Source organism: Salvelinus alpinus, chromosome 19 (genome assembly GCF_045679555.1).
Source record: "Salvelinus alpinus chromosome 19, SLU_Salpinus.1, whole genome shotgun sequence".
Taxonomy (NCBI): domain Eukaryota; kingdom Metazoa; phylum Chordata; class Actinopteri; order Salmoniformes; family Salmonidae; genus Salvelinus; species Salvelinus alpinus.
The window spans coordinates 36,727,613-36,788,560 of record NC_092104.1 but is presented as its reverse complement, the minus strand read 5'-3'; the positions used below and the strand labels follow the sequence as shown (position 1 = coordinate 36,788,560).

Here is a 60,948-nt window from a genome sequence, read left to right as displayed (position 1 = left end):
CATTACTGACCTATGGTAATCCATTACTGTGGTAAAAACTACACTGAGAACAAAGTGGAGATTCAGTCTATACGCACTACAGCATTACATGTATCACAGTAACAACAAGGCAAATGATCTGTTTTCGCATGATGAACTAGGGTGGCACGGATTTCATCTGAGATTACTTGTCTTTGTTGTTGTCTTCGTCGTCCTCTTCCTCTCTGTTGTCTTGCAACATCAGCATTGTTAGGATCCATTGTTCCAAAGCACACGGACATGCCTCTAGGCCCTATTTATTGATCCTGCAATTCTAATTGATGTGTTACAAATTTTGAGGCTTAGTGTTTGCACCTGGAGAACGGTGTGATGTAGGTTGTGATGACTTGAGTTAACTATATTGAGAGCATGTGCTGGCTGAATGAATATATAATGCAATAAATGATTTATTTAGCCACGTTTGTGTAAGGTTTTGCAGAAAGAGTTTTGAATGTTGAAACATGCGTGGAAACAAGTGAATAGTGTTTACGGTTATGGGAAATGTGTGTGTGTTTTTGGGAATGACGTAAGGGTATGGGTTTGGGTTTTTGTGCTACAGGAACCAGTTTTTGTGTTTAAGCAATCGAGAAAAACTGTAAGCCCTCACTGTTGGAAAAAAGCAATTCAACAAATGCTTTTAATTGCTAATCACCCTGAATCGTACAGCATTCAGAATAAACGCATAAACAACTAAAGTGGAATCCTTAAACCTGATAACAATACTATTTCTCTGAGAAAAAGTTAAATAAGTTAAATAAGAGAACAACAAAACCCATTTGACTACAGCCAGGTGAAGACTGTCAATGCCAATTCTCTGCATGACTGCTTTTCTCAGAGCGTTGGCAAGCTTGTCTACACACTGACATATCATGAACACACTATGACTCTGTTCATATTGAGCAAGATGTTCCCAGTCACAACCAAGTCCAGTCATCTTCTTCAAACAACATCAACAAACCAAACACACAAACACAATAATGCAAACAACAAGAAAAGTAACCCTGGGTAGAGAAAGACGAGGAACTGAAGAAATAAAGAAACAGTTTCAATCATCCTCATCACCCCTTCAGCCCAATCTGGAGCCCTCTTCAGAGCAGCCTGCTTTACAACAGAGAAAGCTTGCTCCTTAGCTCTGGTCTAGGATCTACTTTCACTCGTCCAATCAAAAGCTCAACCACTATTATCTCAAACCAATGCTCGGGTGCTTTTCTTCATATGTCTTTAACCAGCTTCCTTCCTCCTACAGCGCTGGCTCACATACATCAGAGCCCAATTAGGCTCTGATTGCTGTGACATCACCACTCCCTGCTGTTACAACCAACAGAGGGTGAGAGAGTGCTGGGAAACTGTGTGTCTGTGTGTGTGCGAGCGTGTGTGTGTGCGTGCGTGATTGAGAGAGAGGTGTGTGGTGTATGTGTAGTCAGAGCTTGTATCTCATACTTGTGGATGTCTTTGTGCCAAGGGGAGGAGACAGGGGAGGGCTTGTGCTCAATTTGTCAGCTTACTGAAACGTTGTGCCAGAGCATTTTTCATCATGTAAATGCACTGAGGAGAGAGAGAGGGAGAGAAAGGAAAGGGGAGGTAAGGAGGGCAGCAGAAAAATACTGTGTCTTAGAGCTGTGAGGCAGAAGTGATGGACTCAGCACTCAGAAAGTGACATTCTTCTCCTACCGGGCTACAGAAAGCACACTGACCTCTCACTGTCTCCTGCGTTCTCACTGCCTGTGAGGAATCTCCACATTACATCTAAAAACAAATGTGGATTTACTCTATTTAGTAATTTCAAGTGGTTTTTTTCATATTTGCTCAATGCCTTCAGTACAAAGGACATCTTCCCGACAAGTGCAGCTCCTGGTTCTAGAATGAAGGTGTTTTAATAACAGGCTTCAAACCGCAGTCCACTTTTAAGTGAAAGGACGGATGCAGGTGACAAAAAACAAGTGATCGAGAGAGAGGACAGCCCCAAACAGCTTTCACACAGACCGGTGATGACTTTCTTCAAGGGGACACTTCAATCAGTGTTGCCAGGGATAACAAGCTAGAGTTGACAATTATCTGGTAAGGATTCAGTGGCCTTTGACTTTCACTGTGTCTTTCTCTGTATTGAATGTGTACATGCAGTAATCTAGCATGGCTTGCTCATACTTCTGTAAGTGTTGCTAGTGTTGCGCCTAAGTAGAGCCTCAAGATTAACTTTTCACTGATTGAATTAGCTCACTTGTCTAACCTGTTGATTATCAGTTGATAATTTAGTAACTTTGTTTGAAATTGACCACTGAGCTGCACAGTGTCAGACAGGCTTTGGCCACTCTGTGTTGAGTTAGCCAGAGATTCCTGCTGACCAGTTTGAAGCTTAGCACCTGGGTGCTATCTATATGGAGCTACAAGGAGAGGTCTGTTGTCCAGGGTTAATTCCCCTGTCTGGATTAACGAAGCAGCTGGATCTGATATAGACTCAGAAGATAGGGGTCAACACAAAGCAGAGAGACTAAAGTCGTGGGCTTTCCAGGGTAAGGGCTTGTTAACTACTGATAAACACACCGTTTATCATCACAGAGGATTCCAAAGGTGTACTCGAACAACAAAGATAGGCTGCTAGTGAATAGTGCCAATAGCAGGAGCCTGGGCTTTTTAATAGGAACATCTATTCATTCATGATTGTAAGCAGAGCCACAAAAAACCATGCCCTCTTTTTGTGATATGGTTCACACCAGCAGAAGTTGTTTGTTTGAGATGTTTGATTATTCATAAAAATAAAATATTTCACTTCACAAAATTCCAAATTCCAACCCAAGAATTTTCCACAGTTTAATTGTAGTCTAAATGAGTTTGCTGTCATTTGTACATTAATGGATATAGATAGATATATTTTATTAAAATGATCCATAGAGTACTGGGTACAGCCTTCCCCTGCGTCAGGATGTTCCCCCATGCTGAAGTGGACAGGGAAGAGGAGAGCTGTTCTGTTGAATCTCTGCTTTGTCTCTGCTGTCAGGGCTGTGCTTGGATAAGATGGCTTTGAGGGTGCATTTATAAATGTTTTGAAACGGTTCCTGAAACCCCCTGCCTGACACCATCAGAGGAAATATGACAGCCAAAACAACAAACCACACCACACAACAACACACAAGCCAGAAAGAGTCAAATAAAGCAACCCTACTAAATGTGGTAAATTATCATCAGAACTATTCTGTGCTGTGGAAAGCCATAACAATGGCGGCTTTCCATCAGCTTCAGACTCAACACAATCAGACAGAGCAGATAGTTTAGGCTGAGTCTGGGGATAAGTTGAATTATGTCTACAGTGTTATGTTATGGGCTAACCAGGATTACATGCATGAGGAAATAATGTGGTCACCTTAGATAAAGTAATAACCCAGATTACCATGTGCAAAGTTAACTTGATTCTGATCCAAAACATATTGCATGTCATACAACCAGCACTGTTATGGCTCACTATAATTGTTCCTAATTTGAGCATGTTCGGGTGCCTCATTTTGCACAGTGCTGCAGTGCTGTAGTTTGGGAGGTGTTGAATTTATATGTTGTGACTAGTAATAAACTGTGAAGATTGAAGTGCACTTGTATTAGTGGGGGTGGTAGTTGAGATAACAGAGCTTCTGATGTTTGTATGACTTGCTGTGGTGTGGTAGGGCAGGGGGCAGAGCTGACGTATAGGTACAGCAGAGTTGGGGCAGAGAGGAGGGGTCTCTTTCTTTCTCTGCGAATACCAGTGTGTCTGTCTGTAGTGTCTGTGGCAGCTCACTCTAATTAGGTGGCTAAGAATGTGAGGAATGCCACGCTCACTCTGAAATGAGAGGGGCTGGGGAGAGGGACATCAGCCGGGCCCGCCGGTCCGCTTTGCTCACCTACTAATTACTATGTGCTGAGCATGAACAAAAACCCTGGAGCATGCTGCTGCTCACAGCCACACTGAACCACACAAAGCACTACCTGTCACACTATTAGAAAAAGTCACTACCGACCTGTCAATTTGACAGACATGCTAACGAGCAAGACAGCCCTACTTAAGAACACTGTTTACCTCAAGGGCACTATCATCCATAAAGCTACTGTAGTTATTTGTCTACAGTATCACTGTCCTCTTCAACACCTATCCAGTGAGTGTTGACACAGAGATGTTCAGTGTCCTCTGAGGTGTCCTCTGAGGTGTCCTCTGTGGTGTCCTCTGTGCCCGACAGTATATGAAGCTACTCAACATCAGTAAATCATACACATTGCTAGTGGCCAAGCAGTCAATGGCTGCTCATTTAAACAGAAATGATGTCACAACAATAATAAGGGCAGTCAGTACGCTGTCTGTGTATAGGAATGAAGGAGGAGAGAGCATGTTGCCTCAGGGGTTAATAACAGGGTGATTTTCTTGGGCAGATGGGAATCTCTCTGGTTCCTGGGAGCCTGAGTCTGGCATGTGGTGTTATCTGAATACACACACACACAAGCTCAGACATTTTCCTCCAGCTTTGAGGTGGCTGGGAGACTCCTGGCTAACCGCATGGTATTATGGGGCTCCTCTGCAGTCATGAAGTGGCTGGCGCATAACTTCCCTCAAACAGACAGCTCATGTTTCAGAGAGGGAAGCCACAGCAGTATCACAGTAGTCCCAGGCCATTAACAGAGTGGAGACCGTGACTGTTTTATTAGACCTGATTGGTCATTATCAACTGTTGTTGTCCTCTGTTTCCCCCTGAGGAATTCATTTTATTTTCTGTTTTACATCCCACAAAGAGCTCAGCAGATGTTCTTAATAAGGACTTATAGCCTGTGTTTAGATAATGTAGCTAAATCCAACCTTTACCATCTTCTCTTTGTCAATCAGCACTTGCTGTGATGATGTCATATGGCTTGATTAGTGATGAACTCCATGAAAGAGAACCACATACTGTATCGGAGGAGTGTTTCACAGTAAAACAAAACCTAACCATGGCTTCTTTTGAACTTTTACTGGTAGGAAAAAATAGACTCTTATATTCATGAGAACAACATATATCGTTGATGTCTGATGAAAACCTCCGAAACCAAAAATTATATTAAGAACATACAATTATGAAACTTCAGAAGCTATTTTGAATAAATGTTCTTTGTCCTAGAGTCATGAAATGTTTAGAGTATATTGAGGAGAGTTACTGCTTTCAATAAATGTAACAAATGAAAAATTGCCAAATCGGACAGCGACGATATAGAGCTTGAAATGTGTTAGAACATGTACAGCTCAAACAGTTTAAAGTAAGTTAGTATATGTTTGTCTCTCCCACTCCATGTCTTTATCGCTTTCATACAGTATCTTCGACACTAATTTTCTTCATACCAGCCAGAGATCTCCACCGGTCTTGATCTTGGATAGTTGCTCTCCGTCTATTCAACCTAATGGGCTGGCCCCATGCCCAGAATAGCAAGGCAAAAACAAAAGTGTTCTCCCCTCTGATTCTGAAGGCTGTCTGGACATCTTGCACGTGATTCTCCTTTGGGTCAGACCTCTAGCAGTAACTACTGAGCAGGTAATGTAGTTACTCTAAACTAAATAGAGTCAACAGAATCAGGCCAGCAGCCATGCGCCTGCCCTGCACCAAGCCTCCCACTCTAGAGGTATGAGATCAGAAAGGCTTGTCCTGACTCTGGGGAGGTGTTGCACAGGGCTCCTCTGTAATCCAATCTGCAGCAGCTTTCAATTAAGGAACCCAAGGGGTGCAGGCCCTTGTTATCCTTACACTGCGGTCACATTCTCCTTTGCACTCAGTGGCATCCCCTCCGCTTCCAATAGCACCACAGCCCCTTCAACTGCTGCCCGGCTATTTTTCTAATAAAAAGGCTCTTTGAAATCTGGAACAAACAGTCAAAGTGTCTCTTTTTCATGAACTCCTGTGAAAATCTAAGCGTTGCATCTTAAAAGTTAGTTCTTGTGCACTAATCACACTACTTAAATGCAACCTCTGTCCAGAGATAAACTGTATCAGGTAAGATTGTAATTAGACAACATTCCCTCTACACTGTTTAACAGAGCAATGTAATTGTCCAGAGAAGGTTTAGCTAAGAGTTCAACATTCTTTCCAGGTTAAGTTTAGATTGAAATTCCAATATTCTAAATACATATAGGAAATAATATACTGTATAGACAAGGATGTGTGCTTTATCTTGTGAATGGGCCGTATTACCTGTCTCTTGGTAAACGGTTCAGGCCTGATGCAATCTGATCAATATCTTAAAACAGGCGCAGGAATAGCATCAGCTGCTCTGTGTCAAACTTTCCATACGAAGTGTGAAGCCACTCCTCTTAACAGTGGCAGTCACCCAAGAGAGCCAGAGTCAGGACAGCTAGCTAAACACACTCACCTGACATCAAGTGAGATAATGGCGCCGGAGGGGATGGCTGCCGTTGTACGGGCTCCTAACCAACTGTGCTATTTGTGTGTTTTTTCTGCATTGTTTGTAACTTATTTTGTACATAATGTTGCTGCTACTGTCTCTTATGACCGAAAAGAGCTTCTGGACATAAGAACAGCGATTACTCACCTCGAACTGAATGTAGATTTTTTCTTAATCCAATCCAGTGCTTCTCCGAGACCAGTCCCAAATCCCTGTCATTCATGTGAAGAAAAGACGGAAATACAGGGGGCGGAGATCGGGTTGCCTTGTGAGGATTCGTTGGCGAGTGGGTAACCCGCCTCTACCATCCGTTCTATTGGCCAACGTGCAATCACTGGAAAATAAACTGGATGAAATCCGCTCGACACTATCCTACCAACGGAACATTTTGCATAGGCAACTTACACACAGCTCTGACACACACACACTTATCCCACGAGACATGCCACCAGGGGTCTTTTCATAATCCCCAAATTCAGAACAAATTCAAGAAAACGTACAGTATTATATAGAGCCCTGATTGCATGGAACTTCCTTCCATCTCATATTGCTCAAATAAACAGCAAACCTGGTTTCAAAAAACAGATAAAGCAACACCTCGCGACACAACGCCTCTCCCCTATTTGACCTAGATAGTTTGTGTGTATGCATTGATATGTAAGCTATGTGTGCCTTTTTTTTAAATGTATGTAGTTCTGTGCTGTTCTTGTCTAATAATGTCCTGTATTATGATTAGATGATTAAATGCACTATTGTAAAGTGGTTGTTCCACTGGATATCATAAGGTGAATGCACCAATTTGTAAGTCGCTCTGGATAAGAGCGTCTGCTAAATGACTTAAATGTAATGTAAATGTAAATTATGTTATTCTGTATTATGTTTCATGTTTTGTGTGGACCCCAGGAAGAGTAGCTGCTGCTTTTGCAAGAGCTAATGGGGATCCTAATAAAATACAACATTTTTAAAACTGTAATATCTTATGTTTCATCGAGTCGTGGCTGAACGACGACACGGATAATATTCAGTTGGCTGGGTGTGCATCGGCAGGACAGAACAGCTACATCTGGAAAGACGAAGGGTGGGGGTGTGTATCTATTTGACAGTAACAGCTGGTGCGAGAGGTCTAATATTAGGAGGTCTCGAGGTATTGCTCGCCTGAGGTAGAGTACCTCATGATAAACTGTAGACCATAGTATCTACCAAGAGTGTTTTCATCTGTATTATTCGTAGCCGTCTATTTACTACCACAAACCGATGCTGGCACTAAGAACGCACTCAACGAGCTGTATGAGGCCATAAGAAAACATAAAAATGCTCATCCCGAAGCGGCGCTCCTAGTGGCCGGGGACATTAATGCAGGCAAACTTAAATCAGTTTTACCTCATTTCTACCAGCATGTCACATGTGCAACCAGAGAGAAAAAACTCTAGACCACCTTTACTCCACACACAGAGACACATATAAAACTCTCCCTCACCCTCCATTTGGCAAATCTGACCATAATTATATCCTCCCGATTCCTGCTTACAAGCAAAAACTAAAGCAGGAAGTACCACTGACTCGCTCAATACGGAAGTGGTCAGATGAAGCGAATGCTACGCTACAGGACTGTTTTGCTAGCACAGACCGGAATATGTTTCGGTATTCATCCGATGGCATTGAGGAGTATACCACCTCAGTCACCAGCTTCATCAAAAAGTGCATCGACGACGTCGTCCTTACAGTGACCGTGTGTACAGTACATATCCCAACGAGAAGTCAGGGATTACAGGCAACATCTGCATCGAGTTAAAGGCTAGAGCTGCCGCTTTCAAGGAGTGGGACACTAATCCGGATGATTATAAGAAATCCCGCTATGCCCTCAGACGTACCATCAAACAGGTAAATGGTCAATACAGGACTAAGATTGAATCCTACTACACCAGGTCTGATGCTCGTCTGATGTGGCAGGGTTTGCAAATTATAACCGACTACAAAGGGAAACCCAGCCATGAGCTGCCTAGTGATGCAAGCCTACCAGATGAGCTAAATGCCTTTTATGCTTGTTTCGAGGCAAGCAACACTGAAGCATGCATGAGAGCACCAGCTGTTCTGGACGATTGTGTGATCACCTCTCCGTAGTCGATGTGAGCAAGACCTTTAAACAGGTCAACATTCACAAGGCCACGAGCCAGAAGCGCAACACTAAGCTAAGGACCCTGGGACTAAACACCTCCCTCTGCAATTGGATCCTGGTCTTCCTGACTTCCAGCCCCAGGTGGTAAGGGTAGGCAACAACATCTGCCACACTGATTCTCAACATTGGGGGCCCCTCAGGGGTGCGTGCTTAGTCCCCTCCTGTACTCCCTGTTCACCCACAACTGAGTGGCCAAGCCCGACTTCAACACCATCACTAAGTTTGCTGACGACACAACAGTGGTAGGCCTGATCACCAACAACGATGAGACTGCCTATAGTGAGGAGGTCAGAGACCTGGCAGTGTGGTGCCAGGACAACAACCTCTCCCTCAACATGAGCAAGAAAAAGGAGATGATCATGGACTACAGGAAACGAAGGGCCGAACGTGCCCCCATCGACGGGCTGTAGTGGAGCAGGTCGAGAGCTTCAAGTTCCTTGGTGTCCACATCACCAACAAACTATCATGGTCCAAACACAACAAGAGAGTCGTGAAGAGAGCACGACAACTCCTTTTCCCCCTCAGGAGACTGAAAAGATTTGACATGGGTCCCCAGATCCTCAAAAAGTTATACAGCTGCACCATCGAGAGCATCCTGACCGTTTGCATCACCACCTGGTTTGGCAACTGCTCGGCATCCGACCGTAAGGCACTACAGAGGGTAGTGCGTACGGCCCTGTACATCACTGGGGCCAAGCTTCCTGCCATCCAGGACCTATATACTAGGCGTGTCAGAGGAAGGCCCCAAAAATTGTCAAAGACTCCAGTCACCCAAGTCATAGATTGTTCTCTCTGCTACCGCACGGCAAGCGGTACCATAGCGCTAAGTCTAGGTCCAAAAGGCTCCTTAACAGCTACCCCCAAGCCATAAGACTGATGAACAATTAATCAAATGGCCACCCGGACTATTTACATTGACCCCCCACTGCTGCTACACGCTGTTTATTATCTATGCATAGTCACTTTACCCCTACCTACTAGGGCTGGGCGATATGGCCAAAATTTCATATCCCGATACGGCACATGTGGAAGAATGCAAAGCTTCGTCCAATTGACAAAAAATATTGCCGTAAAGAGTGTGATTTGCGACACAACAAAATAAATAATATAAAACGATAGACGTTTTTCTATCGTCATATCGCCCAGCCCTACTAACTACAGTTGAAGACGGAAGTTTACATACACCTTAGCCAAATACATTTAAACTCAGTTTTCACAATTCTTTACATTTAATCCTGGTAAAAATTCCCTGTCTTAGGTCAGTTAGGATCACCACTTTATTTTAAGAAGGTGAAATGTCAGAACAATAGTAGAGAGAATGAATGATATATATATTATTTCAGCTTTTAATTCTTTCATCACATTCCCAGTGGGTCAGAAGTTTACATACACACAATTAGTATTTGGTAGCTTTGCCTTTAAATTGTTTAACTTGGGTCAAACGTTTCGGGTAGCCTTCCACAAGCACAATAAGTTGGGTGAATTTTGGCCGATTCCTCCTGACAGAGCTGGTGTAAGTGAGTCAGGTTTGAAGGCCTCCTTGCTCGCACACGCTTTTTCAGTACTGCCTACAAATTTTCTATAGGATTGAGGTCAGGACTTTGTGATGGCCACTCCAATACCTTGACTTTGTTGTCCTTAAGCCATTTTGCCACAACTTTGGAAGTATGGTTGGGGTCATTGTCCATTTGGAAGACCCATTTGCGACCAAGCTTCAACTTCCTGACTGATGTCTTGAGATGTTGCTTCAGTATATCCACATAATTCTTCTCCTCATGATGCCATCTATTTTGTGAAGTGCACCAGTCCCTCCTGCAGCAAAGCACCCCCACAACATGATGCTGCCACTCCCATGCTTCACGGTTGGGATGGTGTTCTTCGGCTTGCAAGCCTCCCACTTTTCCTCCAAACATAACGATGGTCATTATGGCCAAACAGTTCTATTTTTGTTTCATCAGACTAGAGGACATTTCTCCAAAAAGTACGATCTTTGTCCCCATGTGCAGTTGCAAACCGTAGTCTGGCTTGCTGAGCGGCCTTTCAGGTTATGTTGATATAGGACTCGTTTTAATGTGGATATAGATACTTTTGTACCTGTTTCATCCAGCATCTTCACAAGGTCCTTTGCTGTTGTTCTGGGATTTTTGCACCAAAGTACGTGTCACGCCCTGACCTTAGTTATGATCCGCAGTCCAGAGCCTCCGGCGATGATCCGCGGTCCGGATCTACAAAGGCGGAGGGATCAGTGTAAAGATTGGGGGCGGCATCCAGAACCAGAGCCGCCACCGAGGGTAGATGCCCATCCGGACCCTCCCCTATAAGTTCAGATTTGCGGTCGAGAGTCCGCACCTTTGGGGGGGGGGGGGTACTTTCACGCCCTGACCTTAGTTATCTATGTTTTCTTTATTATTTAGGTTAGGTCAGGGTGTGACGAGGGTGGGTATGCTTGTTTTTCTATTGTCTAGTTTTTTTTTGTATATCTATGGGTTTTGGTATGTCTAGGTATATGTAGGTCTATGGTGGCCTGAATTGGTTCCCAATCAGAGGCAGCTGTTTATCGATGTCTCTGATTGGGGATCATATTTAGGTTGCCATTTTCCCTTTTGGTTTTGTGGGTTCTTGTCTATGTGTAGTTGCCTGTTCAACACTCTTTGTATAGCTTCACGGTTCGTTTTGTTGTTTTGTTAGTTTTGTTCAGTGTTCATTCTTATAATAAAGAGAATGTACGCATAACACGCTGCGCCTTGGTCTCCTCCCTACGATGGCCGTGACAGTACGTTCATCTCTAGGAGATAGAATGCATCTTCTTCCTAAGCGGGATGACGGCCGCGTGGTCCCATGGTGTTTATACTTGCGTACTATTGTTTGTACAGATGAATGTGGTACCTTCAGGCGTTTGGAACCAGACTTGTGGAGGTCAACAACAAAAAAACGGAGGTTTTGGCTGTTTTCTTTTGATTTTCCCATGATGTCAAGCAAATTGACAAAAATTTACTGAAATGATGTCAATTAGCCTATCAGAAGCTTCTAAAGCCATGACATCATTTTCTGGAATTTTCCAAGCTGTTTAAAGGCACAGTCAACTTAGTATATGTAAACTTCTGACCCACTGGAATTGTGATACAGTATAGGTGGTCCAGAGTTCTTTTCCCTGTGTTTGCACATTTAACAATATTAAATAATAATTGTGCTGTCTGGTTTGCTTAATATAAGGAATTTTAAATAATTCATACTTTTACTTTTGATACTTAAGTATATTTTAGTAACTACATTTACTTTTATACTTACAGTAAGTATATTTAAAATCAAATACTTTTAGACTTTTACTCAAGTAATATTTTACTGGGTGACTTTCACTTTTACTTGAGTCATTTTCTATTAAGGTATCTTTACTTTTACTCAAGTATGAGAATTGAGTACTTTATATATACCTTATATAATACAAAGACACAGCATCCTTAATGGGAAAGGCCTCCTTTTATGGTGGCCTATATTTCTTTAGCCCTAACAACCCCCAGTCTGCCATGGATTCTGGGCTGGGATCTGGAATGAATAGGGGGTCCCAGGACAGAGCATGTCTGCTCCCTGAGCTGTGTGTCTGCCTGGCCCTCTCGTGTAATGGAGACTAGGAAGAAGCCATCCTAAGGGACAGGCTGCCTCTGGTACCAATCAGTGGTGCTGTGAAGCCTCCCATTGATGTCCTGTCCATGTAAGAGTAGACTCCAGCCCTATGGGTCTCCAAAAGGGGCCTTGGTGGACTGAACAGGCAGGCCAGGAAAAAGGTTTCATCATACCCAATCTAAGACAGCCAGAGCCAGCCATGCTCTCACAAACAGCCTAAACCATCAGCCTGGTGCCTTATTGGCACACCAGCTTGGCCCCTTAATGAAATCGAACCTGGCTCGCAGTTGAGATTTCCACTGTTTGATAATAGTGTGAGGTTTAGTGAAACCCACTCAATGATATCACAAGCATAGAATAGGTGATGCCAGATCTTGTTGGAATCAGCATGTCGTTTCTCTCAGCCTGTTCAGACAAGACCCATGGAAAACACCATTACCAGGGTGACAATACCTGACCAAACAAAACCCTTTCACTGGAGACACACTAAACCCAAGATGTGAATATGAGAATTAGTTGAAATAATACAAAGGGAACCGTTTAGGCTTTATAACACATTGATTTATAACATAATTAGAGATAATTTGAACAAGATAGCTGACCTGGTTGGTGTGTCACAGTATTTGTGTAATAATTCAGTATTTTATACCACAGCAATGACCTCCCTGTCTCTCATATCCCTCTGCCTCCTAAGCCTAAGGTGTGTGTGAGTGAGAGCCCTTCCCAGACTGATGGAGCTCCCTGCAGTGGTGCTGCTGTTCCTGGTGTATGGTCTGGTGTCTGGAGCCCAGCAGCCCCAGGGCCAGGGGAACCGCCAGGAGAGCAACCCCCAGGCCAGGAGCCAGGGCAGAGCCCCGTCCCAGGAGTTTGAGAGCAGTGAGGATGGCCTGGAGAGAGAGTTCCTGTATTCTGGGCGGAGGAGCAGACGGGCCCTCGCCGACTCCCAGCAACCTGACAGGTGTTCATACACCTTTATCGTTCCCCAGCAGAAGGTGACAGGGGCCATCTGTGTGAACCGCAAGGAGCCGGACGCAGTGCTGGAGAACCGCGTCAACAAGCAGGAGCTGGAGCTGCTGAACGGGGAGCTGCAGAAGCAGAAGAGGCAGATCGAGACGCTGCAGCAGCTAGTGGAGGTGGACGGAGGCATCGTCAACGAGGTCAAGCTGCTGAGGAAGGAGAGCAGGAACATGAACTCCAGGGTGACCCAGCTCTACATGCAGCTGCTACACGAGATCATCAGGAAGAGGGACAACGCCCTGGAGCTGTCCCAGATGGAGAACCGCATCCTCAACCAGACCTCGGAGATGCAGCAGCTCACTAACCGCTACAAGGACCTGGAGCACAAGTACCAGCACCTGGCCTCTCTGGCCAATAACCAGTCGGTCCTCATCGCCCTGCTGGAGGAGCAGTGCCAGGGTCGGCCGGTCAGCCCCCCTCGCCCAGTCCCTGTACCCCAGCCCAGGCCTCAACCCCCACCCCCACCCGCACCATCACCACCCATCAACAAGCCCTACCAACCTCCCACCGACCCACGCCTCACCAACCAGATAACCAACGAGATTCAGAGTGACCAGAAGTCTGTGCTGCCTGTCCTTCCTACCATGCCCAGTGGCACAGGCAGCCCTTCTACCACCAACAAACCCTCTGGTGAGTCGCTCTGTTTCATTGAGCAGCCTGCATGCTTATAGTCACCTATTGAAATGAATATTCCTTGATACAGATCTGGTCTGAAGTTACATTTACAGTGAGCTCGGGCACAGCGCTTTACCATTCAGTCACTTGAATTGTAAATAAGAATATAATATATTTCTAAACACTTCTACATTCATCTGGATGCTACTATGATTACGGACAATCCTGAATGAATCATGAATAATGATGAGTGAGACGCACAAATATTGATATTTGTTCGTCTGTAACTTTCTCACTCATCATTATTCACGATTCATTCAGGATTATCCGTAATCATAGTAGCATCCAGATGAATGTATAAGTGTTTAGAAATATATTATATTCTTATCTACAATAAAAGTGACTCCAAAATGCCAATACATTATTTACCATTCATTTCTATTGGGCACAAAATTATCTGAAACACAACCAAAACTAACAGCAAAGGCATCCAACACATTTGGAGAGTCACAAGCTTGATGTAGTCATTGCGTGCTAGGAAAACGGGACCAAATACTTAACTTTTTACTACTTAATACACATATAAGTGAATTACTTTTGGAGCTCACTGTATATGAGGAATCAAGCGGAAAAAGAGAAGCTGGCATGTTCTATGAACCCTCACCAGACTAATGTCAGACAGTCTGAAACAGAGGGTTGTGTGTGAGACTAGTTTGGTCTTTCTAAATCATTAATCACCAGACAACAGCAGCTATCTATTCTTTATCCATTCTTCTCACTATTGTCTATGGGAATAATAAGTCTCAAACATTCCCTGAGAAAAGGCCTCTAGGGGAGAACAGAGCTGATGTTGTTTAAAAGCCATTGCGACGCATATCATCTAATGGGCTTGATACTACAGTCAGCTGATGACAATCCACAAAGCATCTTAAAACACATATTTTGTATGCTCATGGATGGTTGGACTGGAGCCCTCTGGTATTGAGGCCACTGAAAGTGGAGCTGTCTGAAACCATCCTCATTGATTTGGTACATTTAGAAGCTTAAGTTACTGGATGATTACTTGGCAACTTAGTGAACTGTGTAGTTGACTGAATACAACAGAGATGTGGATGAGACTGACTGTCACGCTCGTTAACTGTCTGTGTGGCGAGTTAACTATGGTCTTAAGCTGATAATAGAAGTACAATAATCAGAGTGGTCTTCTAACAAAGCATGTCTAATAACTACAGTATATCATGTTCTTGTGATTTCTCCTCAAGTCTCATCCCTTTCACAAACCTTGCTGTATTTATTATCCTGCTCGTATTTAACTGTTAACAGTGAGGTGTTAGTTCGTATGCCTGTGCCAGTGACTATTGCTGTTGGATGGGAGGGCTGAGCCACAGACAGACATGTGTCTCAGCAGAAACAGACACCAGATGAGAGGAAGTCTAGAGACAGGCTCTGTGTGGTCTCAACTCACCATGGGCTACAAGCCCACTGCCGAGGGGGCAAAGCCAGCTTACACTGCATTTCATGGTCAATCTAACCCTGACCATGGTAAGAATAGTGTTTCAGTTATGAGGGGAAACCCCACCACAAGCTAGCAGCAGGAATTGGCCAGAGGATGTATGGGACTCTAGGGAGAGCTCTCAATCATCTCAAAGTGATTTGATTAGTATTTTCTTGTTAACAGATACTTCCACTAGATACCATGTCATTTGAATGTAGTAGGTCACATTGGCTTACGCTATACAGTATTTGACCATGGTAAGCTCTTTCCCTCGACACTGTGTCACAGTGTGCTTTCCTGACTGATGTGTAGACACTGTGCTCTGTACTCTGCTAAATAGTTCACAAAATAGCTACCCGGACAATCTGCCTTGACCCTTTTTGCACTAACTATTTTTGACTCTATGCTCACACACTGGACTATACACAGACTCACACATACTTACACTGACACTTCAACACATACTCACTCACTCACTCACTCACTCACTCACTCACTCACTCACTCACTCACTCACTCACACATAACACGTACACACAGGCACACATTTGGCCCACACACATACTTCTACACTTCCACACTCATCCCATACGCTGCTGCTACCTCTTTATTATCTATCCTGTTGCCTAGTCACTTTACCCCTGCCTAAATGTACATACACTACATGGCTACATTATGTACATACACTACATAAGTATGTGAACACCTGCTCGTCGAACATCTCATTCCAGAATCATGGGCATTAATATGGAATTGGTCCCCTCTTTGCTGCTATAACGGCCTCCACTCCTCTGGTTAGGCTTTCCACTAGATGTTGGAACATTGCTGCAGGGACTTGCTTCCATTCAGCCACGAGCATTAGTGAGGTCGGACACTGATGTTGGGCATTTAGGCCTGGCTCGAGCTCGGCATTCCAATTCATCACAAAGGTGTACGATGGGGTTAAGGTCAGGGCTCTGTGCAGGCCAGTCAAGTTCTTCCACACCGATCTCAACCAACATTTCTGTATGGACATCGCTTTGTGCATGGGGGCATTGTCATGCTGAAACAGGAAAGGGCCTTCCCCAAACTGTTGCCACAAAGTTGAAAGCACAGAATCATCTAGAATGTCATTGTATGCTGTAGCGTTAAGATTTCACTTTACTGGAACTAAGGTGCCTAGCCAGAACCATGAAAAACAGCATTTCCACTGCTCCAGAGTCCAAAAGTGGCGAGATTTACACCACTCCAGCCAACGCTTGGCATTGCACATGGTGATCTTAGACTTGTATGCGGCTGCTTGGCCATGGAAACCCATTTCATGCAGTTTGGAACTCGGTAATGAGTGTTGCAACCGAGGACACATTTTTTTACGCTCTAATAGCTTCAACACTCTGCAGTTCCGTTCTGTGAGCTTGCTTGTGTGGCCTATCACTTCGCGGCTGAGCCATTGTTGCTCCTAGACGTTTCCACTTCACAATAACAGCACTTACAGTTGACCGGGACAGCTCTAGCAGGGCAGAAATTTGACGAACTGACTTGTTGGAAAGGTGGCATCCAATAACGGTGTCACGTTGAAAGTCACCGAGCGCTTCAGTAAAGCCATTCTACTGCCTATGTTAACCTATGGAGATTGCATGGCTGTGTGCTCAATTTCTACACCTGTTAGCAATGGGTGTGGCTGAAATCTTATTTTATTTTTATTCTGCATTGTTGGGAAGGCCCTGTAAGTAAGCATTTCACTGTTAATCTATACCTGCTGTTTAGGAAGCATGTGACAATTAAACTCTTATTTTATTTGAAGGGAGGCAAGCAATTTCCTGTCAGGGCCAACTGCAACTCACACCCCAAAGTTTATACAAACTCACCACACAAAAAGAGAGTTCTGTACAATGCAGAAAAAGAGGGAGAGAGAGAGGTGTGGTGGAGGGAGAGAGAGAGAGAGATAGAGAGAGAGAGAGAGAGAGAGAGAGAGAGAGAGAGAGAGAGAGAGAGAGAGAGAGAGAGAGAGAGAGAGAGAGAGAGAGAGAGAGAGTGGTGGAGGGAGAGAGAGAGAGAGTGGTGGTGGAGGGAGAGAGAGGGAGAGAGAGAGGTGTGGTGGAGGGAGAGAGAGAGGTGTTGTAGAGGGAGAGAGAGAAAGGTGTGGTGGAGGGAGAGAGGGAGAGAGAGACAGAGAGAGGGTTGTGGTGGGGGGAAGAGAGAGAGTGAGAGGTGTGGTGGAGGGATAGAGGGAGAGAGAGACAGAGAGAGGGTTGTGGTGGAGGGATGAGAGAGAGAGAAAGAGAGAGAGAGAGAGAGAGAGAGGTATGGTGGAGGGAGAGAGAGAGAGATGTGGTAGAGGGAGAAAGAGAAAGGTGTGGTGGAGGGATAGAGAGAGAGAGAGAGAGAGAGAGAGAGAGAGAGAGAGAGAGAGAGAGAGAGAGAGAGAGAGAGAGAGAGAGAGAGAGAGAGAGAGAGAGAGAGAGAGAGAGAGAGAGAGAGAGAGAGAGAGAGAGAGAGAGAGAGAGAGAGAGAGAGAGAGAGAGAGAGAGAGAGAGCGTAAGGAAGGAAGGAAGGGGGAGGTTGAAAAGACAGAGGAAATGTGTGTTGTAATTTATTCCAGCCCCCCAGGCTTGTATCAATCAAACGTTCTGCCACAGTGGCAGGGTTTATCAGTAGTGCAGTGCTCTGGCTTATGTCTGAACAACATACATCTTTCTGGAGAGGAGGTGGCTGGCTAATGGATTACTTCTCACATGCCATTTTAGCAAAACCTATTTTATAGAAGTGACTATAGCCGTTTAGCCTATCAGTTTACAATGTGAACCTTTGTTCATATGTCTCTGTGTGACACTGTGCGACACTCTGCGAAACCTTGTGGTTGACAGTCCTGCTTGGAATTAGCTCCATGTTTTCCTCCTTTATATTCTGATACAGCCAGGCTGTCACTGTGGTCACTTTATGAAAGCCTGACATCTCCCTGTCTGGTCTTCCTCTCTCTCCATCACCCCTCTCTCACATACTGCCTTTTCCTCATATTGCTCTCTCCCTACCCTGGCTGGATGCAGACCAGCCACTTCTGCCTCTGTGGGGATACCTCTCTTCCTCCTGTTTCTGTACAAATGTCCATCGTGTTCTAAACAGGGTCATTTGGCGAATCACATCAGTGTAAACTCTTGAATAGGTTAATACTTTCACATCCAATTAAAAAAGTGGAGTCAGAAGCCCTATAGAAGACTGTTTCCATGTATGCGGACTAAAGATCTTTTGAGGGGGAGAGTAATGGCTAACAGGCAATACGCCAATTCCTGTTTTTACAGATATGAACCAGAACACCAAGACAAACGAATAAACCAAACACAAGCAGAATTTAACATAAACTTCATTCCTCGTTAAATCATATACTGCAGAGCAATATAAAACACATCCTGCTCAGTCTTTGTTTTCTGTCAGGGCATCCATCTTCGCATTTGGGTCTGTTATACACTGAGTATACAAAACATTAAGAACACCTGATTTTTCCATGACAGACTTACCAGGTGAATCCAGGTGAAAGCTATGATCCCTTATTGATGTCACTTGTTAAATCCACTTCAATCAGTGTAGATGAAGGGGAGGGAGAAGGGTAAAGAAGGATTCCCCCCTAGTTACACTCAACATCCTTTACCCAAACACCTTTATTTAATCACTCTCCCCCTCACCCTCCAACCCCTACCAGAAGATATGTGTACTTCTCTGAGTGAGAAATGGCGCTTGCATTTAGACAGCTGTACATTGTGTGGTTGTGAGTGGCATGTAGTGCCATGCTGTGTCCTGGTGAGAGGCTTCATTTCAAGGCCACACCACCCACGTAAACGCACAAGCATTTTGATGAAGGAGACCACTGTCTCAGCAGAGTTTCCATGGCTGATATCTGAGATTAGATTAAAACCCTATAGTTTTCATATATAACCTGATGGAATGTCTCCGATCTGCATAACAGCTCTCTGGGTCAGTATAGTACAGGATATGGTTTTACCTCCACCGGGGCAGGTCAAAAACACCCACTGACAATAACAACATGGGAAACATGCATACTAATGGATGAAATCAAGGAGAGGCACCTACAGCGACTACTGTCTATAGTTTGTTCCATTTTGCTCAGAGGTTTACTATGATAGTTGCTGCATCCTAAATGGGTTTAGGAAGACATCAAATATTAGATTTTTTAACTCTATTTCAATGAAAGAGAATTTTCTTAAAGCCCAATGCCCTTGATGTCATTCATCACCAAGGGATCTTTAGAGTCCCTGCTGATCCATCTGCTACTGTTGCATCATTCAGCAATCAGGTCTCCCTTTAGCCATATGCCAATGTTGCTCTTGGCTGCACTGCCTGCAGCCATTTCGCTTGTGAGAGCAGCAGCCAAAGTCAACGCTGGCCTTAAGCTGAGAGCTTTTCCTACTGAAAGATGGTAGTAGCAGCATTACAGATGTAGGATATTAATTTGAGCCACTTTGCTAGAGCAGGAAAATAATCCTTCAACAAATGGAAATGTTAATTATTATGTGGATTATAATTAATGGACATTTTTGTAGATATTGATACATTTTTCGTGGAAATCAACTCTGACATTTCAAAGTGGAAATTACAAACTTTAGAAGCCCTTTTAAAGCTCAAATACACTGAACGTTTTTCCAGTCCTGCAACAGGCTGATCAAATGAAGATCCTGCATCTGTAACAGTAGATCATGCTGTGGTCAATTAGGCTACATAGCCTCTGTCTCTAATACTGTGATAGTCACACAATAATACAGTTGTATTCATTATGAATATATGAAGACTAAAGAAGCGAGTGACTCATATTATAGAAAAATCTATCATTTGGCAACCTCCATTGACTCCACCATGGTTTCTGTCTCCTGTCCTGTCCCATACAGGGCCATGGAAGGACTGCCTGCAGGCCCTGGAGGATGGCCACACGGCTAGTGGCATGTACCTAGTGAAGCCAGAGAACGCCAACAGACTGATGCAGGTGTGGTGTGACCAGAGACATGACCCTGGTGGCTGGACTGTCATCCAGAGGAGGCTGGATGGATCAGTCAACTTCTTCAGGAACTGGGAGACTTACAAGGTAGGTAAACAACTCCACACTACGGCAAACTAATTTAGTAAAGAGGGAGGCAGGTTCAATGTGGACTTGTGTCTCTGTATGTCGTGGCTGAGTGAAACAGGTGACATGTCTGGTGTGTCTGACGTTATACAGATCTGTACTAATAATGAAATGTAATTATTGAGGTTTGAGGAGAATGGTCCCCTGCACTGCCTGCTCTGCTACCTACAGGGTTCTACACCTGTCAGTCACACCACTGGCCTATGACTCATAACACCCACCTACATGAGTTGGGTCTTTGTGAAATTAGTCCACAAAGGACACATACAGACTTAATGAGAAACGTGTAGACGAGAGGCTGCCATACTGGAAATAAATGCCACAATAAAAAAACAGCCCACTGTAAAATAATTCATGTTCCATAAAAATTATTTAGATTTACGTCATGGCAATGGTTTATGATGAGGAAAAAGACATTGATGAATTCAGGCATTTACACAACTTTACACAGGCATTTATGAGGACAGCATGAAATACTAAGGGATGACTATTGCCAGTGTTTTTCCTGAGCCAGTAAAAGGATCTAAAGCACTAGAAAAGGGTGAAGCAATTGAAGGGTGAACATCAGAGGGCAGACAATTTGCAAGGGTCTTGTTTAAATCTTTGCCAGAGAACTATCCAAGACCTTACAATACACCTTAAAACACATGGGAATTAAATGTGTACAATAGCCAGATCATCCCATGAAACAAAGCATCTACAATGTAATGTAAGCCATATTACATCCTAGGACTTAGGCTGGCGCAGAGCTGAGGCAGAACAGTCCAGACCAGTACACATCTTGTAACAAGCTCACAGATCTCCCACTCTTCTACACAGGCCATCAATACGTTTTTGATAAATGAAAGATAGTGAAGAACTAACCACTTAATACCGGGCTGGCTATGGTGTAGTTGGTTCATGGCCATTTGCTGTTACTTTTTCTGACAATAAACAACACTCTAAGACAGATTCACATGGAGCTTAATTGTCAGGGCGTTCTAGAGGGACTGTTCCTCTCAGTACTTCCAGGGCATTGAGTAGAGTAGAGCCTCTGTAGTTAAATACAAATAAAACCTATTTAAAAAAAGAGTAGAGCCTCTGAATTATCCCCCAGACCTCCAGATCAACTGCTTACAGCTGACGGGACTTGTGTAAAGCCCATCATGTTGACTGTGTTGTATGTATCTTTTCCCCTCATAGCAAGGCTTTGGAAACATAGATGGAGAGTATTGGCTGGGCCTGGAGAACATCTACTGGCTGACCAACCAGGGGAACTACAAGCTGCTGGTGACTCTGGAGGACTGGTCTGGTAGGAAGGTGTTTGCAGAGTACGCCAGCTTCAGGCTGGAACCTGAGGCAGACTTCTACAAACTCAGGGTGGGCCGCTACCATGGCAATGCCGGAGACTCCCTCACCTGGCACAATGGCAAACAGTTCACTACGTTGGACAGAGACCATGATGTGTATACAGGTAATGTCAAGATCATACAGTTGCATGCACTATCACTATAACAACAGAAATGTGAGATAAAAGCTTCAGTGTTCTGACAATTTGCCAAATTAACTGACATTTAACCTAGTGCATAGGCCGACAATAGATTTTGATTGAGATTCAACAATGATGTCTAACTAATATTTGCTTCAACCCAGGTAACTGTGCCCACTACCAGAAGGGAGGCTGGTGGTACAATGCATGTGCCCATTCTAACCTCAATGGAGTATGGTACAGAGGTGGACACTACCGCAGTCGCTACCAAGATGGAGTCTACTGGGCTGAATTCAGAGGAGGGGCCTACTCCCTGAAGAAAGTATCTATGATGATAAGACCGAACCCAAACACCTTTCATTAAGTATCCATGGCAAAACTATTTCCTTTCCACGAACTTAAATTCAAACAGCTCTTGAACTCTGATACAATGGAACCTCACACAACCAGATCAAGAGGACGATGACATAGAAAGTGCAATATCTAAGCCTTGGAAAAGCAATAAAGGAGAAGCATCATGCTGCTTCAAAGTCCCTTAGTAAACAAACAAAAAAAGTGTTTGACCAGATACAATGTATTTTCACAGTAAACAACAGCTTATAGGGAAAAGCATTCAAAATGTATGGCACTTACACAAATAATTGATGATTGGCTGAGAGAAATTGATAATAAAAAGATTGTGGGAACTGTTTTGTTAGACTTCAGTGCAGCTTTTGACATTATCGATCATAATCTGCTGCTGGAAAAACGTACACTACCGTTCAAAAGTTTGGGGTCACTTAGAAATGTCCTTGTTTTCCATGAAAACATACATGAAATGAGTTGCAAAATGAATAGCAAATATAGTCAAGACGTTGACAAGGTTATTAATAATGATTTTTAATTTAAATAATAATTGTGTCAAAGAATCCTCAATTTGCAGCAGTTACAGCCTTACAGACCTTTGGCATTCTATTTGTCAATTTGTTGAGGTAATCTGAAGAGATTTCACCCAATGCTTCCTGAAGCACCTCTCACAAGTTGGATTGGCTTGATGGGCACTTTTTACATACCATATGGTCAAGCTGCTCCCACAACAGCGCAATAGGGTTGAGATCTGTTGACAGTGCTGGCCACTCCATTATAGATAGAATACCAGCTGACCTCTTCTTCCCTAAATAGTTCTTGCATAGTTTGGAGCTGTGCTTTAGGTCATTGTCCTGTTGTAGGAGGAAATTGGCTCCAATTAAGCGCCGTCCACAGGGTATGGCGTTGCAAAATGGAGTGATAGCCTTCCCTCTTCAAGGTCCCTTTTACTCTGTACAAATCTCCCAATTTACCACCAAAGCACCCCCAGACCATCACATTGCCTCCACCATGCTTGACAGATGGCATCAAGCACTCCTCCAGCATCTATTCATTTTTTCTGTATCTCACGAATGTTCTTCCTTGTGATCCGAACACTTAGATTTGTCTGTCCATAACACTTTTTTCCAATCTCCCTCTGTCCAGTGTCTGTGTTCTTTTGCCCATCTAATTATTTTATTTTTATTGGCCAGTCTGCGATATGGCTTTTTCTTTGCAACTCTGCCTAGAAGGCCAGCATCCCGGAGTCGCCTCTTCACTGTTGACGTTGAGACTGGTATTTTGAGGGTACTATTTAATGAAGCTGCCAGTTGAGGACTTGTCTGTTTCTCAAACTAGACCCTCTAATGTACTTGTCTTCTTGCTCAGTTGTGCACCGGGGCCTCCCACTCCTCTTTCTATTCTGGTTAGGGCCAGTTTGCACTGTTCTGTGAAGGGAATAGTACACAGCGTTGTACGAGATCTTCAGTTTCTTGGAAATGTCTTGCATGAAATAGCCTTAATTTCTCAGAACAACAATAGACTGATGTCTTTCAGAAGAAAGTTCTTTGTTTCTGGCCATTTTGAGCCTGTACTCAAACCCACAAATGCTGATGCTCCAGATACTCAACTAGTCTAAAGAAGGCCATTTTTATTGCTTTAATCATCACAACAGTTTTCAGCTGTGCTAACATAATTGCAAAATGGTTTTCTAATGATCCATTAGACTTTTAAAATGATAAACTTGGATTAGCTAACACAACGTGTCATTGGAGTGATGGTTGCTGATAATGGGCCTCTGTATGCCGATGTAGATATTCCATAAAAAAATCAGCTGTTTCCAGCTACAATAGTAATTTACAACATTAACAATGTCTACACTGTATTTCTGATCAATAGTTTGATGTTATTTTAATGGACCAAAAATGTGCTTTTCTTTCAAAAACAAGGACATTTCTAAGTGACCCCAAGCTTTTGAACGGTAGTGTATGTGTTATGGCTTTACATCCCCTGGTGGATCAAGAGTTACCTGTCTAACAGAACACAGAGGGTGTTCTTTAATGGAAACTTCTCCAACATAATCCAGGTATAGTCAGGCATTCCCCAGGGCAGCTATCTAGGCCCCTTACTTTTTTCAATCTTTACTAATGACCTGCCACTGGCTCTGAGTAAAGCCTGTGTTTCAATGTATGCTGATGATTCAACACTATACACTTCAACAAGTAAAATAACTGTAACACTTAAAGAGCTGCAGTCAGTTTCAGAATGGGTGGCAAGAAATAAGTTAGTCCTGAATATTTCAAAAACTAAAAGCATTGTATTTGGGACAAATCATTCACTATACCCTAAGAATCATCTAAATCTTGTAATGAATAATGTGCCCATTAAGCAAGTTGAGGAGACTAAACTGCTTGGAATGGTCCTGGATTGTAAACTATCATGGTCAAAACATATTGATGCAACAGTAGCTAAGATGGGGCGAAGTCTGTCCATAATAAAGTGCTGTTCTGCCTTGTTAGCGCTATTGACAAGGCAGGTCCTACAGGCCCTAGTTTTGTCGGACCTGGACGACTGTCCAGTCGTGTGGTCAGGTGCCACGCGACTGGACAGAACAGGCCCAGAACAGGATAGCACGGCTGGCTCTTAAATGTACATGGGGAGCTAACATTAATATGTCAATCTCTCCTGGCTCAAAATATAGGAGATTGACTTTATCACTGCTTGTATTTGTGAGACGTATTTACATGTTGAATGCACCGACACCCATGCATACCCCACAAGACATGCCACCAGAGGTCTCTTCACAGTCCCCAAGTCTAGAACAGACTATAGGAGGCACACATTACTACATAGAACTCTATTCCACATCAAGTAACTCATGCAAGCAGTTAAATCAGATTGAAAAACCCTAGATAAAAACACACCTTATGGAACAGCAGGGACTGTGAAGAGGCACACACACACACACACAAATGATAACGTACGCACTATACACACACGTACACATGGATTATGTGTTGTAGATATGTGGTAGTAGAGTAGTGGCCTGGGGACACACATTTAATGTGTTGTGAAATGTAATGTTGTGTTTTTAATTGTATATAACTGCCTTAATTTTGCTGGACCCCAGGAAGAGTAGCTGCTGCTAATGGGGATCCATAATAAACCCCAGGAAGAGTAGCTGCTGCTAATGGGGATCCATAATAAACCCCAGGAAGAGTAGCTGCTGCTAATGGGGATCCATAATAAACCCCAGGAAGAGTAGCTGCTGCTAATGGGGATCCATAATAAACCCCAGGAAGAGTAGCTGCTGCTAATGGGGATCCATAATAAAAACAAATGTTGCTCCAAAGACAAACATATGCACTAGCACAGCTGTATGCTTGCTTCTTTCCCTTCAAATTCTATTCAAATGTGGCTGTTAAGGTGTACTGCTGCCTTAGAACTGGTGGAACGGTGTGATTCATTTGGGATAAAACAAAGATAAAAAGAAAATTAGGAGAGAGTACGTCAGTTCACAGTACTTACACTTAGGAGCTTGGGATTGCAATCTTATATTGAAGTCCGTATGTATTATAATGCAATAAATATTTGTATTAGAATGAAGATGACACAGGACATTATATCCAGTGACTAGCCTTATTTTGTTTAAAGCAAGCTCTTCAAGTGAGTAATTTATAGGAAACAATAATCACATTTCTTGGTACAGGTACTCTTGTTGTGTATACCTGCAATTCATTCACCATTAGCCATCATCTTTGTTAAGATATACAATCTAATGTCTACCACGGATGTTAAAGGAGGCACAGATACAATAGTCTGGTACTGTCAACAATCATCACCTGATATCTGTCTTACAAACTCACAGTAAACAATGATGTATATCATTCAACTATGCATAATGCTTGTGTGGCACAGTAGTCCAAGGTACAGGGTCCAGTAAAACCGAAGTACAGTCGTGGCCAAAAGTTTTGAGAATGATACAAATATACATTTTCACAAAGTCTGCTGCCTCAGTTTGTATGATGGCAATTTGCATATACTCCAGAATGTTATGAAGAGTGATCAGATGAATTGCAATTAATTGCAAAGTCCCTCTTTGCCATGCAAGTGAATTGAATCCCCCAAAAACATTTAATCTGCATTTCAGCCCTGCCACAAAAGGACCAGCTGACATTATGTCAGTGATTCTCTCGTTAACACAGGTGTGAGGACAAGGCTGGAGATCACTCTGTCATGCTGATTGAGTTCGAATAACAGACTGGAAGCTTCAAAAGGAGGGTGGTGCTTGGAATCATTGTTCTTCCTCTGTCAAACATGGTTACCTGCAAGGAAACATGTGCCGTCATCATTGCTTTGCACAAAAAGGACTTCACAGGCAAGGACATTGCTGCCAGTAAGATTGCACCTAAATCAACCATTTATCGGATGATCAAGAACTTCAAGGAGAGCGGTTCAATTGTTGTGAATAAGGCTTCAGGGCGCCCAAGAAAGTCCAGCAAGCGCCAGGACCGTATCCTAAAGTTGATTCAGCTGCGGGATCGGAGCACCACCAGTACAGAGCTTGCTCAGGAATGGCAGCAGGCAGGTGTGAGTGCATCTGCACGCACAGTGAGGCGAAGACTTTTGGAGGATGGCCTGGTGTCAAGGGCAGCAAAGAAGCCACTTCTCTCCAGGAAAAACATAAGGGACAGACGAATATTCTGCAAAAGGTACAGGGATTGGACTGCTGAGGACTGGGGTAAAGTCATTTTCTCTGATGAATCCCCTTTCCGATTGTTTGGGGCATCGGGAAAAAAGCTTGTCCGGAGAAGACAAGGTGAGCACTACCATCAGTCCTGTGTCATGCCAACAGTAAAGCATCCTGAGATCATTCATGTGTGGGGTTGCTTCTCAACCAAGGGAGTGAGCTCACTCACAATTTTGCCTAAGAACACAGCCATGAATAAAGAATGGTACCAACACATCCCCCGAGAGACACTTCTCCCAACCATCCAGGAACAGTTTGGTGATGAACAATGCCTTTTCCAGCATGATGGAGCACCTTTCCATAAGGCAAAAGTGATAACTAAGTGGCTCGGGGAACAAAACATTGATATTTTGGGTCCATGGCCAGGAAACTCCCCAGACCTTAATCCCATTGAGAACTTGTGGTCAATCCTCAAGAGGCGGGTGGACAAACAAAAACCCACAAATTCTGACAAACTCCAAGCATTGGTTATGCAAGAATAGGCTGCCATCATTCAGGATGTGGCCCAGAAGTTAATTGACAGCATGCCAGGGCGGATTGCAGAGGTCTTGAAAAAGAGGGGTCAACATTGTAAATATTGACTCTTTGCATCAACTTCATGTAATTGTCAATAAAAGCCTTTGACACTTATGAAATGGTTGTAATTATACTTCAGTTTTCCATAGTAACATCTGATAAAAATATCTAAAGACACTGAAGCAGCAAACTTTGCAAAAATTCATATTTGTGTCATTCTCAAAACTTTTGGCCACGACTATACAATGACAACTGACTTGATCATAAGTCTAGATGGTAGAGTGATGTTTCATCAAATATAAAGGTTACACGCAGCTGTCATATTTCAATATTGCTTTCTGACATGAAAACTCAATTTTGCTTGCAACCAAGGAACAATGTATACTGTACTGTATTGTTGGTGTAAAATGACTCAACACATTTTGTCTGTACATAAAATATATTTGTAATATAATGTAACAAAGCTAACATGTATCACTATACAGTTGCAATAAACAATGTGCAGCTTCTTTGCTTTTCTTTGGGAGTTCTTGCTTTATGTACAGACATTCTGTTGTATGATCTTGTATATGTCCATGTGTCTTGGATCTAGTATTACAGGCCATACACACACACAGAGAGAGATAGATAGATTGATAGACAGAGAGAGAGAGAGAGAGAGAGAGAGAATGTCTGAGAGGCCGAGCCAGACAGGGCATGGCTCCATGGAGATTAAGCTAATTACAGACAGTCTGCGATGAAGATGTCAGCTAGCTGCTCTCCTCTCCTGTGGACAATATTAGGCCACGTGTGACTAAGGAGACAGAGCCACTGTCTCTGTCTCTGACGTAGCATTTACCAACCACAGGGCCAGTGGAACATGGGATGACAAATGAAACCTGACAGCCTGTAAAACCCCAGGCATGCTACAGTCCCTTTCCCTCACAGCAGACAGTGCTTTTATTTGACTGAACCAGGGATTTCCAAACCAGGGTGGAAGATGACGAGAAAGAGAGAGAGAAGCATATTCACGGACTAATGGCAAACTGTTAAGCAAGCCATTTGTAATGCAGTCTGATATTTCCCTTTAGGAGAGATATGACAGGACATTCATGCATTAAGAAACTATAATGGTATATCAAAACGTAGTAGATGGATATTGCCCATCTCTAGAGAAAGGATAAGCATGTTTAAACTGCAATCAAAAGAGGTTCATCCAATGTTTTTCATCTGAACATCCTTTGCAACCATCCAATGAAATGTATCAAAAAGAACCATCCCACTGAGCAAAAAACTATTCAATCGTTGTTTCCATGTCATTTCAACACCAAAAATATATGTTCTGATGTTGAATCAACGTGGAAAACTAATTGGATTTGCAAAAAGTCATCAACGTAATGACATTGTCTTTTTTTCACTGACATTTTTACCTAATCCAATGACATAGTGCATTTTTTTGTGAATTTACATTAGTTGACAACTCAATCAAATGTAAATCAAAACAAGACGTTAAACTGACATCTGTGCCCAGTGGGATCGGTTAACCAGTGAGCCGTGTTCAAACGATAATAAACAGAGAAAAAGCTTGATGAGCATGTTCATTTATAACAGCTATTAATTAAGAATAAAATCATCTAAAAGACGTTAGCACAGCCACCTAGCATGCTAGCAGCCACCTAGCAAAATGATGATAATGCCCTTTTAGTGTAAGAGCTGTTTGAACAGACCACCTGCAATTTCTGCCTGTTTAAGCTATAAGAAAGAGAGTTCCAACCCTCTATGCCAATAACAGCTAGTTTTCTCCTTCCCACTCAGACCACTCCTAGACAGTCCTAGCAAAATCCTTGCTTTTTTAATTTTTTTTATTTTTTTATTTCACCTTTATTTAACCAGGTAGGCTAGTTGAGAACAAGTTCTCATTTGCAACTGCGACCTGGCCAAGATAAAGCATAGCAGTGTGAACAGACAACACAGAGTTACACATGGAGTAAACAATAAACAAGTCAATAACATGGTAGAAAAAAAGAGAATCTATATACAATGTGTGCAAAAGGCATGAGGTAGGCAATAAATCGAATAATTACAATTTAGCAGATTAACACTGGAGTGATAAATCATCAGATGATCATGTGCAAGAAGAGATACTGGTGTGCAAAAGAGCAGAAAAGTAAATAAATAAAAGCAGTATGGGGGGTGAGGTAGGTAAATTGGGTGGGTAGTTTACAGATGGACTATGTACAGCTGCAGCGATCGGTTAGCTGCTCGGATAGCAGATTTTTAAAGTTGTTGAGGGAGATAAAAGTCTCCAACTTCAGAGATTTTTGCAATTCGTTCCAGTCGCAGGCAGCAGAGAACTGGAAGGAAAGGCGTCCAAATGAGGTTTTGGCTTTAGGGATGATCAGTGAGATACACCTGCTGGAGCGCGTGCTGCGGGTGGGTGTAGCCATCGTGACCAGTGAACTGAGATAAGGCGGCACTTTACCTAGCATAGCCTTGTAGATGACCTGGAGCCAGTGGGTCTGACGACGAACATGTAGCGAGGGCCAGCCGACTAGGGCATACAGGTCGCAGTGGTGGGTCGTATAAGGTGCTTTAGTAACAAAACGAATGGCACTGTGATAAACTGCATCCAGTTTGCTGAGTAGAGTATTGGAAGCTATTTTGTAGATGACATCGCCGAAGTCGAGGATCGGTAGGATAGTCAGTTTTACTAGGGTAAGTTTGGCGGCGTGAGTGAAGGAGGCTTTGTTGCGGAATAGAAAGCCGATTCTTGATTTGATTTTGGATTGGAGATGTTTGATATGAGTCTGGAAGGAGAGTTTGCAGTCTAGCCAGACACCTAGGTACTTATAGATGTCCACATATTCTAGGTCGGAACCGTCCAGGGTGGTGATGCTAGTCGGGCGTGCGGGTGCAGGCAGCGAACGGTTGAAAAGCATGCATTTGGTTTTACTAGCGTTTAAGAGCAGTTGGAGGCCACGGAAGGAGTGTTGTATGGCATTGAAGCTCGTTTGGAGGTTAGATAGCACAGTGTCCAAGGAAGGGCCGGAAGTATATAGAATGGTGTCGTCTGCGTAGAGGTGGATCAGGGAATCGCCCGCAGCAAGAGCAACATCATTGATGTATACAGAGAAAAGAGTCGGCCCGAGAATTGAATCCTGTGGTACCCCCATAGAGACTGCCAGAGGACCGGACAACATGCCCTCCGATTTGACACACTGAACTCTGTCTGCAAAGTAGTTGGTGAACCAGGCAAGGCAGTCATTAGAAAAACCGAGGCTACTGAGTCTGCCGATAAGAATATGGTGATTGACAGAGTCGAAAGCCTTGGCCAGGTCGATGAAGACGGCTGCACAGTAATGTCTTTTATCGATGGCGGTTATGATATCGTTTAGTACCTTGAGCGTGGCTGAGGTGCACCCGTGACCGGCTCGGAAACCGGATTGCACAGCGGAGAAGGTACGGTGGGATTCGAGATGGTCAGTGATCTGTTTGTTGACTTGGCTTTCGAAGACCTTAGATAGGCAGGGCAGGATGGATATAGGTCTGTAACAGTTTGGGTCCAGGGTGTCTCCCCTTTGAAGAGGGGGATGACCGCGGCAGCTTTCCAATCCTTGGGGATCTCAGATGATACGAAGGAGAGGTTGAACAGGCTGGTAATAGGGGGTGCGACAATGGCGGCGGACAGTTTCAGAAATAGGGGGTCCAGATTGTCAAGCCCAGCTGATTTGTATGGGTCCAGGTTTTCCAGCTCTTTCAGAACATCTGCTATCTGGATATGGGTAAAGGAGAAGCTGGGGAGGCTTGGGCGAGTAGCAGCGGGGGGGGGCGGGGCTGTTGGCCAAGGTTGGAGTCGCCAGGAGGAAGGCATGGCCAGCCATTGAGAAATGTTTGTTGAAGTTTTCGATTATCACGGACTTATCAGTGGTGACCGTGTTACCTAGCCTCAGTGCAGTGGGCAGCTGGGAGGAGGTGCTCTTGTTTTCCATGGACTTTACAGTATCCCAGAACTTTTTGGAGTTAGAGCTACAGGATGCAAATTTCTGCTTGAAAAAGCTGGCCTTTGCTTTCCTGACTGACTGCGTGTATTGGTTCCTGACTTCCCTGAACAGTTGCATATCGCGGGGGCTCTTCGATGCTATTGCAGTTCGCCACAGGATGTTTTTGTGCTGGTCGAGGGCAGTCAGGTCTGGAGTGAACCAAGGGCTATATCTGTTCTTGGTTCTGCATTTTTTGAACGGAGCATGCTTGTCTAATATGGTGAGGAAGTAACTTTTAAAGAATGACCAGGCATCCTCAACTGACGGGATGAGGTCAATATCCTTCCAGGGTACCCGGGCCAGGTCGATTAGAAAGGCCTGCTCGCAGAAGTGTTTTAGGGAGCGTTTGACAGTGATGAGGGGTGGTCGTTTGACCGCGGACCCGTGGCGGATACAGGCAATGAGGCAGTGATCGCTGAGATCTTGATTGAAGACAGCAGAGGTGTATTTGGAGGGCAGGTTGGTCAGGATAATGTCTATTAGGGTGCCCATGTTTACGGATTTAGGGTTGTACCTGGTGGGTTCCTTGATGATTTGTGTGAGATTGAGGGCATCAAGCTTGGATTGTAGGACTGCCGGGGTGTTAAGCATATCCCAGTTTAGGTCACCTAACAGAACAAACTCTGAAGCTAGATGGGGAGCGATCAATTCACAGATGGTGTCCAGGGCACAGCTGGGAGCTGAGGGGGGTCGGTAGCAGGCGGCAACAGTGAGAGACTTATTTCTGGAGAGATTAATTTTTAAAATTAGAAGTTCGAACTGTTTGGGCATAGACCTGGAAAGTATGACAGAACTTTGCAGGCTATCTCTGCAGTAGATTGCAACTCCTCCCCCTTTGGCAGTTCTATCTTGACGGAAAGTGTTATAGTTGGGTATGGAAATCCCAGAATTTTTGGTGGCCTTCCTAAGCCAGGATTCGGACACGGCAAGGACATCAGGGTTGGCAGAGTGTGCTAAAGCGGTGAGTAAGGCAAACTTAGGGAGGAGGCTTCTGATGTTGACATGCATGAGGCCAAGGCTTTTTCGATCACAGAAGTCAACAAATGAGGGTGACTGGGGACATGCAGGGCCTGGGTTTACCTCCACATCACCCGAGGAACAGAGGAGTAGTAGGATGAGGGTGCGGCTAAAGGCTATCAAAACTGGTCGCCTAGAGCGTTGGGGACAAAGAATAAAAGGAGCAGATTTATGGGCGTGGTAGAATAGATTCTGGGCATAATGTGCAGACAGGGGTATGGTGGGGCACGGGTACAGCGGAGGCAAGCCCAGGCACTGGGTGATGATAAGAGAGGTTGTATCTCTGGACATGCTGGTCTCAATGGGTGAGGTCACCGCATGTGTGGGGGGTGGGACAAAGGAGGTATCAGAGGTACGGAGAGTGGAACTACGGGGTCCATTGCAAACCAAAACAATGATAATGATAACTAGCCTGAACAACAGTATGCAAGGCATATTGATATTTGAGAGAGACATACAATAAGGCATAAAGTGATTGCAGGTCTTGATTGGGAGAGCTAGCTAAAACAACAGGTAAGATAACAGCAGCTAGTCCACTAACACAGCAACAACAGGTAAAAATGGCGACGACTAGGCAGAGAGGGTCGGATTAACTACACACAGATCCTGAGTTAAAGCACAGAGCCGACAGATAAAACACAAATAAACAGAATGGAGTACCGTGAATTAATGGACAGTCAAGCAGGCATCAGCTATGTAGCCAAGTGATCATAGTGTCCAGGGGGCAGCCGTAGATGGAGCAGGGAGGCCTCCACTAAGCTAGCACGCGGCGTTTAAAGTTAGTAGCCCGGGGGGTGGTCTGCTCAGACGGAGGGGGTCTGCTCAGACGGAGGCCGGTTGAGGGCACAGCGGATGGGGTATTCGTCTGCAGACCAGACGTGGTCGTGTCGACAGAGAATCCAAGCCGGATGGCGATGGCGAAAGAGAGGTTGTGAATTGTAGAATTGTGTTTGCTAACTGGTGCTAGCTTCGTGGCAGTGGCGCTAGCTGCGCTAGCTGTGAGGATCAGAAGTAGTGGGTCAGGGATTACGGCAGGAATCCGGCGTTGTTGTCGAAAGACAGTCCGATGCTGGTAAATTGGTGAGTAATATCCAGGCTAATAACAGGGCTGGTGTCTGTGCAGAAGGTAAAAGCTGCTAGCAGCGGCAAAAAATGGCTAAATTAGCTTGTAGCTGATTAGCTGGTTAGCTACTGGGGGTTCTTGAAAGTGTTCCAAAGTTAAAAAATAATAGCGATTCCGTATCACATTGGGTGAGGTAGGTTACCGGAAGGTATAATCGAATTAAAAATCGAAAAGAGATAGAAAAAAAATGTTAAAATATATACAAGAAATACGAAGAAATACGAACGTACACGAGAGGACTAAAGAAACACGTCTACACTGCTACGCCATCTTGGATGCTCGTGGCTAAGAAGCTATTTTTGTTTGCATTTGACCATTTTAATTGAAAACAATCACAGTAAGGTAATTACTTGTCCAGAAATGATTTGATATTGAGATAAAAACGGCTTAAGGTGAATTTCCTGCAATTCTACACATTTTACCATGAGGAGTTGCGAAAATGTTGCAGTTTTAAAGCAAGCTTTCTGCATTTCTACACATTTTACCATGGGGAGTTATGAAAATGTTGCAGTTTTAAAGCAAGCTTTCTGCATTTCTACACATTTTACCATGGGGAGTTATGAAAATGTTGCCGTTTTAAAGCAAGCTTTCTGCATTTCTACACATTTTACTCTGGGGAGTTATGAAAATGTTGCAGTTTTAAAGCAAGCTTTCTGCATTTCTACACATTTTACCATGGGGAGTTATGAAAATGTTGCAGTTTTAAAGCAAGCTTTCTGCATTTCTACACATTTTACCATGGGGAGTTATGAAAATGTTGCAGTTTTAAAGCAAGCTTTCTGCATTTCTACACATTTCACCATAGGGAGTTACTCCATGGGGAGTGCCTCAAATTGCACTGTTCTATTTTTATCTGTAGCCCACACCTTTTCAATATTTAAATTATAGTACATTTGACCCATCCACTGTTGTAGTGATGGAGGATCATTTGATTTCCAGTTTTTAAGTAGTTGAGAAAAGTATGGTCCACCCCATTAGGTATCTGACCGTAACCTCATATGCCATGTCTTGAAATATGCAGATAGACAGTTTAAAAGTAAACTTATATTGTAAAATTTCTGACTGCCAACGTTCTAACTTCGCCCATAACTTTTTGACTTTATAGCACTCCCGGAAGGCATGAATTATTAAGTCCTTGTTAGTTTTACACTTAAGACATGACTCTGCTGTTGTGCTGTAGAATTTGTGAATTAGGTTGGTTGTATAATACATTCTATACATTAGTTTATAATGGATTAAGCGTAGATTTTCATTAACTGTAATTCATGTTTGTTCATTATGTTCCAACACTCCCTCCATCTTGTGCTAATATCAGTTATTTTAAAGTCTTGGTTCCAATAGTTTATATATTTTCTAAGAGATTGTCAGTTGGTTAGGCTCTCTGTAACGTTGTGTATATCTCATCATATGAGTATATTTTCTGACTCAAATAAGATTCCCTCAACATTGCTTTGATTTTCTAAAGCTTTCAGGTCAAAACTTAGTGATTTAAAACTTAAGTTGCATATTTGAAAATGGCTTCATTGGTCAGTCCAAAATTGCTTTTTAATTCTGTTATGGAAATAATTGTATTTCCTATTACCATGTAATTACCACAGTTTCTATGCCTTTAGTTTTTCATGTGTAATGCCTTTAGTTTTTCATGTGTAAATTCCCAATCTGGCCCTCAAACCATCATGGTCACCTAATAATCCCCAGTTTACAATTGGCTCATTCATCCCCCTCCTCTCCCCTGTAACTATTCCCCAGGTCGTTGCTGCAAATGAGAACGTGTTCTCAGTCAACTTACCTTGTAAAATAACGGTAAAATAAAAAAATAAAATACAAATGTGGGCCAATTTATCTGTGGATTCTGAAAAGCTATCCAATAATTATTCCATAGGGGTGTTTTTTGGGGCGTGATATTGGTTCTTGTAGAATCCATTTAATTTTCTTCCATGTTGTTATAGTGTTCTTCACTAAGAAGTTGTTCATGTTCAAGATTCTGGGGATGAGCATGCACATCTTCAGTATGTAATATTAATAATAATACATTTTATTTGGTGGATGCCTTTCAGGGTACTCAAGGACATCTTACATTAAAAGTAGGCCTACATACAAGCAAGTGCAGTATATAAGATCATGAAATCATTTGCATTAATAAAAGTAACATTTTTATCAAAGGACCAGACTAAACAGATAAAAAGAGGATGAAGGGTTGGGTAACAAAATTGGTAGAGGATACGAACCCAGTTTAGGGTAAGGTTGTGGGTTGGGGGGACACATAGGGATACATACAGTGCATTCGGAAAACATTCAGACCCCTTGACTTTTTCTACATTTTGTTACGTCACAGCCGTATTCTAAAATGGATTGAATAGTTTTCCCCCCCACATCAATCTACATACAATACCCCATAATGACAAAGCAAAATCTGTATTTTTTTTACATTTTTGCAAACAAAAATAAATAACGGAAAAATCACATTTGCATTAGTATTCAGACCCTTTATTCAGTACTTTGTTGAAGCACCTTTGGCAGCGATAACAGTATTGAGTCTTCTTGGGTATGACGCTACAAGCTTGGCACATCTGTATTTGGGGAGTTTCTCCCATTCTTTTCTGCAGATCCTCTCAAGCTCTATCAGGTTGAATGGGGAGCGTCGCTGCACAGCTATTTTCAGGTCTCCCCAGAGATGTTCGATCAGGCTCTGGCTGGGCCACTCAAGGACATTCAGAGACTTGTCCCGAAGCCACTCCTGCGTTGTCGTGGCTGTGTGCTTAGGGTCATTGTCCAGTTGGAAGTTGAACCTTCGCCCCAGTCTGAGGTCCTGAGCAGCCTGGAGCATGTTTTCATCAAGGATCTCTCTGTACTTTGCTCTGTTCATCTTTCCCAACTTGTTTTTTAGCGTACTGTATTATACTAAAATACGTACTAAAATAGTGTACATTTTTTATAAACCCAGTTTCATTAATATGTATCAAGTATGGTAATAGTTTTGCCATTCTTTTATTGTCGCAATTTATTACATTTCAGGGTCTATAATCTGCAGGACACTTTTCCTGAAATAACTGTTAGATACATGGAACTCGGAAGCACTGAATTGAGTGACTTGTGTTATTTAAGTAAATTGGGATGCTACTTTGTCCCAGAATATGAAATACAATTCTATGGGAAAGCTTTTCTGAGTGCAAATGTTTTAACAGTGTCTAAAATTTTGGGGTGATTTCCATTTTTGCTGATAGTTGCTTCAGGGTTATTGAGTCTAAGGCGGCAGTAGGATCAGTCCAACTGTTATTAAATTCTGATTTAACTTTTTATGGCTGCAGGGGCAGTATTGAGTAGCTTGGATGAAAGGTGCACAGAGGTGCCCATAGTAAACTGCCTGCTCCTCAATCCCAGTTGCTAATATATGCATATTATTATTCGTATTGGATAGAAAACACTCTTAAGTTTCTAAAACTGTTTGAATTATGTCTGTGAGTATAACAGAACTCATATGGAAGGCAAAAACATGAGAAGTTCCACTTCCTGTTTGAATTGTTTCTGAGGTGGCAGATTTTCAACCAAGCTCTCATTGAAATTACAGCGATGTCAACAGTCAATAGAACTTTGTCTGATGACTCTAATGTGAAGGGGGGCCGAAGGAGACAGGAATTAGTCATCACTGCCATGAGGTGACCACGCATTGAACACGCGCCTTCACATGAGGAGGACCTCCGTTCCACCGCTCTTCTGAAGTCAATCTAATTCTCCGGTTGGAACATTATTCAAGATGTATGTTAACAACATTCTAAAGATTGATTCAGTACATCGTTTGACATGTTTTGACTGACTGTTACGGAACTTTTGGACATTTCGTCACGTTATAGTGGATGCTTTGTGACTTTGGAATTGTTTACCGCTAACGCGCTAACCAAAGTAGCTAATTGGACATAAATAACAGACATTAAGGAAACAAATCAAGCATTTATTGTGGACCTGGGATTCCTAGGACTGCATTCTGATGAAGTTCATCAAAGGTAAGGAAACATTTATCATGGTTTTTCTGGTTTCTGTTGACCCCAACATGGCGGCTAATTTAGCTATTGTTCTGAGCTCCGTCTCAGATTATTGCATGATTTGCTTTTTCCGTATTTTTTTTTAAAATCTGACACAGCGGTTGCATTAAGGAGAGGTATATCTATAATTCCATGTGTATAACTTGTATTATCATCTACATTTATGATGAGTATTTCTGTTGAAACGATGTGGCTATGCAAAATCACTTGATGTTTTTGGAACTAGTGAATGTAACGCGCCAACGTAAACTCCGATTTTTTGTTATAAATATGAACTTTATCAAACAAAACATGAATGTATTGTGTAACATGAAGTCCTATGAGTGTCATCTGATGAAGATAATCAAAGGTTAGTGATTAATTTTATCTCTATTTCTGCTTTTTCTGACTGCTATCTTTCGCTGAACAAATGGCTGTGCTTATTGTGGTTTGGTGGTGACCTAACATAATCGTTTGTAGTGCTTTCGCTGAAAAGCATATTTGAAATCGGACACTTTGGTGGGATTAACAACAAGATTACCTTTAAAATTATATAAGACACATGTATGTTTGAGGAATTTTTATTATGAGATTTCTGTTGTTTGAATTTGGCGCCCTGCACTTTCACTGGCTGCTGTCATATCGATCTCGGTAGCGGGATGCAGCCATAAGAAGTTAAATAGATTTTAATAGAATCTTTTAAAATTGTTATTAATAGCATTGTTGTTTCTAATTAAAGCATTTGTATCCTTATCTTTGAAAATTATAACTAGTTTGGCATGTATTGGTTTTGTGAGGTGTTTACCAGGTTTACTTCCCATTAAATAGTATGCTTTATTTGAGTTTAACCTGGAGTTGTTGGCCCTCTTCAAAAGTAAAAGATCGTATTCCTGCTTAAGTTCAGAAATTGTATATTCTTCTTTACCTTGTAAAGATGTTTTACAGGCCTTTTCTATTATAGTGATTTATTTATTTTTTTCTAACTCAGATTTAATTTTAGCTGAGTATAAGATTATCATTCCTCGAATGTATACCTTAAAAGCATCCCAAATGTTGTCGGGGTCAGCTTTTCTTTGTCCTCTATGTCTAGATTTATAATGATAAAGGTCTTTATTTTTTCGTTTACATATTTAATGTCTTGAAAATGCTCGTTCTCCATATTCTGTCAGTGTGTATCTTTCTGTTGGTGTAAGTATGATACAGGAGAATGATCCAATATCACTTTATCATCGATTTTAGAATTTTAGAACCAAGTATATTGTTGAGCGCATTTTTGGAGAAAACAAATGCAGTCATTTCGTGAATAGCTTTTCTTACTTTGAGAAAAAAAGAGAGGCATTTTCAGAGTTCGGAAAAATCTCCAGGTGTCCTGTGAAATACTTTTAGAGATTACATTTTTCAGCCTCTTTGGAGATTCCATGAATTTCCCTTTAGTATTGCTACGTCTGTCTAACTTGTTGAATGCTTGATTTAGGTCACCTGCTGAAATAATAGTATCTGTCTGGGTTTGATCTAATATAGCTTGAATTCTATCTAAAAAATACCAGGTTTCCCCTGGGAAATACACAATGAAATCAATGTGTATTTTTCCCCCATGTAAGGTACAATTCAATGCTGGGATATAAGGAAAAAGGGTGTATTCGTATTCATCAAGATGCCTACACCTCTGCTGTTACTACATTAGGTGGCATCATAGGCCTTTCCAACCCAGCTCCTCTTTAAATATTCAATTTCTCCTTTTTTGAAGTGCTCGCCCAGAAAAAACATCTGCTGACAAGCTATTTAAATGTTTAAGGCTTCCATTAAAGAACTGTCTGTGTTCTGTTAGACAGGTAACTCTTTATCCACAATATAGCAGGGGGCCATAACATAAAGCCATAACACATACGTTTTTCCAGCAGCAGACTATGGTCGATAATGTCAAAAGGCGCACTGAATTCTAACAAAACAGCCCCACAATCTTTTTATTATAAATTTATCTCAGCCAATCATCAGTCATTTGTGTAAGTGCTGTGCTTGTTGAATGTACTTTCCTATAAGCATGCTGAAAGTCTTATCAATTTGATTACAGTAAAATAGCATTGTATCTGGTCAAACACAATTTTTCCCCAAAGCTTTGTGTTCAGGGTTGCTAACAGGCTGATTGGTTGGCTATTTGAGCCAATAAAGGGGGCTTTACTATTCTTGGGTAGCTGAATTACTTTTGCTTCCTTCCAGGCCTGAGGGCACACACTTTCTAGTAGGCATAGATTGAAGATATGGCAAATAGTAGTGGCAATATCGTCCTCTATTATCCTCCGTATTTTTCCATCCAAATTGTCAGACCCCGGTGGCTTGTCATTGTTGATAGACAACAGTAATTTTTTACTTCTTCCACACTCACTTTACGGAATTCAAAAATAAAATTGTCTTTCATAATTTGATCAGCTTAACTTGGGTGTATAGTGTCAACTTTTGTTGCTGGCATGTCATGCCTAAGTTTGCTAATCTTGCCAATGAAAAAAATAATTAAAGTAGTTGGCAAATTCAGTGTTTTTTTTTGATTCAATGAATGATGGAGTTGAGTTTGCCTTTTTGGGCATAATTTCATTTAAGGTGCTCCAAAGCTTTTTAGTATCATTCTATATGTCATTTCACCTTGTTTCATAGTGTAGCTTCCTCTTATTTTTATTCAGTTTAGTCACATGATTTCTCAATTTGCAGTATGTTTGCCAATTGGTTGTGCAGCCAGACTTATTTGCCATTCCTTTTGCCTCAGTACCAGTCCAAAGTTTGGACACATCTACTCATTCCAGGGTTTTCTTTATTTAATTACTCCTATAAAAATGGTAGACTTGCAGATACTCAACAAGAAGTTCTGATTTCATTACAACTAAAACAGGACCCAGGTGGTAAGTATAAAGGTCCAGTCCATTTAAAAAACTGGAAGCCTCTTACACTTCAATGTTGTGATGCGAAAATATAATAAAAAAGGTTTTACCAGATATTGTTCATCCTGATAAGACAGTTTTATACATGAACGACATAATTGAGATATTATGCAACAATTACTTGATACAATTTAACATTATGAAACATCAAAGATATCAGGCCTGGTCTTCATAGCAGATTTTGAAAAGGCGTTTGATAAAGTATGACTAGAATTTATATATAAATACCTGGATTACTTTAATTTCAGTGAATCTCTTATACAATGGGTTAAAGTTATGTACAGCAACCCCAGATGTAAAATAGGAAATAATGGTTACTTCTCAGAAAGTACTGAGCTTTTAAGAGGAGTAAAACAAGGCTGGTCATTGTCTCCAAATCTATTTATTATGGCCATTGAAATGCTAGCTATTAAAATTAGATCCAACAAGAACATCAAGGGGTTAGAAATCCAGGGGATAAAAACAAAAGTGTCCATGTTTTTTCTTAAGTCCGCAATCTTGATCCCTGCACAGTCTCATTGAAGATCTTGATAATTCTTTATAGACTGGACTAAAACCTAAATATGACAAGAGTACCATATTACATATTGGATAGTTAAAAGACACAGTGTTTACACTACCTTGTAGTTCACCAATAAAATGGGCACATGGTGAATGGTGAAGTATACATACTTGGTATTCACTTACCACCAAAAATTTCAATAGAAAGTTAGCAAAAATAGATATGATTCTGCAACCATGGAAAGGTAGATACTTGTCTATTTATAGAAAATAATCACATTGATTAACTCTTTGGTCCTATCAGAGTTAACCTACCTACGAACGGCGCTGCCTACTCCAGACGACTAACTTTTTAAAATTATATGAGCAAAAATATTTTTCATTTTATTTGTTACGCTAAGCCAGACAAAATTAAACGTGCCTATTTATATGATTAATATGAGTTTGGGGGGCTAAAATGATTAAATATTAAAGCTTCACTCATACTTAAGTTATACTTAAACCCAAAATGGTTCTCCAGTAGATTATTAAGAAAGACTCATCCTTTGTTAAAAAATTGCCTTTTTGCCTTTATACAGATTACAACTTCTCATTTCCGACTATTGAAAACTATATTTTGTTTAAAAGTATCGTTCTTTCTTAAAGAAGCCATACAAAGCTAGTTACAATTTCAGTTTTATCCTCCAGAAAATAAAAATATTACAACAAATGTTATGGTTAAACTCATTCTTCATGGAATTAAAAAATATATATATTTACTAAGAAACGGTGGAGTTATGTAACATATGCAGCTATCGAAAAGATATGGAAATGTCTGCTCAATCCAAACTTAGAACCAAGTGATTGCAGCATTAACACAAAAATGGAGAACGAAAGCGGAAAAGGGAGAAAGTAGGGAACTTGTTTGCCTGCCATATATTAAAGATTCAAATTGGCTGAAAGGAATTGGCATAAATAGAAAAATATACCAGTTTCATTTGAGGACATAGATGTTGACAGCTACGCCACAAAGATTGCAAAATAAACGGGAAGAGATTTTCGATGTACCGATTCCATGACACATGGTATATGAACTGATACAAAAAACTACACTTGATTCATCACTTCAAGTTTTTCCATTTAAATTATACAAAATTATTACCACCAACAGAATGCTATATATATATAGTGCATACAACAATCTCAGCTCTGTAGATTTTGCTGCGAAGAGACAGAATCACAAGATTATTTATTCTGGTATTGACCCTTTGTTTCTGGTCACAGGTTCAGGAATGGATAAAAATCACATTCACTGAAAATGAACCTTACAAATAGCAGTGTTGGGCGATTTGGAAAGCCATAGTCAATCAATAAATAACATAATACTCGTAGGAAAGGTTTTCATCTTTAGCTCACAATCTGTGGACACTATACGATTAGAAAGGTTCAAAAAGATGTAAAACATCACAGCACAATTGAAAAATATATGGCACATGGAATCCAAACGAGGGTAGTCTATGGTGATAGGTGGGATGGGCTGAGAGTAGCTGAGGGGTGGGATAAAAGAGCGTATGTTTGGTAATGTGTTGTTATGTGATTGCTTTCTATAAAAGTACAATGTATGCAAAATATGTATCTAAAATGTATGTATATGTAACAAAAAAGCTGTAGAAAACAAAGCTGTGTCCCCCGAAGAGGGGAAGAAAAAAAAGAATCCATTAAATTCCGTCAGTTTAAGCTAGAGATATCAGTTTTGCATGGGCTGCGTCTCAATCCATCACATCCGCCTATGTCGGCCTTCCGCATTTGTCAGACCGTGAGACATCCCAAAAATGGAAAACGTCTGGCCTACAAACTAATATGACCACTATGGAAAGATGAGAATCCCACAAACATGACGGTGTTCTCCGTTTCCCGACAAGTTTCACGTGACTTGACCGAAGGTAACCCATACAAATGAATGGAAGTATGGAAGTAGTTGTGTGTCACATATCAGCATAGACCGATGAGACAGGACAACTTAAGACAAGCTCATCCTCCCCCTTTCATGTTCAGGTCTCTGCCAGAAGAGCACAAATACAATTTCTTATGTAACAGTGTCCAAGGTGGACTGTAAAGCTGCTCTGACAGTGGGCTGGCTCTCAATCAGCTATTCACTCACACTGAGTTGAGTAAGCACATCCAGCCTTAACCAGCCTGGTGAAGAACCAACCAACCTGCTGGGTCAAGAATCTACTAGAGTGGCACTCAGAAACAGGCCTAAACATGTCATCTCTTCAACCTTAAGCAAGAACTCATATGCTCAGGTCTAAGCAGATCTGTTTATCTTCAAATTGTATCTCGGTAAGTGAAATGGTATAAGAGAGTTCCATTTATGGATCTAAATCTGAGGAGCGAGGTATATCATGGACATGAATGTGAGTGTAGCCTAACTGTCAGCTAAATATAGTGTCAGCTCATCAGCCAGCTTCAACTTTGCCAAAACAGAGTTACAGTAGGTGTCTCATCGTCTCCATAAACAGAACAGCCACTCCGGCTGCCGCTGCGTCTGTTTGAGGTGACACCACAATGGAAAAACCCATTCAGTGAGGCTGACAGAGTCCCAACCGCCACTGCATCCTCCCAAACAGACAAAACCATGTTCTAGTGTTCAATCTGCATATACACATATGATGCTGACTGACTCATATTGCTGTTCAGGCTCATTGATGCCAGTATCTCCCTGAGGTTCCAAGAGATCTTAATACCTCATACATCAATGGCTGTGGCAGGGCATTGAGAGATCATTTCCATTAGATGCATTTCATGGCTCCCTGCAGTCAGTCTTTGTGGCTTTGGGCCTAAAGGCTATGTAGCAGGAGTGTATCAGTGCATGTCTGTCTGTAAGGCAGTGTACGTGTAGTCAGGGTTGGAAAGGTTACTTTCTAAATGTAATCCGTTACAGTTACTAGTTACCTGTCCAAATTTGTAATCAGTAAAGTAACTTTTGGATTACCCAAACTCAGTAACGTAATCTGATAACTCTACCTACATGTACATATTACCTCAATTACCTCGACACCGGTACCCCCTGTATATAGACCCGGTATTGTTATTTACTGTTGCTCTTTAATTATTTGTTATTCTTATCTTTTACTTTTTGGGGGGTATTTTTGCTGGCCATACATTTTACTTTAAGGGTTGGGTATGTAGGCTTCTTCTGACACATGGTTAAATTATATTTTTACATTGAAAACCAAAGTCTATCAGAATTCCAGTCATTCCAGTAAATGTTATACCACTTGATTTTCAAGAATAGGACTTGGAAATATGGAAGTATAGATTAGCCAAATTGTTAACCTGAGCATAACCCCAAAACTAAGGACTTATTAGCCAGCCCTACTCTGTTGTTTATGATTGTTGTCATGGAGGACTGATTGGGCCCATTGATTCCAGTTGAACAATAAATGCTGCCCTCATGGAATGGCATGCTTAGAGCGCTACTGAAAAGTGCTATTTACATGTGAAAAATGAATGCCATATGCTACATTTGCTATAGGCGTATGGTTTACCTTTTTGTTGGTGACACTTAGATATCTTGATAATATGCAACTGTTTAAAGGGCAAATCTACAGATGAAACAATAACAAAATGGACACCCCGCCTCTGTTTTGGTAAAAAGCTGAGGGATGGGCCTGGAGAAATGTAACCACTAAGATTAATAGACAGTGTCACGATCGTGTTGACGTGAAAGAGAGGACCAAGGCGCAACATGACTTGAATACATCTTCTTTAATTATAACGACGAAGATGAACACGTAACACTTAACACACTAACCAAACAACAAACGATCGTGAAACCTAAAACGCAAGTGCACACACAAACTACTTACGTCGACATATACATATACAATGACCCACAAACAGCTAAAGCCTATGGCAGCCTTAAATATGGTTCCCAATTAGAGACAACAGAAACCAGCTGTCTCTAATTGAGAACCCATTCAGGCCACCATAGACTTTCCTAGAAAACTACACACACCCATAGACACAGCTAAATACATACACTCAACACAAACCCATACACTACAACCAACACCCCGCTCTACCATATAATACCCCAAAATACACACATAACCCATGTCACACCCTGACCTAACTAAAATAATAAATAAAACAAATAATACTAAGGCCAGGGCGTGACACAGAGCTATGGATGCAAGGACTGACCATCCATGATATCGAAATTATTGTTTTAGCATTTTATGAAGCTATACAGTGATTGTTTACATTTAAAATGTTTACAAACATTGGAGAAAAACAAGCTTATATTTAAGGTTCTCGTGGAGTGTGACAGTTTAACTAAGCTCATGAGGCATTTATGTTACAGTATATTTTTCAAGATTCAATGGATATATTTATAAACTGGGTGGTTCGAGCACTGAATGCTGATTGGCTGACAGCCGTGGTATATCAGACCGTATTCCACAGGTATGACAAAACATTTATTTTTACTGGTCTAATTAGTTGGTAACCAGTTTATAATAGCAATAACGCACCTCGGAGGTTTGTGGTATACGGCTAGTATACCACAGATAAGGGCTGTATCCAGGCACTTCCGCGTTGTGTCGTGCATAAGAACAGCCCTTAGCCGTAGTATATTGGCCATATACCACACCTCCTAGTGCCTTATTGCTTAAATAAGTCCAAAAATGGATATAGCAACTACATATTGCCCTTTTAAGTGTATCAAAAGTGTGTGAGTTTGAGCACATTTCCATTAGGACTATGGATTTAAAAAAATTATCAGCATGAATTAGATTGAGCAATGAAAGCCCATAGGCTGGGATCCGCACTATGCAGCTGTTGCAAGAGCGCATATTTCACTGCCTGTCCACTGGTTTCAAAAGCAATGATTGATAGGCAGCTTAAATTTCTTGAATTCAACCAAATACACATTTAGATTTGTGAACAGCCATCCACAACAACCACAATCCGTAAGGCGCAAATAGCTAAATGAGAGAGCAGCAGTGTGATTCACATCAATGCGCTAACGTAGATATCAATAATAAGTGATATCCGTATCACCGTAGACTACACCACTACTGTCATCCTTACCTCCAGAGACCACTATGAAATCTGTGGTTTTACATTTAATCCATTACTCCCCAACCCTGCATGTAGTAAGGACAAGGAGTGGAACCACAGGAATAAAAACTTTTTAAAAATGTAACCTTTTTAACTAGGCAAGTCAGTTAAGAATTTTATTTTATTTACAATGACGGCCTAGAAACAGTGGGTTAACTGCCTTGTTCAGGGGCAGAATGACAGATTTTTACCTTGTCAACTCAGGGATTCAACCTTTCGGTTACTAGCACAACACTCAAACCACTAGGCTACCTGCCGCCCCAAAATGGAATATATACTGAACAAAAATATAAACGCAACATGTAAAGTGTTGGTCCCATGTTTCATGAGTTGAAATAAAAGATAGCCCAAATTTTCCATACGCACAAAAAAAGCGTATTTCTCCCAAATGTTGTGCATAAATTTGTTTACATCAGTGTTAGTGATTATTTGTCCTTTGCCAAGATAATTCATCTATCTGACAGGTGTGGCATATCAAGAAGCTGATTAAACAGCATGATCATTACACAGGTGCACCTTGTGCTGGGGATAATAAAAAGCCACTCTAAAATGTGCAGTTTTGTCACAGAATGCCACAGCGTGCAATTGGTATGCTGACTACAGTCCACCAGAGCAGTTGCCAGAGAATCTAATGTTAATTTCTCTACCATAAGCAGCCTCCAACATCGTTTTAGAGAAATTGGCAGTACATCCAACCGACCTCACAACCGCAGACCACTTGTAGCCAGCCCAGGACCTCCACATTTGGCTTTTTCACCTGCGGGACCATTTGAAACCAGCCACCCAGACAACTGATGAACAGGTGGTTTTGCACAACCAAATATTTTTTTAACAAACTGTCAGAAACCATCTTAGGGAAGCTCATCTGCGTGCTCGTTGTCATCACCAAGGTCTGGACCTGTCTGCAGTTCAGCGTCGTAACCGACTTCAGTGGGAAAATGCTCACCTTCGGTGGCCACTGGCACACTGGAGAAGTGTGCTCTACACGGATGAATCCCGGTTTCAACTGTACCGGCCAGATGCCAGACAGCTTGTATGGCGTCGTGTGGGCGAGCGGTTTGCTGATGTCAACGTTGTAGTGCCCCATGGTGGCGGTTTGGTTATGGTATGCGTAGGCATTAGTTACGGACAACGAACACAACTGCATTTTATCAATGGCAATTTGAATATGCAAAGATACCGTGACGAGATCCTGAGGATGATTGTTGTGCCATTCATCCGCCGCCATCACCTCATGTTTCAGCATGATAATGCACGGCCCCATGTCGCAAGGATCTGTACACAATTCCTGGAAGCTGAAAATGTCCCAGTTCTTCCATGGCCTGTATACTGACCAGACACCTCACACATTTATTTTAATTTTTTATTTTATTTAACCTTTATTTAACCAGGAAGGGCTCATTGAGATTTAAAATCTCTTTTTCAAGAGCGTCCTGGCCAAGATAGGCAGCACCAAGTCATTACAAAAATTACATACAGACAACATGAAAAACTACAAGTAATCTAGTAAAAACCATTGAATTCACAAGAGTATAACAAAATCAAAAACAGCAAATTAAAAACATTGACAGGTCAGGGAATCAGCCTCAAAATCCTTCATCAGTGATTTAAAAACACCAATCGGGACAAGTTCTTCCATTGAAGAATTGAGCATGTTTGGGATGTTCTGGATTGTTTTGTTTTACTGCATCGTTGGGAAGGGCTTGCAAGCAATCACTTCACGGTAAAGTCTACACCCTGTTGTATTCGGGGCATGTGACAAATATAATTTGATACAAATACTTTGTCTGTGTAGACTACACTGGATTTGTTTCTGTGTGTATGTCTGGAGTGCCAAAGAAAAGACGGACTCTCTGCTGTACAGTTGTTTGCAGATTCCCCCCTGTATATAGTCTCGCTATTGTTATTTTACTGCTGCTCTTTAATTACTTGTTACTTTTATTTCTTATTCCTATCTGTATTTTTTTTGTTAAACTCGCCCTCCATTTGGTAAATCTGACCCCGTGTTTGTATATTTAAAACCAAAAACCTTTGGACTTTTACTCAAGTAGTATTTTACTGGTTGACCTTCACTTTTGAGTCATTTTCTAGGTAACTTTACTTTTACTCAAGTATGACAATTGGGTACTTTTCCCACCACTGCCAGATACTGACTGGTTTTCTGGTCCACGCCCCCACCTTTTTTTTTAAAGGTATCTGCAACCAACAGATGCATATCTGTATTTCCAGTCATGTGAAATCCATAAATTAAGGCCTATTGAATTTATTTCAATTGACTGATTATATTTTTTGTTCAGTATAATTTAAAAGGCATTTGGTCTATATACAAACAGCTAAAAACAGCCAGCAGTAGTATATCATCAGTCTTTATGCCAGCATACCCTCATCTATCACTCTATCACTCTCTCCCCTCCACCTGATGAGCACCAGTGCACACTTAGCTCTCCATCCTTCCCTCTTTACTCAAACTCCACAGGCTTTCAGGCGGACCTTGATAAAATAGTCATGTTTTCCTATTGGCGTTTGAATTACCCCTCACCTCTGCTTCTCCTATCTTTCCATCTCTGTCATGTAGCTTTCACAAAGGTACTGTATCATAAGACAATCTCTGCCTTGCAGTACACTACAGTCTTTGCTGAGCAACCTAGTGAAGGCTGAACCAAGCTGATGAGGGGTTGCTGTGCTGTCAACATAGTTATCTGCCTGCAACAACAATCATGGTACAATACAGCAATTGCAGACAGGTTCTGATCTGAGGCAATGTTTCAGGGAAGCTGAAGAAATTGTGATGGTAATGATGTTTGTTTATGATGATAATTATTAGGTGTAGCTACAGAATCTTCAATCTAGTCTAGCTTTTGGTATTGGTATTTTATTAGGATCCCCATTAGCTGTTGCAAAAGCAGCAGCTACTCTTCCTGGGGTCCACACAAAACATGAAACATAATACAGAATGACATAATACAGAATATCATTAGACAAGAACAGCTCAAGGACAGAACTACATACATTTTTTAAAAAGGCACACAGCCTACATATCAATGCATACACACAAACGATCTAGGTAGCTAGCTACAGTAGCTAACTTTAGTTGCTCTGTGTATGCTAGCTTGACTTGCTAGAAAGTAAGAGAAACAAGTTGAGGAAAAAGTAACTAAACATGTTTTATTATCACCTGAAACAATATGTTTCTCCTGTCTTGACTGAAAAGGCCATATTTTTCAATCTCCCAAAATAAATGCAATCTGACGAGAGACGGGCTCTCCTCCATCTTGCATTATAAACACTACATGGTGAGATAGATTCAGCCACTTGCAAAGTGAAGAATAATTATGAAACACAAAAATATGAACAATATTGTTTTATAATTATTTTGCATTGACTTATCCGAGCAGTAGTGGGGCAAGACTGCATGAAAAGGACGTACAGTCAATGGAATTCCATCCATGTGTGTACAAGGCGTTAGGCATGTGCAAATGTTTTCTGAAATCTGAACGCATCCATGCAGCACAATGTAAAACACATACTGTAAATCTGTCAAAGCTTCCAGGGCAGACAGTTATAGAGTCATTTTAACCGACCACAGAATGAGAAATGCATGGACATTATGATCTCATAGGCCCATTGTTGAGAGGCATCAGTGTTAGTTAGGGCCTCTATTAAGAATGTCTATAGGCCTATATTTTACAACTTTACGAAGATAATTTACTGCAAAGTGCTCTGATGTTAAGTGCCTTTTTTTTTTTTTAAGCCCAAATGTACCATATTCCACTCTTAATGGTGACATGCAGTTATGGGTAATGTGAAGAACATTCCTCAGCCAGTCTGGTCATACTAGAGTATTCTTCTTTGACCTTTGTTTTCATATATAAACAAATATGCCCTATAGAGTACATCAGACTGGGAAAAGGAAACTGGCACGTAACAAAGACTTTCCCATGGAGGCGACATACAGTATAGCATGCAGTATAGCATGTCACTGAATAGAGCAGAGAATGGTACCACTTCACAAATCAGCAAAAACACAATCTAAACAGCATGGGTGGAATCATTCTAATAATAAATAGTGTGCAATAAAAGACTAACCAGTATATTTTTCCCTGTCTATATCCAAACCACACCAAATGATGGTCACAAAAGTATTATCATCCATATGGTAGTCATTGGAAACATTTAGAAACAGAGAATCACACATAGTATATTGGCTAATGCAGTGTAGCTGGCTGAAGAAAAATATCCTTAGTTGTTTATTGCATTTGTCAGTATCAAATGTGGAATAATTCAACTTTCTCAATGACCAAAACTATTGAACTGAGCTTGAACTGGCTTCAAAATGTGGTAATGTCTAGATCTGATAGCTGTAAAACCTGGGGTAAAAACTGATGACCAAAGTTTCAAGTTCTTCCAACCCACTTCTGTTCCCTTTTCTCTGTGAGGACATTCTTATCGGTCCTGTGTTTGAATAGACTATTCGATCATATACTTCTTGAAACAGTTAGAGCAGGGTGTGATGCAGTGAGCAACTTCTTACTGTCCTACCATGTCATGCCGTCCAAGTCTGTCTGAGTCTGAAGATCTAAAGTGCAGAGAAAAGAGAACATAGGTCATTCAGTTCCAGGACAAACAGAGAAGAGCATCAAGTTTTCAAAAATGAGACAGCTATTAATGCATTATATGGCTTGCTATAAGCATTCACAACAGTGTACGGCTTTGTAGCAGACAAAAACAATAAAATATTACAAGTTCAAATGCATTTAATTGTAATACTGAGACTCTGCTTTCATCCTACTTCCTTACATCCTCAATAAACTCAATGATTTATTGACCTCTGTGCAATCTTCAGTCGTTTGTTCCTTTCCAGATTTTTGGGGTGGATGATGTCATTCTTCTGCCACGTTCTTCATTTCCACAGGGTGACCGGTCTGTAGCACTGTGCTGGCTTTCGTTGTAGGAGAAAAGCCAGAAGGAACTCTTTGTTTTTGTTGTCAATGCGCCTGCTTTAGCCATTACCTTTAACACACTCATGCTAACTGACATGTGATGATCAAAAGGAGAAGAGAGATTAGGAATTGGAAAGAGTCATAACACAGATATACAGTAGTACACACTGCTGTTGTACCCTTTAGAGTTGAATTTATCGTATTGTAGAATGGTATACCAATGTGTTACAGTAAAAATAAAATTAAAAAAAGATTTCCTTTAAAGCTATCAGCTCTCCTAGTCTGTTACTGACATGGAGCACATTGTGGACTAAATCCCATTTTCATAAGTGTTCCCATGACAGCTGCAAGTCCAATAAAACGCATGAACTAGATTTTCCCTTGAAATGGAAATAACACTTAAAATGATCACATGAATTCAAGGAATGCGTTGCCTACTAGAGAGAAAAGAGAAAAGAGAAGATACAAGATCAACAGTACAATACAATTTTACCCCTTTCAATGTCCATCAGCTAAGAGCAGAACAAACTGTTGTTTTCCCACACTGTAACCCATACTGTAACAGTAAACTGTAAATTATACACTCATTTTTATCAGCAGTAAAATAACTTGAAATGTTTTACTGCAGCATATTGTACATTATGTTGCATTGTGGGAAAATGTTGGGAGCGGGGAAAGAATTGCTGTATTTCAAATGGTACTGTAATGCTACCCCACAGAATAGAGAACCGTAACGTACCGTATCTTTGGAGCGTCAAAAACCAAATTACCACTAGTGGGTGCATGGTGTTGTTTCCAGTCTCATTAACATATTTTGAAGCGTGCCTTGTAAGAGGCTATATTTGATGCACCTTGTGAGTGAGAATGCGGTACCAATTTAGCTCCTATGTGGATATAATGCCACATCAATGTAAGATGTATAGGGGACAGATTGGCAGCAAGTCTTAAACCTTAAAATGGTTGAGCATTTTACCATGTCCTTTTGGTCTGTTTTGCCCTGCAGTCGCTTCCAGTTTGGAAGCCTTTGTTTGTTTGTTTTTACAATGTAATACAGTATATTTTAAAAGGTACTGTGTGTCATTACACAGTACTTGCTTTGATACCATATTTATATTACAGTAGCTGTACTGTAATATGAAATACATCATTTTACTAACCATCAAGCAGCCTGTAAGCTACTGTCAAATTCACAGTAACCCCTTTACAGTGCAGCAGGTTCCACGCAGCTGATAGGGTCTGAAACAATAGGAGTGTTCTACGGGTACTGACAGTACCAGTCAAAAGTTTGGACACACCTACTCATTCAAGGGTTGTTCTTTATTTTTAAAATGTTCTACATTGTAGAATAATAGTGAAAACATCAAAACTATGACTTAACATATGGAATCATGTAGTAACCCAAAAAAGTGTTAAATCAAAATAGATTTTAGATTTTAGATTCTTCACAGTAGTCCCCCTTTGCCTTGATGACAGCTTTGCACACTCTTGGCATTCTCTCAAACAGCTTCACCTGGAATGCTTTTATAACAGTCTTGAAGGAGTTCCCACATATGCTGAGCACTTGTTGGCTGCTTTTCCTTAACTCTGCGGTCCAACTCATCCCAAACCATCTCAATTGGGTTGAGGTTGGGTAATTGTGGAGACCAGGTCATCTGATGTAGCACTCTCCTTCTTGGTCAAATAGCCCTTACACAGCCTGGAGGTGTGTTGGGTCATTGTCCTGTTGAAAAACAAAAAAAGTCCCAATAAGCACAAACCAGATGGGATGGCATATCTCTGCAGAATGCTGTGGTAGCTATGCTGGTTAAGTGTGCCTCGAATTCTAAATAAATCACTGACAGTGTCAGCAGCAAAGCACCCCCACACCATCACACCTCCTCCTCCATGATTTTGACTCATCAGACCAAAGGACAGATTTCCACAGGTCTAATGTCCATTGCTCGTGTTTCTTGGCCCAAGCAAGTCTATTCTTCTTATTGGTGTCCTTTAGTAGTGGTTTCTTTGCTGCAATTCAACCATGAAGGCCTGATTCACGCAGTCTCCTCTGAACAGTTGATGTTGAGATGTGTCTGTTAATTGAACTCTGAAGCATTTATTTGGGCTGCAATTTCTGAGGCGGGTAACTAATGAACGCATCCTCTGCAGCAGAAGTAACTCTGGGTCTTCCTTTCTTATGGCGGTCCTCATGAGAGCCAGTTTCATCATAGCACTTGATCTTCTGTATACCACCCCTACCTTGTCACAACACAATGGATTGGCTCAAACATTAAGATGGAAAGAAACTCCACAAATGGACTTTTAACAAGGCACACTTGTTAATTGAAATGCATGCCAGGTGACTACCCCATGAAGCTGGTTGAGAGAATGCCAAGAGTGTGCAAAGCTGTCATCAAGGCAAAGGGAGGCTAGAGTTAGGGTTTGATGTCTTCCTTGTGTCATAGACGGCCGTGACCAGGAGACCCGAGGTAGTGCACAATTGGCCCAGCGTCGTCTGGGTTAGGGGAGGGTTTGGCCGGCCGGGACTTCTCGACCTTCGCTTCTCCTGAATCCGTAGCGGAGTTGCAAGCAATGGGACAAGACTAACTACCAATTGGATATCATGAAATTGGGGAGAAAAAGGGGTAAAAGTACAACAACAACAAAAAATTACATTTTGCACTCTTAGGAAAGCAGGTGAAGTGAACCTCCCTGCAAATGCTTGGCGTGATGTGGGATACATGGTTCTGGGTCACAGCTGACATATGGTTGATGACATAGGATTCTACATTTCCAAATGGTTTAATACCTCATTATCTATTCCCAATGTCTAGGGTTGGAATTTATGTGTAACTATGGAAATGGTCTGAGATCAGCTCAACATATGCCACAATTATAACAATAACATGTTAACTAAGAATCTGGACAATAACATTCCCCTGTCCATCTTTGGGTTTGCGTGACATCCCAAAATCAGTCAAGCTTAGCTTTACGGTTGCGATTCAAGCAAAACGTGATAAATTATACACAACAGTTAAACAATGTCTTGAATTCCACAGCTAATATAAACTGTAGCCGAACATCCAATCAAAGTTATGTTTTAATGTTCCAGTGGTGAATGAGCTCATTTATTTAGTTGTGAACACACATCAGTAAACAATTCATGATCTTTTGCACATTGCTACAATAACTGTATGTCTGTCAAAAGGCAAAGAAATATTGTTCGTGCTATCCCTTGTTCAAGCCTAACGTTTACAGCTTTCATTCATGTAATATCAATGACTGATCATCTCTAAATATTCCAGTTTATGACATGTGTTTCTGTCCATGGCCAAGCTATCAATCTACTTTACTGTTGTACTAACACAAACCTTCAATGTATAGGCCTACGTTCATGCATTTTCTGGTGATTAAAACATCATCTTAAGAGAGTAATAAAGGCAGGAATGGGGTGAATAATTTAGAGTCTCATCGCTGAATAGAGGTCCTAATAATGATTTAACAGGCAAAATCAGAGGGAGGCATCATGTCTATAATTTCAGCACAGCCACTCCTCCTATTAAACAGGCCATAAATAATGCCGGTGTCACTCCTCAAATACAGCGACAACAAATGCAAATCTGAAAATGTCAAATGACTCTTGGGTTACAGAAAAATATGGAAAATATGACTGGAAAAAGTGCCAACTATGAAACCAAAACACTTTTGTAATGTCACAAAATATCAAAGCGGAATAGCCAGAGCAATTAGCCCCTTCATTAAGTGCCATTAGAAATATTGCACCAGCAGGACCTATAAACACACTGTAATGGAGCATAAGGAAAAAGGCCAGCCACAATTTAATATCCAGGCCCAATAGCTCTTTCATATACTCCTTAGGTTTGGGCACAGCTCAAACGCTACCAAACTGAGCATGGATTCATACATGGATAGCCTACTACTGTAAATAGCCTTTAATTTCTTACACATTTATCCACATTCACCAAATAAAGACTGGATGGCACAAAAGCTATGCTGTGCTCTAACAGTGAGGGTACGTCAGTACGGGCAACAGGAGACAGCCCAGAGAAGGAGATGATTCAATTTAAAAAGGGAGATATAGTATAGGCCAGGTTCAGTCACATACATTTCCTAGATGCCAAAGGTCCGGATGGATATTGTCATTTTTCGGCGTAGTAACAAACTCCCACCTCGCGACCCCAAATGGTTCAAACCCCTCTTGTTGGCAGAAATAACATTTTGCAGTTTTAAAGCACATTTTCTGCAATTCTACACATTTTGCCGTGCCGTGTGTATTTATATGATACAGTACCGGAGTGACTCAACAAAATCAACGTAAGCCAGGTGGTTGAGGCCCGCATGGGCACATAATCTAGCCCTGATAACTACAAGACTTAGATAACTGGTTAGCCTAAATTACCAGCCTAGCCAACATGGGCTAGTTGATCAACTGGACATTTCTGACAGGTTACATACAAATAGCTCTCTAAGATCTGTCAGTTAATGACATAAGATGAAAACTGCCCATGCACTGCCAAATTCCGAAATTGCGTTCTTAGTACTATTACAACGCTCAACGGCATTAAATTGAAAGCCAGATTCGGACCGCCAGTTAAGAATGGTTGGCATAGGCTGTTTTACCAATGGGGTTTTATGACCAAGCTACATCTGAATCAGGCAGTCATAAACATTTCCTCTTCATGAGCAAAAGTCATACTTTTACTTAAGTTTCAAAATAAGATGTCAAAATTTACCCAGAGAAAATACATAAATGATATGTCCTGGTATAGCCTAGTGTTTTACCGCCTCAAAGAACCACTAGAAACAGTCTCTGTTTCTTCGATTTTCTGAAGGAAATATTTAGACACCTCCAGACTTGGCCATTTCAGTGACATTTGGACCAAACATACAGTACCAGTCGAAAGTTGTGACACACGTACTCATTCAAGGGTTTTTATTTTTACTATTTTCTACATTGTAGAATAACAGCGAAGACATCACAACTATGAAATAACACATATGGAATCATGCAGTAACCAAAAAAAGTGTTAAACAAATCAAAATATATTTAAAAATAAAGATTCTTCAAATTAGCCACCCTTTGCCTTGATGACAGCTTTGCACACTCTTGGAATTCTCTCAACCAGCTTCATGAGGTAGTCACCTGCCATGCATTTCAATAAACAGGTGTGCCTTGTTAATTTGTGGAATTTCTTTCCTACTTAATGCGTTTGAACCAATCCGTTATGTTGTGACATGGTAGGATGGTATACAGAAGATTGCCCTATTTGGTAAAAGACCAAGTCCATATTATTGCAAGAACAGCTCAAAAAAGCAAAGAGAAACGACAGTCCATCATCACTTTAAGACACATTTTAAGAACTTTGAAAGTTTCTTCAAGTGCAGTCGCAAAAACCATCGATTGCTATGATGAAACTGGCTCTCATGAGGACCAACACAGGAAAGGAAGACCCAGAGTTAACTCTGCTGCAGAGGATAAGTTCATTAGAGTTACCAGCCTCAGATATTGCAGCCCAAATAAATGCTTCACAGAGTTCAAGTAACAGACACATCTCAACATCAACTGTTCAGAGGAGACTGCGTGAATCAGGCCTTCATGGTCGAATTGCAGCAAAGAAACCACAGCTTTGCTGCTGACACTGTCAGTGATTTATATAGAATTCAAGGCACACTTAACAGCATAGCTACAACTGCATTCTGCAGAGATATGCCAACCCATCTGGTTTGCGCTTAGTGGGACTATCATCTGTTTTTCAACAGGACAATGACCCAAAACACACCTCCAGGCTGTGTAAGGAATATTTGACCAAGGAGAGTAATGGAGTGCTACATCAGATGACCTGGCCTCCACAATCACCCGACCTCAACCCAATTGAGATGGTTTGGGATGAGTTGGACCGCAGAGTGAAGGAAAAGCAGCCAACAAGTGCTCAGGATCTGTGGGAACTCCTTCAAGACTGTTGGAAAAGCATTCCTCCTGAAGCCGTTTGAGAAAATGCCAAGAGTGTGCAAAGCGGTCATCAAGGCAAAGGGTGGCTAATTTGAAGAATCTTAAACATAAAAAATATTTTGATTTGTTTAACACTTTTTTGGTTACTACATGATTCCATGCGTGTTTTTTCATAGTTATGTCTTCACTATTATTCTACAATGTTGAAAATAATTAAAATAAAGAAAAACCCTTGAATTAGTAGGTGTCCAAACTTTTGACTGGTAATGTACTTCCAACTTCATAGTGCTCTGACGACGTAAACGTGGAACAACTGGCAACCAGTTGCTATAGTCTGCTATAACAACCTGTATAATGCCTATTCATCTTTGAGTTGAAAGCTGTAATCAATAATTTTAATACAATAAAAAAATACACTTGTGTATAACATTTAAAAAAATAAGTTTGATTTCACTCCGATTTAAAACATCTTACTAACACCTGTGACCATTTTAACAGATTAGGGAGACCCAGCCACAACTGCTAGTGACGGTAAGATAACCCCTGTCCTAGCCTGAGTAGGCCTGTGAAATTCTAACATCAGGTTTACAGTATGTAATGTTTAGAGCAGCCATGGCCATTACAGTACATCACCGTCTGAGTGCTTATTTGAACCCTGTTAGCTAAATAAAACACTACTACAGGGTGTCCTAGGTTTTCATTGTGTGGTGCGTTTGTATTCTTTATTTCACTGAACAGAGTGATTTAAAGTGTCATTTCAGGATCAGATTGTTTAATGATTTAGTTACTGAGTGTATGCAACCTCAACTACGACTGAAAGCACATTTCACATCTGCTTTGTTAAATGGAGGCTACTGCCGCTGATACATTACTAAACAATGACAGCCCATAATATGATATAATGCCAACAAAAGCATACATAAATAGTCATATACATGCCAAAAAGCAGTTGTGGGAAAACAATCTGCACCATTAAAAACTCATACTTTTATTGCAAAAAATCTCAGAGTTGTCCAGGTTATATGCCTAGGCTAGCCTATACAATTATGTAGAGTGGACTCAGCACTCTCAGATGAGAATATATTTCCCCCGGTTCCTGAACTCAACATGGACAAACCATATTATCAATATTGAATACATTTTCACATAATATGTGACCTTGTGGTATGGCAAAAGCAGGAAGTCCCTAATCAAATAGACGAGTACAGTAATAGGAGTAAATTAACATGCAAATCTTTATCCACTTAAAAATAATGAACTCCGAAGACAACTAGGCTTAGTAGAAACCAATTTTGGTGCAATTAAACATTGGCAAACCATTGAATACCAACAGTGGGACATGACAACTGTGAAATCCACTCTGCAAAGGTGATCGAAAACCATTTAAACCCATGGCAGATGATAGATGTGGCAAGGTCTCCCTGACATTTACTCCATTTAAGTCCAATTCATTCTCAGATCGAATGATTTGGCCCCAAAATCATAGCACACTGACACTGTCTGCATGGGACCTAGCTGTTGCACAGCTGTGCAACGTGATGAATCTACTGTATCTTCCACTATGGATGCATATGTTAAAACTATGCGGACAGCAGAACATTAAACAGAACATTCAACTGGAGACTGAGAAGAAAAAAGGGGCTGCTGGTAGTAAATGTACTTTATGTTACGCTCTAACATTCAGCCTCATCAGTCAAAGTAATGTGGGTCAGCTCACTGCCAGCTAGGCTTCACAACCAAAAGCTCAGTGACTGGGATTCCACAAACTCAGGTTTCAGCTGCCTCAGTTTATGTTATCATGTTATTTAGGAAAGAAATTGAAACTGAATTTCATCATAAGCATCCATTTATTTTCTAAAGCTTAACAAAGCAAGCAGAGTACAAAACAAATAGGCCTATTGGTCTACTAAATATTAGTAAATGAGGTCATCTCACTTTTCTCTGATCTTCAGTACCTCAATCAGAGTCATCCCCTCCTCCTCTGGACCAAAACAGAAAATAGAGCAGTAAGTCAATCCACATGCAGCCACTTTAAACTCAAGCATAATATCCGGTGTAACCTCATTATCCTCCTCTAAATAGGCTACTCAATGACGTCAATATAGACAGTCTCATCTTGTCATACTGTCTTTGAAGTTTGTTATCTAAGTAGGCTTAAAGTTAGAATCCTTAGTTGCTACATACATTTTTGGACATATGAATGATATACCCATTGAAGAATATAATTTATAAATGCCTCATGAGCTTAGTTCAACTGTCATACCCCATCAGAACACAAAATATAAGCTTGTTACACATAGCCTCAAAACAGGGTTAAAACTATAATGTTGATATCATGTATGGTCAGCCCTTGCATACATAACTATGGTTACATTTCTTCAGGTTCATCCCTCAGCTTTACCAAAACAGACAAGGTGACCGCTTTAATTAAACCAAAAGAGGAAGAGAAGCCTATAAAGCCAGGAGTTTTTCGTGACCGACCCTCTTTATGATCACAGCCTTGTCTAGCATCACAATCAAAAAGGGGAGAATAACAATTCATTATTTCCTGTTGCTCTCCTCAATCAATGCATAGTAAGGAAAGTCGCATAAACTACTGACATACAGGTAGCCTACTACAACTACGTCTTTGTATTCTGCATCAACAGGGCACTGCCATTTATGTTTAACCTCTAGCCCCCTCTGGTGGCATTGTCAATAAATCAGCTAAAAAGGACAGGCATATAGTACTTCAGACAAACACTTCCATGGTTACTGATCACTGTTCATTAGGAGGGGAGGAGCCCTAGTAGACACAGAGGGAAGGAGACATGGATGAGTTATAAAGCTGATATCACAGGATAATGCAGGTAAACTAAACTCTCCATGAAAAACAAAACAATATCCATAAACACTTAACACCCAAAGGCAGTGGCTTGGACACAATTTATAAACTCCAATAATGCTATGACTAATATTAGCTCACTTGTCAGATTCTACATTCAACCGGTAAAATGGTTTAAACAACAAGCTTACTATGTGTGAGTGGAGGAATGCACAGGTCCTCCTTTACATTGCGAGCTGAGGATCTCTGCTGTACAGGTAACATATCCTGTAATAATATCAACCCAGAAACACAGACAATTTAATAAGAGAAAACCTTCAAATTATCATTCCATCATTTTTATTTCCATTTGTACACATCGAAATGTAACGGCTGCAGGAAAAGGGGGTTTGGTGTATTGAGGTCACCATTATGGATTATTACGACACAGGGAGCTTCCACCTGGCTTCCAAACTCTTCCATCAATATGCCACCAAAGCCAGATAGTCAGGCTGCTGACTCTGGATATCCCTCTAGTCTGGGGAGAGAAGCTGTATGGATAGAGATGACACAGAAGGGCCAAAGGCCTGTGAGGATGAACCCCTTTCTGGTCCAAAGGTCAGACAGATCCAGGACAAGCCATGTCCTCCTTCTCCCCAGTACAGGGAGCTGACTGGGCATAGTTCCATCAGCCAGCACCTGGCTGCAGTAACACTGTGGCCATGGAAGCCTTCCTGGAGCTGGCTGGGCTCCAGCACTATAGCAGCTGGACAAGGGCCAGGAGTACAAGCTGCCTGGTGGTGACTGCACACTGGTGGTGCAGAGGAGACACAGCATGGGAGGATAAGCAAACACTGACACTGCTGTCCACGAGAGCAGAAGTTCTACATGTTGGCCATGAACTGGAGAAGATGGGAAAAGTGGCAGCAGAGCCCGACCCAAATCCCAACTGACCATGTTACAGGCTATCTAAGCAATTGAAACATCAGCAATTCATGTCAAGAGGTCAAATAAATTGAGTTAACAAATATGTATTAATCTAAATTGGT

General features: G+C 41.5%; 1 protein-coding gene across 1 annotated transcript; it reads left to right on the top strand.

Annotated features, from left to right (window-relative positions):
- Positions 1–1,505: 1,505 nt before the first annotated feature.
- Positions 1,506–28,003, top strand: LOC139545480 (angiopoietin-related protein 2-like). Its single transcript, XM_071353292.1, has 5 exons — positions 1,506–2,076; positions 12,894–13,846; positions 20,204–20,397; positions 21,619–21,889; positions 22,069–28,003. Exons 2-5 carry the CDS (start codon positions 12,931–12,933, stop codon positions 22,266–22,268), a joined length of 1,581 nt encoding a protein of 526 aa, XP_071209393.1. The 5' UTR covers positions 1,506–2,076; positions 12,894–12,930; the 3' UTR covers positions 22,269–28,003.
- The last annotated feature ends 32,945 nt before the right edge of the window (positions 28,004–60,948 follow it).

What these genes read in the sequence shown, in the direction of transcription:
- LOC139545480 (XM_071353292.1), top strand. Translation starts at nt 12,931, where the DNA reads ATGGAGCTCCCTGCAGTGGTGCTGCTGTTCCTGGTGTATGGTCTGGTG. An exon ending in TACCACCAACAAACCCTCTG is followed by an intron (nt 13,847 to 20,203) that starts GTGAGTCGCTCT and finishes TGTCCCATACAG; the next exon opens with GGCCATGGAAGGACTGCCTG. An exon ending in AGACCATGATGTGTATACAG is followed by an intron (nt 21,890 to 22,068) that starts GTAATGTCAAGA and finishes GCTTCAACCCAG; the next exon opens with GTAACTGTGCCCACTACCAG.